Source organism: Passer domesticus, chromosome 9 (genome assembly GCF_036417665.1).
Source record: "Passer domesticus isolate bPasDom1 chromosome 9, bPasDom1.hap1, whole genome shotgun sequence".
NCBI lineage: Eukaryota > Metazoa > Chordata > Aves > Passeriformes > Passeridae > Passer > Passer domesticus.
In genome coordinates this window covers 19,031,016-19,100,529 of record NC_087482.1, presented here as the reverse complement: position 1 = coordinate 19,100,529, position 69,514 = coordinate 19,031,016, and positions in this window count along the sequence as shown.

Below are 69,514 nucleotides of genomic sequence, written 5' to 3'. Positions count from 1 at the left end.
CAAGTTTTTTGAATGATTTGATCAGTTCTGGCTGGTTTTCTAATGTTTTGGCAATTTTCAGAATGTTTTGATGAGTTTTGTGGGTCTAAATTATTTTGGCGGTTTTCGGAATATTTTGGTTGGTTTTGATTTGTTTTTATGATGTTTTGTCGGGTTTTCGGAATGTTTTGGTTGGGTTTTAGAATGTTTTGTATTCTCTTGAGTTGTTTTTATTCTGTTGGCAGGTTTTGGAATGTTTGGATTCCTTTTGGCGGGTTTTAAAATATTTTGGCGGGTATTTGGAATGTTTTGGCGGGTATTCGGAATGTTTTGATTAGTTTTGACGGGTTTTGAAATATTTTGGAGGGTTTTTAGAAGGTTTTGATTCTGTTTAGCCCAGTTTTTGGTGTGTTTGGATTAGCTTTGGTGGGCTTTATCATGTTTTGTCAGGTTTTTTCGAATGTATTGATCACTTCTGTCTGGTTTTCTATTTTGGTGGGTTTGAAAATATTTTTGGATGAGTTTTGGCGGGTTTGAAAATATTTTGGCTCTTTGCGCAGAGACGACGGTGCCGGTTGCGGTGCGCTCCGGGGCGCTCCTTCTGCGGAAAGACGCCTGGCAGCGGCACTTGGGACAGCTCCGCGTCTCCGTATTCTGCGTTTCTTGCCTTCTGCATCTCAGCAAAATGCTTTCCCACTAGGTCTAGCAAGGAGAAACTGTGGCAGCTGAGTAGATGTAGCCCGGCCCGCCCTTTGAAGTTGAAAAGTTCTTGGCATCTCAGAGCCTCAAGGGAAGAGCAAGGTTATCTATGGTAGGCTGGGGCAGAACTAGCAGCAAGCAGAGCAAAGTTGTCCAAGAATAGCTTCCATTGGAATGCTAATGGCAATTGAAGAGGCAGGCCAGTGGCAAGCCACTATCTTCTAGCAGTTTGAAAGTTGCAGACACAGTGCAGGTGTTGTGCGGCTTCCTTCTTGGCCTCCTAGAAGGTGCCGCACTCTCCGTCTCTTGCTTGCCAATATGTTGCCGTGTTCCTCCTATTGTTTGGTTTGTTTTGATTTGTTTTGATGATCTTTTGGCGGGTTTTCGGAATGTTTTGGTGGTGTTTTAGAATGTTTTGTTTTCTCTTGTGTTGTTTTTATTGTCTTGGCAGGTTGTGGAACGTTTGGATTCGTTTTGGTGGGTTTTAAAATATTTTGGCGGGTATTTGGAATGTTTTGGTTTGCTTTCATTTGTTTTGATTATGTTTTGGCAAGTTATTGAAAGTTTTGATCACTTCAGACTGGTTTTCTAGTATTTTGGCATCTTTTCAGAATGTTTTGATCAGTTTTAGCAGGTTGTAAACTATTTTGTCAGGTTTTTGGAATGTTTTGGTTGGTTTTGATTTGTTTTTATGATGTTTTGCCAAGTTTTTTGAATGATTTGATCAGTTCTGGCTGGTTTTCTAATGTTTTGGCAATTTTCAGAATGTTTTGATGAGTTTTGTGGGTCTAAATTATTTTGGCGGTTTTTGGAATATTTTGGTTGTTTTTGATTTGATTTGATGATGTTTTGTCGGGTTTTTGGAATGTTTTGGTTGGGTTTTAGAATGTTTTGTATTCTCTTGAGTTGTTTTTATTCTGTTGGCATGTTTTGGAATGTTTGGATTGCTTTTGGCGGGTTTCAAAATATTTTGGCGGGTATTTGGAATGTTTTGGCGGGTATTCGGAATGTTTTGATTAGTTTTGACGGGTTTTGAAATATTTTGGCGGGTTTTTAGAAGGTTTTGATTCTGTTTAGCCCAGTTTTTGGTGTGTTTGGATTAGCTTTGGTGGGCTTTATCATGTTTTGTCAGGTTTTTTCGAATGTATTGATCACTTCTGTCTGGTTTTCTATTTTGGCGGGTTTGAAAATATTTTTGGATGAGTTTTGGCGGGTTTTAAAATATTTTGGCTCTTTGCGCAGAGACGATGGTGCCGGTTGCGGTGCGCTCCGGGGCGTTCCTTCTGCGGAAAGATGCCTGGCAGCGGCACTTGGGACAGCTCCGCGTCTCCGTATTCTGCGTTTCTTGCCTTCTGCATCTCAGCAAAATGCTTTCCCACTAGGTCTAGCAAGGAGAAACTGTGGCAGCTGAGTAGATGTAGCCCGGCCCGCCCTTTGAAGTTGACAAGTTCTTGGCATCTCAGAACCTCAAGGGAAGAGCAAGGTTATCTATGGTAGGCTGGGGCAGAACTAGCAGCAAGCAGAGCAAAGTTGTCCAAGAATAGCTTCCATTGGAATGCTAATGGCAATTGAAGAGGCAGGCCAGTGGCAAGCCACTAGCTTCTAGCAGTTTGAAAGTTGCAGACACAGTGCAGGTATTGTGCGGCTTCCTTCTTGGCCTCCTAGAAGGTGCCGTGGTGCCGCACTCTCCGTCTCTTGCTTGCCAATATGTTGCCGTGTTCCTCCTATTGTTTGGTTTGTTTTGATTTGTTTTGATGATGTTTTGGCGGGTTTTCGGAATGTTTTGGTGGTGTTTTAGAATGTTTTGTTTTCTCTTGTGTTGTTTTTATTGTCTTGGCAGGTTGTGGAACGTTTGGATTAGTTTTGGCGGGTTTTAAAATATTTTGGCGGGTATTTGGAATGTTTTGGTTTGCTTTCATTTGTTTTGATTATGTTTTGGCAAGTTATTGAAAGTTTCGATCACTTCTGACTGGTTTTCTAGTATTTTGGCATCTTTTCAGAATGTTTTGATCAGTTTTGGCAGGTTGTAAACTATTTTGTCAGGTTTTTGGAATGTTTTGGTTGGTTTTGATTTGTTTTTATGATGTTTTGCCAGGTTTTTTGAATGTTTTGATCAGTTCTGGCTGGTTTTCTAATGTTTTGGCATCTTTTCAGAATGTTTTGATGAGTTTTGTGGGTCTAAATCATTTTGGCGGGTTTTCGGAATATTTTGGTTGGTTTTGATTTGTTTTTATGATGTTTTGGCGGGTTTTCGGAATGTTTTGGTTGGGTTTTAGAATGTTTTGTATTCTCTTGAGTTGTTTTTATTGTCTTGGCAGGTTTTGGAATGTTTGGATTGCTTTTGGCGGGTTTTAAAATATTTTGGCGGGTATTTGGAATGTTTTGGCGGGTATTCGGAATGTTTTGATTAGTTTTGACGGGTTTTGAAATATTTTGGCGGGTTTTTAGAAGGTTTTGACTTGTTTAGCCCAGTTTTTGGTGTGTTTGGATTAGCTTTGGTGGGCTTTATCATGTTTTGTCAGGTTTTTTCGAATGTATTGATCACTTCTGTCTGGTTTTCTATTTTGGCGGGTTTGAAAATATTTTTGGATGAGTTTTGGCGGGTTTGAAAATATTTTGGCTCTTTGCGCAGAGACGACGGTGCCGGTTGCGGTGCGCTCCGGGGCGCTCCTTCTGCGGAAAGACGCCTGGCAGCGGCACTTGGGACAGCTCTGCGTCTCCGTATTCTGCGTTTCTTGCCTTCTGCATCTCAGCAAAATGCTTTCCCACTAGGTCTAGCAAGGAGAAACTGTGGCAGCTGAGTAGATGTAGCCCGGCCCGCCCTTTGAAGTTGACAAGTTCTTGGCATCTCAGAACCTCAAGGGAAGAGCAAGGTTATCTATGGTAGGCTGGGGCAGAACTAGCAGCAAGCAGAGCAAAGTTGTCCAAGAATAGCTTCCATTGGAATGCTAATGGCAATTGAAGAGGCAGGCCAGTGGCAAGCCACTATCTTCTAGCAGTTTGAAAGTTGCAGACACAGTGCAGGTGTTGTGCGGCTTCTTTCTTGGCCTCCTAGAAGGTGCCGCACTCTCCGTCTCTTGCTTGCCAATATGTTGCCATGTTCCTCCTATTGTTTGGTTTGTTTTGATTTGTTTTGATGATCTTTTGGCGGGTTTTCGGAATGTTTTGGTGGTGTTTTAGAATGTTTTGTTTTCTCTTGTGTTGTTTTTATTGTCTTGGCAGGTTGTGGAACGTTTGGATTCGTTTTGGTGGGTTTTAAAATATTTTGGCGGGTATTTGGAATGTTTTGGTTTGCTTTCATTTGTTTTGATTATGTTTTGGCAAGTTATTGAAAGTTTTGATCACTTCAGACTGGTTTTCTAGTATTTTGGCATCTTTTCAGAATGTTTTGATCAGTTTTAGCAGGTTGTAAACTATTTTGTCAGGTTTTTGGAATGTTTTGGTTGGTTTTGATTTGTTTTTATGATGTTTTGCCAAGTTTTTTGAATGATTTGATCAGTTCTGGCTGGTTTTCTAATGTTTTGGCAATTTTCAGAATGTTTTGATGAGTTTTGTGGGTCTAAATTATTTTGGCGGTTTTTGGAATATTTTGGTTGTTTTTGATTTGATTTGATGATGTTTTGTCGGGTTTTTGGAATGTTTTGGTTGGGTTTTAGAATGTTTTGTATTCTCTTGAGTTGTTTTTATTCTGTTGGCATGTTTTGGAATGTTTGGATTGCTTTTGGCGGGTTTCAAAATATTTTGGCGGGTATTTGGAATGTTTTGGCGGGTATTCGGAATGTTTTGATTAGTTTTGACGGGTTTTGAAATATTTTGGCGGGTTTTTAGAAGGTTTTGATTCTGTTTAGCCCAGTTTTTGGTGTGTTTGGATTAGCTTTGGTGGGCTTTATCATGTTTTGTCAGGTTTTTTCGAATGTATTGATCACTTCTGTCTGGTTTTCTATTTTGGCGGGTTTGAAAATATTTTTGGATGAGTTTTGGCGGGTTTTAAAATATTTTGGCTCTTTGCGCAGAGACGATGGTGCCGGTTGCGGTGCGCTCCGGGGCGTTCCTTCTGCGGAAAGACGCCTGGCAGCGGCACTTGGGACAGCTCCGCGTCTCCGTATTCTGCGTTTCTTGCCTTCTGCATCTCAGCAAAATGCTTTCCCACTAGGTCTAGCAAGGAGAAACTGTGGCAGCTGAGTAGATGTAGCCCGGCCCGCCCTTTGAAGTTGACAAGTTCTTGGCATCTCAGAACCTCAAGGGAAGAGCAAGGTTATCTATGGTAGGCTGGGGCAGAACTAGCAGCAAGCAGAGCAAAGTTGTCCAAGAATAGCTTCCATTGGAATGCTAATGGCAATTGAAGAGGCAGGCCAGTGGCAAGCCACTAGCTTCTAGCAGTTTGAAAGTTGCAGACACAGTGCAGGTATTGTGCGGCTTCCTTCTTGGCCTCCTAGAAGGTGCCGTGGTGCCGCACTCTCCGTCTCTTGCTTGCCAATATGTTGCCGTGTTCCTCCTATTGTTTGGTTTGTTTTGATTTGTTTTGATGATCTTTTGGCGGGTTTTCGGAATGTTTTGGTGGTGTTTTAGAATGTTTTGTTTTCTCTTGTGTTGTTTTTATTGTCTTGGCAGGTTGTGGAACGTTTGGATTAGTTTTGGCGGGTTTTAAAATATTTTGGCGGGTATTTGGAATGTTTTGGTTTGCTTTCATTTGTTTTGATTATGTTTTGGCAAGTTATTGAAAGTTTTGATCACTTCAGACTGGTTTTCTAGTATTTTGGCATCTTTTCAGAATGTTTTGATCAGTTTTAGCAGGTTGTAAACTATTTTGTCAGGTTTTTGGAATGTTTTGGTTGGTTTTGATTTGTTTTTATGATGTTTTGCCAAGTTTTTTGAATGATTTGATCAGTTCTGGCTGGTTTTCTAATGTTTTGGCAATTTTCAGAATGTTTTGATGAGTTTTGTGGGTCTAAATTATTTTGGCGGTTTTTGGAATATTTTGGTTGTTTTTGATTTGATTTGATGATGTTTTGGCGGGTTTTTGGAATGTTTTGGTTGGGTTTTAGAATGTTTTGTATTCTCTTGAGTTGTTTTTATTCTGTTGGCATGTTTTGGAATGTTTGGATTGCTTTTGGCGGGTTTCAAAATATTTTGGCGGGTATTTGGAATGTTTTGGCGGGTATTCGGAATGTTTTGATTAGTTTTGACGGGTTTTGAAATATTTTGGCGGGTTTTTAGAAGGTTTTGATTCTGTTTAGCCCAGTTTTTGGTGTGTTTGGATTAGCTTTGGTGGGCTTTATCATGTTTTGTCAGGTTTTTTCGAATGTATTGATCACTTCTGTCTGGTTTTCTATTTTGGCGGGTTTGAAAATATTTTTGGATGAGTTTTGGCGGGTTTGAAAATATTTTGGCTCTTTGCGCAGAGACGATGGTGCCGGTTGCGGTGCGCTCCGGGGCGTTCCTTCTGCGGAAAGATGCCTGGCAGCGGCACTTGGGACAGCTCCGCGTCTCCGTATTCTGCGTTTCTTGCCTTCTGCATCTCAGCAAAATGCTTTCCCACTAGGTCTAGCAAGGAGAAACTGTGGCAGCTGAGTAGATGTAGCCCGGCCCGCCCTTTGAAGTTGACAAGTTCTTGGCATCTCAGAACCTCAAGGGAAGAGCAAGGTTATCTATGGTAGGCTGGGGCAGAACTAGCAGCAAGCAGAGCAAAGTTGTCCAAGAATAGCTTCCATTGGAATGCTAATGGCAATTGAAGAGGCAGGCCAGTGGCAAGCCACTAGCTTCTAGCAGTTTGAAAGTTGCAGACACAGTGCAGGTGTTGTGCGGCTTCCTTCTTGGCCTCCTAGAAGGTGCCGTGGTGCCGCACTCTCCGTCTCTTGCTTGCCAATATGTTGCCGTGTTCCTCCTATTGTTTGGTTTGTTTTGATTTGTTTTGATGATGTTTTGGCGGGTTTTCGGAATGTTTTGGTGGTGTTTTAGAATGTTTTGTTTTCTCTTGTGTTGTTTTTATTGTCTTGGCAGGTTGTGGAACGTTTGGATTAGTTTTGGCGGGTTTTAAAATATTTTGGCGGGTATTTGGAATGTTTTGGTTTGCTTTCATTTGTTTTGATTATGTTTTGGCAAGTTATTGAAAGTTTCGATCACTTCTGACTGGTTTTCTAGTATTTTGGCATCTTTTCAGAATGTTTTGATCAGTTTTGGCAGGTTGTAAACTATTTTGTCAGGTTTTTGGAATGTTTTGGTTGGTTTTGATTTGTTTTTATGATGTTTTGCCAGGTTTTTTGAATGTTTTGATCAGTTCTGGCTGGTTTTCTAATGTTTTGGCATCTTTTCAGAATGTTTTGATGAGTTTTGTGGGTCTAAATCATTTTGGCGGGTTTTCGGAATATTTTGGTTGGTTTTGATTTGTTTTTATGATGTTTTGGCGGGTTTTCGGAATGTTTTGGTTGGGTTTTAGAATGTTTTGTATTCTCTTGAGTTGTTTTTATTGTGTTGGCAGGTTTTGGAATGTTTGGATTGCTTTTGGCGGGTTTTAAAATATTTTGGCGGGTATTTGGAATGTTTTGGCGGGTATTCGGAATGTTTTGATTAGTTTTGACGGGTTTTGAAATATTTTGGCGGGTTTTTAGAAGGTTTTGATTCTGTTTAGCCCAGTTTTTGGTGTGTTTGGATTAGCTTTGGTGGGCTTTATCATGTTTTGTCAGGTTTTTTCGAATGTATTGATCACTTCTGTCTGGTTTTCTATTTTGGCGGGTTTGAAAATATTTTTGGATGAGTTTTGGCGGGTTTGAAAATATTTTGGCTCTTTGCGCAGAGACGACGGTGCCGGTTGCGGTGCGCTCCGGGGCGCTCCTTCTGCGGAAAGACGCCTGGCAGCGGCACTTGGGACAGCTCCGCGTCTCCGTATTCTGCGTTTCTTGCCTTCTGCATCTCAGCAAAATGCTTTCCCACTAGGTCTAGCAAGGAGAAACTGTGGCAGCTGAGTAGATGTAGCCCGGCCCGCCCTTTGAAGTTGACAAGTTCTTGGCATCTCAGAACCTCAAGGGAAGAGCAAGGTTATCTATGGTAGGCTGGGGCAGAACTAGCAGCAAGCAGAGCAAAGTTGTCCAAGAATAGCTTCCATTGGAATGCTAATGGCAATTGAAGAGGCAGGCCAGTGGCAAGCCACTATCTTCTAGCAGTTTGAAAGTTGCAGACACAGTGCAGGTGTTGTGCGGCTTCTTTCTTGGCCTCCTAGAAGGTGCCGTGGTGCCGCGCTCTCCGTCTCTTGCTTGCCAATATGTTGCCGTGTTCCTCCTATTGTTTGGTTTGTTTTGATTTGTTTTGATGATCTTTTGGCGGGTTTTCGGAATGTTTTGGTGGTGTTTTAGAATGTTTTGTTTTCTCTTGTGTTGTTTTTATTGTCTTGGCAGGTTGTGGAACGTTTGGATTAGTTTTGGCGGGTTTTAAAATATTTTGGCGGGCATTTGGAATGTTTTGGTTTGCTTTCATTTGTTTTGATTATGTTTTGGCAAGTTATTGAAAGTTTCGATCACTTCTGACTGGTTTTCTAGTATTTTGGGATCTTTTCAGAATGTTTTGATCAGTTTTAGAATGTTTTGTATCCTCTTGAGTTGTTTTTATTGTCTTGGCAGGTTTTGGAATGTTTGGATTGCTTTTGGCGGGTTTTAAAATATTTTGGCGGGTATTTGGAATGTTTTGGCGGGTATTCGGAAGGTTTTGATTAGTTTTGACGGGTTTTGAAATATTTTGGCGGGTTTTTAGAAGGTTTTGACTTGTTTTGATTCTGTTTAGCCCAGTTTTTGGTGTGTTTGGATTAGCTTTGGTGGGCTTTATCATGTTTTGTCAGGTTTTTTCGAATGTATTGATCACTTCTGTCTGGTTTTCTATTTTGGCGGGTTTGAAAATATTTTTGGATGAGTTTTGGCGGGTTTGAAAATATTTTGGCTCTTTGCGCAGAGACGACGGTGCCGGTTGCGGTGCGCTCCGGGGCGCTCCTTCTGCGGAAAGACGCCTGGCAGCGGCACTTGGGACAGCTCCGCGTCTCCGTATTCTGCGTTTCTTGCCTTCTGCATCTCAGCAAAATGCTTTCCCACTATGTCTAGCAAGGAGAAACTGTGGCAGCTGAGTAGATGTAGCCCGGCCCGCCCTTTGAAGTTGACAAGTTCTTGGCATCTCAGAACCTCAAGGGAAGAGCAAGGTTATCTATGGTAGGCTGGGGCAGAACTAGCAGCAAGCAGAGCAAAGTTGTCCAAGAATAGCTTCCATTGGAATGCTAATGGCAATTGAAGAGGCAGGCCAGTGGCAAGCCACTATCTTCTAGCAGTTTGAAAGTTGCAGACACAGTGCAGGTGTTGTGAGGCTTCCTTCTTGGCCTCCTAGAAGGTGCCGCACTCTCCGTCTCTTGCTTGCCAATATGTTGCCGAGTTCCTCCTATTGTTTGGTTTGTTTTGATTTGTTTTGACGATCTTTTGGCGGGTTTTCGGAATGTTTTGGTGGTGTTTTAGAATGTTTTGTTTTCTCTTGTGTTGTTTTTATTGTCTTGGAAGGTTTTGGAACGTTTGGATTCGTTTTGGCGCGTTTTAAAATATTTTGGCGGGTGTTTGGAATGTTTTGGTTTGCTTTCATTTGTTTTGATTATGTTTTGGCAAGTTATTGAAAGTTTCGATCACTTCTGACTGGTTTTCTAGTATTTTGGCATCTTTTCAGAATGTTTTGATCAGTTTTAGCAGGTTGTAAACTATTTTGTCAGGTTTTTGGAATGTTTTGGTTGGTTTTGATTTGTTGTTATGATGTTTTGCCAAGTTTTTTGAATGATTTGATCAGTTCTGGCTGGTTTTCTAATGTTTTGGCAATTTTCAGAATGTTTTGATGAGTTTTGTGGGTCTAAATTATTTTGGCGGTTTTTGGAATATTTTGGTTGTTTTTGATTTGATTTGATGATGTTTTGGCGGGTTTTCGGAATGTTTTGGTTGGGTTTTAGAATGTTTTGTATTCTCTTGAGTTGTTTTTATTCTGTTGGCAGGTTTTGGAATGTTTGGATTGCTTTTGGCGGGTTTTAAAATATTTTGGCGGGTATTTGGAATGTTTTGGCGGGTATTCGGAAGGTTTTGATTAGTTTTGACGGGTTTTGAAATATTTTGGCGGGTTTTTAGAAGGTTTTGATTCTGTTTAGCCCAGTTTTTGGTGTGTTTGGATTAGCTTTGGTGGGCTTTATCATGTTTTGTCAGGTTTTTTCGAATGTATTGATCACTTCTGTCTGGTTTTCTATTTTGGCGGGTTTGAAAATATTTTTGGATGAGTTTTGGCGGGTTTGAAAATATTTTGGCTCTTTGCGCAGAGACGACGGTGCCGGTTGCGGTGCGCTCCGGGGCGCTCCTTCTGCGGAAAGACGCCTGGCAGCGGCACTTGGGACAGCTCCGCGTCTCCGTATTCTGCGTTTCTTGCCTTCTGCATCTCAGCAAAATGCTTTCCCACTAGGTCTAGCAAGGAGAAACTGTGGCAGCTGAGTAGATGTAGCCCGGCCCGCCCTTTGAAGTTGACAAGTTCTTGGCATCTCAGAACCTCAAGGGAAGAGCAAGGTTATCTATGGTAGGCTGGGGCAGAACTAGCAGCAAGCAGAGCAAAGTTGTCCAAGAATAGCTTCCATTGGAATGCTAATGGCAATTGAAGAGGCAGGCCAGTGGCAAGCCACTAGCTTCTAGCAGTTTGAAAGTTGCAGACACAGTGCAGGTGTTGTGCGGCTTCCTTCTTGGCCTCCTAGAAGGTGCCGCACTCTCCGTCTCTTGCTTGCCAATATGTTGCCGTGTTCCTCCTATTGTTTGGTTTGTTTTGATTTGTTTTTATGATGTTTTGGCGGGTTTTCGGAATGTTTTGGTGGTGTTTTAGAATGTTTTGTTTTCTCTTGTGTTGTTTTTATTGTCTTGGCAGGTTGTGGAACGTTTGGATTCGTTTTGGCGGGTTTTAAAATATTTTGGCGGTTGTTTGGAATGTTTTGGTTTGCTTTCATTTGTTTTGATTATGTTTTGGCAAGTTATTGAAAGTTTCGATCACTTCTGACTGGTTTTCTAGTATTTTGGCATCTTTTCAGAATGTTTTGATCAGTTTTAGCAGGTTGTAAACTATTTTGTCAGGTTTTTGGAATGTTTTGGTTGGTTTTGATTTGTTTTTATGATGTTTTGCCAAGTTTTTTGAATGTTTTGATCAGTTCTGGCTGGTTTTCTAATGTTTTGGCAATTTTCAGAATGTTTTGATGAGTTTTGTGGGTCTAAATCATTTTGGCGGTTTTCGGAATATTTTGGTTGGTTTTGATTTGTTTTTATGATGTTTTGTCGGGTTTTCGGAATGTTTTGGTTGGGTTTTAGAATGTTTTGTATTCTCTTGAGTTGTTTTTATTGTCTTGGAAGGTTTTGGAATGTTTGGATTGCTTTTGGCGGGTTTTAAAATATTTTGGCGGGTATTTGGAATGTTTTGGCGGGTATTCGGAATGTTTTGATTAGTTTTGACGGGTTTTGAAATATTTTGGCGGGTTTTTAGAAGGTTTTGATTCTGTTTAGCCCAGTTTTTGGTGTGTTTGGATTAGCTTTGGTGGGCTTTATCATGTTTTGTCAGGTTTTTTCGAATGTATTGATCACTTCTGTCTGGTTTTCTATTTTGGCGGGTTTGAAAATATTTTTGGATGAGTTTTGGCAGGTTTTAAAATATTTTGGCGGGTATTTGGAATGTTTTGTCGGGTATTCGGAAGGTTTTGATTAGTTTTGACGGGTTTTGAAATATTTTGGCGGGTTTTTAGAAGGTTTTGACTTGTTTTGATTCTGTTTAGCCCAGTTTTTGGTGTGTTTGGATTAGCTTTGGTGGGCTTTATCATGTTTTGTCAGGTTTTTTCGAATGTATTGATCACTTCTGTCTGGTTTTCTATTTTGGCGGGTTTGAAAATATTTTTGGATGAGTTTTGGCGGGTTTGAAAATATTTTGGCTCTTTGCGCAGAGACGACGGTGCCGGTTGCGGTGCGCTCCGGGGCGCTCCTTCTGCGGAAAGACGCCTGGCAGCGGCACTTGGGACAGCTCCGCGTCTCCGTATTCTGCGTTTCTTGCCTTCTGCATCTCAGCAAAATGCTTTCCCACTAGGTCTAGCAAGGAGAAACTGTGGCAGCTGAGTAGATGTAGCCCGGCCCGCCCTTTGAAGTTGAAAAGTTCTTGGCATCTCAGAGCCTCAAGGGAAGAGCAAGGTTATCTATGGTAGGCTGGGGCAGAACTAGCAGCAAGCAGAGCAAAGTTGTCCAAGAATAGCTTCCATTGGAATGCTAATGGCAATTGAAGAGGCAGGCCAGTGGCAAGCCACTAGCTTCTAGCAGTTTGAAAGTTGCAGACACAGTGCAGGTGTTTTACGGCTTCTTTCTTGGCCTCCTAGAAGGTGCCGTGGTGCCGCGCTCTCCGTCTCTTGCTTGCCAATATGTTGCCGTGTTCCTCCTATTGTTTGGTTTGTTTTGATTTGTTTTGATGATCTTTTGGCGGGTTTTCGGAATGTTTTGGTGGTGTTTTAGAATGTTTTGTTTTCTCTTGTGTTGTTTTTATTGTCTTGGCAGGTTGTGGAACGTTTGGATTCGTTTTGGCGGGTTTTAAAATATTTTGGCGGGTATTTGGAATGTTTTGGTTTGCTTTCATTTGTTTTGATTATGTTTTGGCAAGTTATTGAAAGTTTCGATCACTTCTGACTGGTTTTCTAGTATTTTGGCATCTTTTCAGAATGTTTTGATCAGTTTTGGCAGGTTGTAAACTATTTTGTCAGGTTTTTGGAATGTTTTGGTTGGTTTTGATTTGTTTTTATGATGTTTTGCCAGGTTTTTTGAATGTTTTGATCAGTTCTGGCTGGTTTTCTAATGTTTTGGCATCTTTTCAGAATGTTTTGATGAGTTTTGTGGGTCTAAATCATTTTGGCGGGTTTTCGGAATATTTTGGTTGGTTTTGATTTGTTTTTATGATGTTTTGTCGGGTTTTCGGAATGTTTTGGTTGGGTTTTAGAATGTTTTGTATTCTCTTGAGTTGTTTTTATTGTGTTGGCAGGTTTTGGAATGTTTGGATTTGTTTTGGCGGGTTTTAAAATATTCTGGCGGGTATTTGGAATGTTTTGGTGGGTATTCGGAATGTTTTGATTAGTTTTGACGGGTTTTGAAATATTTTGGCGGGTTTTTAGAAGGTTTTGATTCTGTTTAGCCCAGTTTTTGGTGTGTTTGGATTAGCTTTGGTGGGCTTTATCATGTTTTGTCAGGTTTTTTCAAATGTATTGATCACTTCTGTCTGGTTTTCTATTTTGGCGGGTTTGAAAATATTTTTGGATGAGTTTTGGCGGGTTTGAAAATATTTTGGCTCTTTGCGCAGAGACGACGGTGCCGGTTGCGGTGCGCTCCGGGGCGCTCCTTCTGCGGAAAGACGCCTGGCAGCGGCACTTGGGACAGCTCCGCGTCTCCGTATTCTGCGTTTCTTGCCTTCTGCATCTCAGCAAAATGCTTTCCCACTAGGTCTAGCAAGGAGAAACTGTGGCAGCTGAGTAGATGTAGCCCGGCCCGCCCTTTGAAGTTGACAAGTTCTTGGCATCTCAGAACCTCAAGGGAAGAGCAAGGTTATCTATGGTAGGCTGGGGCAGAACTAGCAGCAAGCAGAGCAAAGTTGTCCAAGAATAGCTTCCATTGGAATGCTAATGGCAATTGAAGAGGCAGGCCAGTGGCAAGCCACTATCTTCTAGCAGTTTGAAAGTTGCAGACACAGTGCAGGTGTTTTGCGGCTTCCTTCTTGGCCTCCTAGAAGGTGTCAGACTCTCCGTCTCTTGCTTGCCAATATGTTGCCGTGTTCCTCCTATTGTTTGGTTTGTTTTGATTTGTTTTGATGATCTTTTGGCGGGTTTTCGGAATGTTTTGGTGGTGTTTTAGAATGTTTTGTTTTCTCTTGTGTTGTTTTTATTGTCTTGGAAGGTTTTGGAACGTTTGGATTCGTTTTGGCGGGTTTTAAAATATTTTGGCGGTTGTTTGGAATGTTTTGGTTTGCTATCATTTGTTTTGATTATGTTTTGGCAAGTTATTGAAAGTTTCGATCACTTCTGACTGGTTTTCTAGTATTTTGGCATCTTTTCAGAATGTTTTGATCAGTTTTAGCAGGTTGTAAACTATTTTGTCAGGTTTTTGGAATGTTTTGGTTGGTTTTGATTTGTTTTTATGATGTTTTGCCAAGTTTTTTGAATGATTTGATCAGTTCTGGCTGGTTTTCTAATGTTTTGGCAATTTTCAGAATGTTTTGATGAGTTTTGTGGGTCTAAATTATTTTGGCGGTTTTTGGAATATTTTGGTTGTTTTTGATTTGATTTGATGATGTTTTGGCGGGTTTTCGGAATGTTTTGGTTGGGTTTTAGAATGTTTTGTATTCTCTTGAGTTGTTTTTATTCTGTTGGCAGGTTTTGGAATGTTTGGATTGCTTTTGGCGGGTTTTAAAATATTTTGGCGGGTATTTGGAATGTTTTGGCGGGTATTCGGAAGGTTTTGATTAGTTTTGACGGGTTTTGAAATATTTTGGCGGGTTTTTAGAAGGTTTTGATTCTGTTTAGCCCAGTTTTTGGTGTGTTTGGATTAGCTTTGGTGGGCTTTATCACGTTTTGTCAGGTTTTTTCAAATGTATTGATCACTTCTGTCTGGTTTTCTATTTTGGCGGGTTTGAAAATATTTTTGGATGAGTTTTGGCGGGTTTGAAAATATTTTGGCTCTTTGCGCAGAGACGACGGTGCCGGTTGCGGTGCGCTCCGGGGCGCTCCTTCTGCGGAAAGACGCCTGGCAGCGGCACTTGGGACAGCTCCGCGTCTCCGTATTCTGCGTTTCTTGCCTTCTGCATCTCAGCAAAATGCTTTCCCACTAGGTCTAGCAAGGAGAAACTGTGGCAGCTGAGTAGATGTAGCCCGGCCCGCCCTTTGAAGTTGAAAAGTTCTTGGCATCTCAGAACCTCAAGGGAAGAGCAAGGTTATCTATGGTAGGCTGGGGCAGAACTAGCAGCAAGCAGAGCAAAGTCGTCCAAGAATAGCTTCCATTGGAATGCTAATGGCAATTGAAGAGGCAGGCCAGTGGCAAGCCACTAGCTTCTAGCAGTTTGAAAGTTGCAGACACAGTGCAGGTGTTGTGCGGCTTCCTTCTTGGCCTCCTAGAAGGTGCCGCGGTGCCGCGCTCTCCGTCTCTTGCTTGCCAATATGTTGCCGTGTTCCTCCTATTGTTTGGTTTGTTTTGATTTGTTTTGATGATCTTTTGGCGGGTTTTCGGAATGTTTTGGTGGTGTTTTAGAATGTTTTGTTTTCTCTTGTGTTGTTTTTATTGTCTTGGCAGGTTGTGGAACGTTTGGATTCGTTTTGGTGGGTTTTAAAATATTTTGGCGGGTATTTGGAATGTTTTGGTTTGCTTTCATTTGTTTTGATTATGTTTTGGCAAGTTATTGAATGTTTTGATCACTTCTGACTGGTTTTCTAGTATTTTGGCATCTTTTCAGAATGTTTTGATCAGTTTTAGCAGGTTGTAAACTATTTTGTCAGGTTTTTGGAATGTTTTGGTTGGTTTTGATTTGTTTTTATGATGTTTTGCCAAGTTTTTTGAATGTTTTGATCAGTTCTGGCTGGTTTTCTAATGTTTTGGCAATTTTCAGAATGTTTTGATGAGTTTTGTGGGTCTAAATTATTTTGGCGGTTTTCGGAATATTTTGGTTGGTTTTGATTTGTTTTTATGATGTTTTGTCGGGTTTTCGGAATGTTTTGGTTGGGTTTTAGAATGTTTTGTATTCTCTTGAGTTGTTTTTATTGTCTTGGCAGGTTTTGGAATGTTTGGATTGCTTTTGGCGGGTTTTAAAATATTTTGGCGGGTATTTGGAATGTTTTGGCGGGTATTCGGAATGTTTTGATTAGTTTTGACGGGTTTTGAAATATTTTGGAGGGTTTTTAGAAGGTTTTGATTCTGTTTAGCCCAGTTTTTGGTGTGTTTGGATTAGCTTTGGTGGGCTTTATCATGTTTTGTCAGGTTTTTTCGAATGTATTGATCACTTCTGTCTGGTTTTCTATTTTGGCGGGTTTGAAAATATTTTTGGATGAGTTTTGGCGGGTTTGAAAATATTTTGGCTCTTTGCGCAGAGACGACGGTGCCGGTTGCGGTGCGCTCCGGGGCGCTCCTTCTGCGGAAAGACGCCTGGCAGCGGCACTTGGGACAGCTCCGCGTCTCCGTATTCTGCGTTTCTTGCCTTCTGCATCTCAGCAAAATGCTTTCCCACTAGGTCTAGCAAGGAGAAACTGTGGCAGCTGAGTAGATGTAGCCCGGCCCGCCCTTTGAAGTTGACAAGTTCTTGGCATCTCAGAACCTCAAGGGAAGAGCAAGGTTATCTATGGTAGGCTGGGGCAGAACTAGCAGCAAGCAGAGCAAAGTTGTCCAAGAATAGCTTCCATTGGAATGCTAATGGCAATTGAAGAGGCAGGCCAGTGGCAAGCCACTATCTTCTAGCAGTTTGAAAGTTGCAGACACAGTGCAGGTGTTTTGCGGCTTCCTTCTTGGCCTCCTAGAAGGTGTCAGACTCTCCGTCTCTTGCTTGCCAATATGTTGCCGTGTTCCTCCTATTGTTTGGTTTGTTTTGATTTGTTTTGATGATCTTTTGGCGGGTTTTCGGAATGTTTTGGTGGTGTTTTAGAATGTTTTGTTTTCTCTTGTGTTGTTTTTATTGTCTTGGAAGGTTTTGGAACGTTTGGATTCGTTTTGGCGGGTTTTAAAATATTTTGGCGGTTGTTTGGAATGTTTTGGTTTGCTATCATTTGTTTTGATTATGTTTTGGCAAGTTATTGAAAGTTTCGATCACTTCTGACTGGTTTTCTAGTATTTTGGCATCTTTTCAGAATGTTTTGATCAGTTTTAGCAGGTTGTAAACTATTTTGTCAGGTTTTTGGAATGTTTTGGTTGGTTTTGATTTGTTTTTATGATGTTTTGCCAAGTTTTTTGAATGATTTGATCAGTTCTGGCTGGTTTTCTAATGTTTTGGCAATTTTCAGAATGTTTTGATGAGTTTTGTGGGTCTAAATTATTTTGGCGGTTTTTGGAATATTTTGGTTGTTTTTGATTTGATTTGATGATGTTTTGGCGGGTTTTCGGAATGTTTTGGTTGGGTTTTAGAATGTTTTGTATTCTCTTGAGTTGTTTTTATTCTGTTGGCAGGTTTTGGAATGTTTGGATTGCTTTTGGCGGGTTTTAAAATATTTTGGCGGGTATTTGGAATGTTTTGGCGGGTATTCGGAAGGTTTTGATTAGTTTTGACGGGTTTTGAAATATTTTGGCGGGTTTTTAGAAGGTTTTGATTCTGTTTAGCCCAGTTTTTGGTGTGTTTGGATTAGCTTTGGTGGGCTTTATCACGTTTTGTCAGGTTTTTTCAAATGTATTGATCACTTCTGTCTGGTTTTCTATTTTGGCGGGTTTGAAAATATTTTTGGATGAGTTTTGGCGGGTTTGAAAATATTTTGGCTCTTTGCGCAGAGACGACGGTGCCGGTTGCGGTGCGCTCCGGGGCGCTCCTTCTGCGGAAAGACGCCTGGCAGCGGCACTTGGGACAGCTCCGCGTCTCCGTATTCTGCGTTTCTTGCCTTCTGCATCTCAGCAAAATGCTTTCCCACTAGGTCTAGCAAGGAGAAACTGTGGCAGCTGAGTAGATGTAGCCCGGCCCGCCCTTTGAAGTTGAAAAGTTCTTGGCATCTCAGAACCTCAAGGGAAGAGCAAGGTTATCTATGGTAGGCTGGGGCAGAACTAGCAGCAAGCAGAGCAAAGTCGTCCAAGAATAGCTTCCATTGGAATGCTAATGGCAATTGAAGAGGCAGGCCAGTGGCAAGCCACTAGCTTCTAGCAGTTTGAAAGTTGCAGACACAGTGCAGGTGTTGTGCGGCTTCCTTCTTGGCCTCCTAGAAGGTGCCGCGGTGCCGCGCTCTCCGTCTCTTGCTTGCCAATATGTTGCCGTGTTCCTCCTATTGTTTGGTTTGTTTTGATTTGTTTTGATGATCTTTTGGCGGGTTTTCGGAATGTTTTGGTGGTGTTTTAGAATGTTTTGTTTTCTCTTGTGTTGTTTTTATTGTCTTGGCAGGTTGTGGAACGTTTGGATTCGTTTTGGTGGGTTTTAAAATATTTTGGCGGGTATTTGGAATGTTTTGGTTTGCTTTCATTTGTTTTGATTATGTTTTGGCAAGTTATTGAATGTTTTGATCACTTCTGACTGGTTTTCTAGTATTTTGGCATCTTTTCAGAATGTTTTGATCAGTTTTAGCAGGTTGTAAACTATTTTGTCAGGTTTTTGGAATGTTTTGGTTGGTTTTGATTTGTTTTTATGATGTTTTGCCAAGTTTTTTGAATGTTTTGATCAGTTCTGGCTGGTTTTCTAATGTTTTGGCAATTTTCAGAATGTTTTGATGAGTTTTGTGGGTCTAAATTATTTTGGCGGTTTTCGGAATATTTTGGTTGGTTTTGATTTGTTTTTATGATGTTTTGTCGGGTTTTCGGAATGTTTTGGTTGGGTTTTAGAATATTTTGTATTCTCTTGAGTTGTTTTTATTGTCTTGGCAGGTTTTGGAATGTTTGGATTCCTTTTGGCGGGTTTTAAAATATTTTGGCGGGTATTTGGAATGTTTTGGCGGGTATTCGGAATGTTTTGATTAGTTTTGACGGGTTTTGAAATATTTTGGCGGGTTTTTAGAAGGTTTTGATTCTGTTTAGACCAGTTTTTGGTGTGTTTGGATTAGCTTTGGTGGGCTTTATCATGTTTTGTCAGGTTTTTTCGAATGTATTGATCACTTCTGTCTGGTTTTCTATTTTGGCGGGTTTGAAAATATTTTTGGATGAGTTTTGGCGGGTTTGAAAATATTTTGGCTCTTTGCGCAGAGACGACGGTGCCGGTTGCGGTGCGCTCCGGGGCGCTCCTTCTGCGGAAAGACGCCTGGCAGCGGCACTTGGGACAGCTCCGCGTCTCCGTATTCTGCGTTTCTTGCCTTCTGCATCTCAGCAAAATGCTTTCCCACTAGGTCTAGCAAGGAGAAACTGTGGCAGCTGAGTAGATGTAGCCCGGCCCGCCCTTTGAAGTTGAAAAGTTCTTGGCATCTCAGAGCCTCAAGGGAAGAGCAAGGTTATCTATGGTAGGCTGGGGCAGAACTAGCAGCAAGCAGAGCAAAGTTGTCCAAGAATAGCTTCCATTGGAATGCTAATGGCAATTGAAGAGGCAGGCCAGTGGCAAGCCACTATCTTCTAGCAGTTTGAAAGTTGCAGACACAGTGCAGGTGTTGTGCGGCTTCCTTCTTGGCCTCCTAGAAGGTGCCGCACTCTCCGTCTCTTGCTTGCCAATATGTTGCCATGTTCCTCCTATTGTTTGCTTTGTTTTGATTTGTTTTGATGATCTTTTGGCGGGTTTTCGGAATGTTTTGGTGGTGTTTTAGAATGTTTTGTTTTCTCTTGTGTTGTTTTTATTGTGTTGGCAGGTTGTGGAACGTTTGGATTCGTTTTGGTGGGTTTTAAAATATTTTGGCGGGTATTTGGAATGTTTTGGTTTGCTTTCATTTGTTTTGATTATGTTTTGGCAAGTTATTGAATGTTTTGATCACTTCAGACTGGTTTTCTAGTATTTTGGCATCTTTTCAGAATGTTTTGATCAGTTTTAGCAGGTTGTAAACTATTTTGTCAGGTTTTTGGAATGTTTTGGTTGGTTTTGATTTGTTTTTATGATGTTTTGCCAAGTTTTTTGAATGATTTGATCAGTTCTGGCTGGTTTTCTAATGTTTTGGCAATTTTCAGAATGTTTTGATGAGTTTTGTGGGTCTAAATTATTTTGGCGGTTTTCGGAATATTTTGGTTGGTTTTGATTTGTTTTTATGATGTTTTGTCGGGTTTTCGGAATGTTTTGGTTGGGTTTTAGAATGTTTTGTATTCTCTTGAGTTGTTTTTATTGTCTTGGAAGGTTTTGGAATGTTTGGATTCCTTTTGGCGGGTTTTAAAATATTTTGGCGGGTATTTGGAATGTTTTGGCGGGTATTCGGAATGTTTTGATTAGTTTTGACGGGTTTTGAAATATTTTGGAGGGTTTTTAGAAGGTTTTGATTCTGTTTAGCCCAGTTTTTGGTGTGTTTGGATTAGCTTTGGTGGGCTTTATCATGTTTTGTCAGGTTTTTTCGAATGTATTGATCACTTCTGTCTGGTTTTCTATTTTGGCGGGTTTGAAAATATTTTTGGATGAGTTTTGGCAGGTTTTAAAATATTTTGGCTCTTTGCGCAGAGATGACGGTGCCGGTTGCGGTGCGCTCCGGGGCGCTCCTTCTGCGGAAAGACGCCTGGCAGCGGCACTTGGGACAGCTCCGCGTCTCCGTATTCTGCGTTTCTTGCCTTCTGCATCTCAGCAAAATGCTTTCCCACTAGGTCTAGCAAGGAGAAACTGTGGCAGCTGAGTAGATGTAGCCCGGCCCGCCCTTTGAAGTTGACAAGTTCTTGGCATCTCAGAGCCTCAAGGGAAGAGCAAGGTTATCTATGGTAGGCTGGGGCAGAACTAGCAGCAAGCAGAGCAAAGTTGTCCAAGAATAGCTTCCATTGGAATGCTAATGGCAATTGAAGAGGCAGGCCAGTGGCAAGCCACTAGCTTCTAGCAGTTTGAAAGTTGCAGACACAGTGCAGGTGTTGTGCGGCTTCTTTCTTGGCCTCCTAGAAGGTGCCGTGGTGCCGCGCTCTCCGTCTCTTGCTTGCCAATATGTTGCCATGTTCCTCCTATTGTTTGGTTTGTTTTGATTTGTTTTGATGATCTTTTGGCGGGTTTTCGGAATGTTTTGGTGGTGTTTTAGAATGTTTTGTTTTCTCTTGTGTTGTTTTTATTGTGTTGGCAGGTTGTGGAACGTTTGGATTCGTTTTGGTGGGTTTTAAAATATTTTGGCGGGTATTTGGAATGTTTTGGTTTGCTTTCATTTGTTTTGATTATGTTTTGGCAAGTTATTGAAAGTTTCGATCACTTCTGACTGGTTTTCTAGTATTTTGGGATCTTTTCAGAATGTTTTGATCAGTTTTAGAATGTTTTGTATTCTCTTGAGTTGTTTTTATTGTCTTGGCAGGTTTTGGAATGTTTGGATTGCTTTTGGCGGGTTTTAAAATATTCTGGCGGGTATTTGGAATGTTTTGGCGGGTATTCGGAATGTTTTGATTAGTTTTGACGGGTTTTGAAATATTTTGGCGGGTTTTTAGAAGGTTTTGATTCTGTTTAGCCCAGTTTTTGGTGTGTTTGGATTAGCTTTGGTGGGCTTTATCATGTTTTGTCAGGTTTTTTCGAATGTATTGATCACTTCTGTCTGGTTTTCTATTTTGGCGGGTTTGAAAATATTTTTGGATGAGTTTTGGCGGGTTTGAAAATATTTTGGCTCTTTGCGCAGAGACGACGGTGCCGGTTGCGGTGCGCTCCGGGGCGCTCCTTCTGCGGAAAGACGCCTGGCAGCGGCACTTGGGACAGCTCCGCGTCTCCGTATTCTGCGTTTCTTGCCTTCTGCATCTCAGCAAAATGCTTTCCCACTAGGTCTAGCAAGGAGAAACTGTGGCAGCTGAGTAGATGTAGCCCGGCCCGCCCTTTGAAGTTGACAAGTTCTTGGCATCTCAGAACCTCAAGGGAAGAGCAAGGTTATCTATGGTAGGCTGGGGCAGAACTAGCAGCAAGCAGAGCAAAGTTGTCCAAGAATAGCTTCCATTGGAATGCTAATGGCAATTGAAGAGGCAGGCCAGTGGCAAGCCACTAGCTTCTAGCAGTTTGAAAGTTGCAGACACAGTGCAGGTGTTGTGCGGCTTCCTTCTTGGCCTCCTAGAAGGTGCCGCGGTGCCGCGCTCTCCGTCTCTTGCTTGCCAATATGTTGCCGTGTTCCTCCTATTGTTTGGTTTGTTTTGATTTGTTTTGATGATCTTTTGGCGGGTTTTCGGAATGTTTTGGTGGTGTTTTAGAATGTTTTGTTTTCTCTTGTGTTGTTTTTATTGTGTTGGCAGGTTGTGGAACGTTTGGATTCGTTTTGGCGGGTTTTAAAATATTTTGGCGGGTATTTGGAATGTTTTGGTTTGCTTTCATTTGTTTTGATTATGTTTTGGCAAGTTATTGAAAGTTTTGATCACTTCTGACTGGTTTTCTAGTATTTTGGCATCTTTTCAGAATGTTTTGATCAGTTTTAGCAGGTTGTAAACTATTTTGTCAGGTTTTTGGAATGTTTTGGTTGGTTTTGATTTGTTTTTATGATGTTTTGCCAAGTTTTTTGAATGTTTTGATCAGTTCTGGCTGGTTTTCTAATGTTTTGGCAATTTTCAGAATGTTTTGATGAGTTTTGTGGGTCTAAATCATTTCGGCGGTTTTCGGAATATTTTGGTTGGTTTTGATTTGTTTTTATGATGTTTTGTCGGGTTTTCGGAATGTTTTGGTTGGGTTTTAGAATGTTTTGTATTCTCTTGAGTTGTTTTTATTGTGTTGGCAGGTTTTGGAATGTTTGGATTTGTTTTGGCGGGTTTTAAAATATTCTGGCGGGTATTTGGAATGTTTTGTTGGGTATTCGGAATGTTTTGATTAGTTTTGACGGGTTTTGAAATATTTTGGCGGGTTTTTAGAAGGTTTTGATTCTGTTTAGCCCAGTTTTTGGTGTGTTTGGATTAGCTTTGGTGGGCTTTATCATGTTTTGTCAGGTTTTTTCGAATGTATTGATCACTTCTGTCTGGTTTTCTATTTTGGCGGGTTTGAAAATATTTTTGGATGAGTTTTGGCGGGTTTGAAAATATTTTGGCTCTTTGCGCAGAGACGACGGTGCCGGTTTCGGTGCGCTCCGGGGCGCTCCTTCTGCGGAAAGACGCCTGGCAGCGGCACTTGGGACAGCTCCGCGTCTCCGTATTCTGCGTTTCTTGCCTTCTGCATCTCAGCAAAATGCTTTCCCACTAGGTCTAGCAAGGAGAAACTGTGGCAGCTGAGTAGATGTAGCCCGGCCCGCCCTTTGAAGTTGACAAGTTCTTGGCATCTCAGAACCTCAAGGGAAGAGCAAGGTTATCTATGGTAGGCTGGGGCAGAACTAGCAGCAAGCAGAGCAAAGTTGTCCAAGAATAGCTTCCATTGGAATGCTAATGGCAATTGAAGAGGCAGGCCAGTGGCAAGCCACTAGCTTCTAGCAGTTTGAAAGTTGCAGACACAGTGCAGGTGTTGTGCGGCTTCCTTCTTGGCCTCCTAGAAGGTGCCGCGGTGCCGCGCTCTCCGTCTCTTGCTTGCCAATATGTTGCCGTGTTCCTCCTATTGTTTGGTTTGTTTTGATTTGTTTTGATGATCTTTTGGCGGGTTTTCGGAATGTTTTGGTGGTGTTTTAGAATGTTTTGTTTTCTCTTGTGTTGTTTTTATTGTCTTGGCAGGTTGTGGAACGTTTGGATTAGTTTTGGCGGGTTTTAAAATATTTTGGCGGGTATTTGGAATGTTTTGGTTTGCTTTCATTTGTTTTGATTATGTTTTGGCAAGTTATTGAAAGTTTTGATCACTTCTGACTGGTTTTCTAGTATTTTGGCATCTTTTCAGAATGTTTTGATCAGTTTTAGCAGGTTGTAAACTATTTTGTCAGGTTTTTGGAATGTTTTGGTTGGTTTTGATTTGTTTTTATGATGTTTTGCCAAGTTTTTTGAATGTTTTGATCAGTTCTGGCTGGTTTTCTAATGTTTTGGCAATTTTCAGAATGTTTTGATGAGTTTTGTGGGTCTAAATCATTTTGGCGGTTTTCGGAATATTTTGGTTGGTTTTGATTTGTTTTTATGATGTTTTGTCGGGTTTTCGGAATGTTTTGGTTGGGTTTTAGAATGTTTTGTATTCTCTTGAGTTGTTTTTATTGTCTTGGAAGGTTTTGGAATGTTTGGATTCCTTTTGGCGGGTTTTAAAATATTTTGGCGGGTATTTGGAATGTTTTGGCGGGTATTCGGAATGTTTTGATTAGTTTTGACGGGTTTTGAAATATTTTGGCGGGTTTTTAGAAGGTTTTGATTCTGTTTAGCCCAGTTTTTGGTGTGTTTGGATTAGCTTTGGTGGGCTTTATCATGTTTTGTCAGGTTTTTTCGAATGTATTGATCACTTCTGTCTGGTTTTCTATTTTGGCGGGTTTGAAAATATTTTTGGATGAGTTTTGGCGGGTTTGAAAATATTTTGGCTCTTTGCGCAGAGACGACGGTGCCGGTTGCGGTGCGCTCCGGGGCGCTCCTTCTGCGGAAAGACGCCTGGCAGCGGCACTTGGGACAGCTCCGCGTCTCCGTATTCTGCGTTTCTTGCCTTCTGCATCTCAGCAAAATGCTTTCCCACTAGGTCTAGCAAGGAGAAACTGTGGCAGCTGAGTAGATGTAGCCCGGCCCGCCCTTTGAAGTTGACAAGTTCTTGGCATCTCAGAACCTCAAGGGAAGAGCAAGGTTATCTATGGTAGGCTGGGGCAGAACTAGCAGCAAGCAGAGCAAAGTTGTCCAAGAATAGCTTCCATTGGAATGCTAATGGCAATTGAAGAGGCAGGCCAGTGGCAAGCCACTAGCTTCTAGCAGTTTGAAAGTTGCAGACACAGTGCAGGTGTTGTGCGGCTTCCTTCTTGGCCTCCTAGAAGGTGCCGCGGTGCCGCGCTCTCCGTCTCTTGCTTGCCAATATGTTGCCGTGTTCCTCCTATTGTTTGGTTTGTTTTGATTTGTTTTTATGATGTTTTGGCGGGTTTTCGGAATGTTTTGGTGGTGTTTTAGAATGTTTTGTTTTCTCTTGTGTTGTTTTTATTGTCTTGGCAGGTTGTGGAACGTTTGGATTCGTTTTGGTGGGTTTTAAAATATTTTGGCGGGTATTTGGAATGTTTTGGTTTGCTTTCATTTGTTTTGATTATGTTTTGGCAAGTTATTGAAAGTTTCGATCACTTCTGACTGGTTTTCTAGTATTTTGGGATCTTTTCAGAATGTTTTGATCAGTTTTAGAATGTTTTGTATTCTCTTGAGTTGTTTTTATTGTCTTGGCAGGTTTTGGAATGTTTGGATTGCTTTTGGCGGGTTTTAAAATATTTTGGCGGGTATTTGGAATGTTTTGGCGGGTATTCGGAATGTTTTGATTAGTTTTGACGGGTTTTGAAATATTTTGGAGGGTTTTTAGAAGGTTTTGACTTGTTTTGATTCTGTTTAGCCCAGTTTTTGGTGTGTTTGGATTAGCTTTGGTGGGCTTTATCATGTTTTGTGAGGTTTTTTCGAATGTATTGATCACTTCTGTCTGGTTTTCTATTTTGGCGGGTTTGAAAATAGTTTTGGATGAGTTTTGGCGGGTTTGAAAATATTTTGGCTCTTTGCGCAGAGATGACGGTGCCGGTTGCGGTGCGCTGCGGGGCGCTCCTTCTGCGGAAAGACGCCTGGCAGCGGCACTTGGGACAGCTCCGCGTCTCCGTATTCTGTGTTTCTTGCCTTCTGCATCTCAGCAAAATGCTTTCCCACTAGGTCTAGCAAGGAGAAACTGTGCCAGCTGAGTAGATGTAGCCCGGCCCGCCCTTTGAAGTTGACAAGTTCTTGGCATCTCAGAGCCTCAAGGGAAGAGCAAGGTTATCTATGGTAGGCTGGGGCAGAACTAGCAGCAAGCAGAGCAAAGTTGTCCAAGAATAGCTTCCATTGGAATGCTAATGGCAATTGAAGAGGCAGGCCAGTGGCAAGCCACTAGCTTCTAGCAGTTTGAAAGTTGCAGACACAGTGCAGGTGTTGTGCGGCTTCCTTCTTGGCCTCCTAGAAGGTGCCGCGGTGCCGCGCTCTCCGTCTCTTGCTTGCCAATATGTTGCCGTGTTCCTCCTATTGTTTGGTTTGTTTTGATTTGTTTTGATGATCTTTTGGCGGGTTTTCGGAATGTTTTGGTGGTGTTTTAGAATGTTTTGTTTTCTCTTGTGTTGTTTTTATTGTCTTGGCAGGTTGTGGAACGTTTGGATTCGTTTTGGTGGGTTTTAAAATATTTTGGCGGGTATTTGGAATGTTTTGGTTTGCTTTCATTTGTTTTGATTATGTTTTGGCAAGTTATTGAAAGTTTTGATCACTTCTGACTGGTTTTCTAGTATTTTGGCATCTTTTCAGAATGTTTTGATCAGTTTTGGCAGGTTGTAAACTATTTTGTCAGGTTTTTGGAATGTTTTGGTTGGTTTTGATTTGTTTTTATGATGTTTTGCCAGGTTTTTTGAATGTTTTGATCAGTTCTGGCTGGTTTTCTAATGTTTTGGCATCTTTTCAGAATGTTTTGATGAGTTTTGTGGGTCTAAATCATTTTGGCGGGTTTTCGGAATATTTTGGTTGGTTTTGATTTGTTTTTATGATGTTTTGGCGGGTTTTCGGAATGTTTTGGTTGGGTTTTAGAATGTTTTGTATTCTCTTGAGTTGTTTTTATTGTGTTGGCAGGTTTTGGAATGTTTGGATTTGTTTTGGCGGGTTTTAAAATATTCTGGCGGGTATTTGGAATGTTTTGGTGGGTATTCGGAATGTTTTGATTAGTTTTGACGGGTTTTGAAATATTTTGGCGGGTTTTTAGAAGGTTTTGATTCTGTTTAGCCCAGTTTTTGGTGTGTTTGGATTAGCTTTGGTGGGCTTTATCATGTTTTGTCAGGTTTTTTCAAATGTATTGATCACTTCTGTCTGGTTTTCTATTTTGGCGGGTTTGAAAATATTTTTGGATGAGTTTTGGCGGGTTTGAAAATATTTTGGCTCTTTGCGCAGAGACGACGGTGCCGGTTGCGGTGCGCTCCGGGGCGCTCCTTCTGCGGAAAGACGCCTGGCAGCGGCACTTGGGACAGCTCCGCGTCTCCGTATTCTGCGTTTCTTGCCTTCTGCATCTCAGCAAAATGCTTTCCCACTAGGTCTAGCAAGGAGAAACTGTGGCAGCTGAGTAGATGTAGCCCGGCCCGCCCTTTGAAGTTGACAAGTTCTTGGCATCTCAGAACCTCAAGGGAAGAGCAAGGTTATCTATGGTAGGCTGGGGCAGAACTAGCAGCAAGCAGAGCAAAGTTGTCCAAGAATAGCTTCCATTGGAATGCTAATGGCAATTGAAGAGGCAGGCCAGTGGCAAGCCACTATCTTCTAGCAGTTTGAAAGTTGCAGACACAGTGCAGGTGTTTTGCGGCTTCCTTCTTGGCCTCCTAGAAGGTGTCAGACTCTCCGTCTCTTGCTTGCCAATATGTTGCCGTGTTCCTCCTATTGTTTGGTTTGTTTTGATTTGTTTTGATGATCTTTTGGCGGGTTTTCGGAATGTTTTGGTGGTGTTTTAGAATGTTTTGTTTTCTCTTGTGTTGTTTTTATTGTCTTGGAAGGTTTTGGAACGTTTGGATTCGTTTTGGCGGGTTTTAAAATATTTTGGCGGTTGTTTGGAATGTTTTGGTTTGCTATCATTTGTTTTGATTATGTTTTGGCAAGTTATTGAAAGTTTCGATCACTTCTGACTGGTTTTCTAGTATTTTGGCATCTTTTCAGAATGTTTTGATCAGTTTTAGCAGGTTGTAAACTATTTTGTCAGGTTTTTGGAATGTTTTGGTTGGTTTTGATTTGTTTTTATGATGTTTTGCCAAGTTTTTTGAATGATTTGATCAGTTCTGGCTGGTTTTCTAATGTTTTGGCAATTTTCAGAATGTTTTGATGAGTTTTGTGGGTCTAAATTATTTTGGCGGTTTTTGGAATATTTTGGTTGTTTTTGATTTGATTTGATGATGTTTTGTCGGGTTTTCGGAATGTTTTGGTTGGGTTTTAGAATGTTTTGTATTCTCTTGAGTTGTTTTTATTCTGTTGGCAGGTTTTGGAATGTTTGGATTGCTTTTGGCGGGTTTTAAAATATTTTGGCGGGTATTTGGAATGTTTTGGCGGGTATTCGGAAGGTTTTGATTAGTTTTGACGGGTTTTGAAATATTTTGGCGGGTTTTTAGAAGGTTTTGATTCTGTTTAGCCCAGTTTTTGGTGTGTTTGGATTAGCTTTGGTGGGCTTTATCACGTTTTGTCAGGTTTTTTCAAATGTATTGATCACTTCTGTCTGGTTTTCTATTTTGGCGGGTTTGAAAATATTTTTGGATGAGTTTTGGCGGGTTTGAAAATATTTTGGCTCTTTGCGCAGAGACGACGGTGCCGGTTGCGGTGCGCTCCGGGGCGCTCCTTCTGCGGAAAGACGCCTGGCAGCGGCACTTGGGACAGCTCCGCGTCTCCGTATTCTGCGTTTCTTGCCTTCTGCATCTCAGCAAAATGCTTTCCCACTAGGTCTAGCAAGGAGAAACTGTGGCAGCTGAGTAGATGTAGCCCGGCCCGCCCTTTGAAGTTGAAAAGTTCTTGGCATCTCAGAACCTCAAGGGAAGAGCAAGGTTATCTATGGTAGGCTGGGGCAGAACTAGCAGCAAGCAGAGCAAAGTCGTCCAAGAATAGCTTCCATTGGAATGCTAATGGCAATTGAAGAGGCAGGCCAGTGGCAAGCCACTAGCTTCTAGCAGTTTGAAAGTTGCAGACACAGTGCAGGTGTTGTGCGGCTTCCTTCTTGGCCTCCTAGAAGGTGCCGCGGTGCCGCGCTCTCCGTCTCTTGCTTGCCAATATGTTGCCGTGTTCCTCCTATTGTTTGGTTTGTTTTGATTTGTTTTGATGATCTTTTGGCGGGTTTTCGGAATGTTTTGGTGGTGTTTTAGAATGTTTTGTTTTCTCTTGTGTTGTTTTTATTGTCTTGGCAGGTTGTGGAACGTTTGGATTCGTTTTGGTGGGTTTTAAAATATTTTGGCGGGTATTTGGAATGTTTTGGTTTGCTTTCATTTGTTTTGATTATGTTTTGGCAAGTTATTGAATGTTTTGATCACTTCTGACTGGTTTTCTAGTATTTTGGCATCTTTTCAGAATGTTTTGATCAGTTTTAGCAGGTTGTAAACTATTTTGTCAGGTTTTTGGAATGTTTTGGTTGGTTTTGATTTGTTTTTATGATGTTTTGCCAAGTTTTTTGAATGTTTTGATCAGTTCTGGCTGGTTTTCTAATGTTTTGGCAATTTTCAGAATGTTTTGATGAGTTTTGTGGGTCTAAATTATTTTGGCGGTTTTCGGAATATTTTGGTTGGTTTTGATTTGTTTTTATGATGTTTTGTCGGGTTTTCGGAATGTTTTGGTTGGGTTTTAGAATGTTTTGTATTCTCTTGAGTTGTTTTTATTGTCTTGGCAGGTTTTGGAATGTTTGGATTGCTTTTGGCGGGTTTTAAAATATTTTGGCGGGTATTTGGAATGTTTTGGCGGGTATTCGGAATGTTTTGATTAGTTTTGACGGGTTTTGAAATATTTTGGAGGGTTTTTAGAAGGTTTTGATTCTGTTTAGCCCAGTTTTTGGTGTGTTTGGATTAGCTTTGGTGGGCTTTATCATGTTTTGTCAGGTTTTTTCGAATGTATTGATCACTTCTGTCTGGTTTTCTATTTTGGCGGGTTTGAAAATATTTTTGGATGAGTTTTGGCGGGTTTGAAAATATTTTGGCTCTTTGCGCAGAGACGACGGTGCCGGTTGCGGTGCGCTCCGGGGCGCTCCTTCTGCGGAAAGACGCCTGGCAGCGGCACTTGGGACAGCTCCGCGTCTCCGTATTCTGCGTTTCTTGCCTTCTGCATCTCAGCAAAATGCTTTCCCACTAGGTCTAGCAAGGAGAAACTGTGGCAGCTGAGTAGATGTAGCCCGGCCCGCCCTTTGAAGTTGACAAGTTCTTGGCATCTCAGAACCTCAAGGGAAGAGCAAGGTTATCTATGGTAGGCTGGGGCAGAACTAGCAGCAAGCAGAGCAAAGTTGTCCAAGAATAGCTTCCATTGGAATGCTAATGGCAATTGAAGAGGCAGGCCAGTGGCAAGCCACTATCTTCTAGCAGTTTGAAAGTTGCAGACACAGTGCAGGTGTTTTGCGGCTTCCTTCTTGGCCTCCTAGAAGGTGTCAGACTCTCCGTCTCTTGCTTGCCAATATGTTGCCGTGTTCCTCCTATTGTTTGGTTTGTTTTGATTTGTTTTGATGATCTTTTGGCGGGTTTTCGGAATGTTTTGGTGGTGTTTTAGAATGTTTTGTTTTCTCTTGTGTTGTTTTTATTGTCTTGGAAGGTTTTGGAACGTTTGGATTCGTTTTGGCGGGTTTTAAAATATTTTGGCGGTTGTTTGGAATGTTTTGGTTTGCTATCATTTGTTTTGATTATGTTTTGGCAAGTTATTGAAAGTTTCGATCACTTCTGACTGGTTTTCTAGTATTTTGGCATCTTTTCAGAATGTTTTGATCAGTTTTAGCAGGTTGTAAACTATTTTGTCAGGTTTTTGGAATGTTTTGGTTGGTTTTGATTTGTTTTTATGATGTTTTGCCAAGTTTTTTGAATGATTTGATCAGTTCTGGCTGGTTTTCTAATGTTTTGGCAATTTTCAGAATGTTTTGATGAGTTTTGTGGGTCTAAATTATTTTGGCGGTTTTTGGAATATTTTGGTTGTTTTTGATTTGATTTGATGATGTTTTGGCGGGTTTTCGGAATGTTTTGGTTGGGTTTTAGAATGTTTTGTATTCTCTTGAGTTGTTTTTATTCTGTTGGCAGGTTTTGGAATGTTTGGATTGCTTTTGGCGGGTTTTAAAATATTTTGGCGGGTATTTGGAATGTTTTGGCGGGTATTCGGAAGGTTTTGATTAGTTTTGACGGGTTTTGAAATATTTTGGCGGGTTTTTAGAAGGTTTTGATTCTGTTTAGCCCAGTTTTTGGTGTGTTTGGATTAGCTTTGGTGGGCTTTATCACGTTTTGTCAGGTTTTTTCAAATGTATTGATCACTTCTGTCTGGTTTTCTATTTTGGCGGGTTTGAAAATATTTTTGGATGAGTTTTGGCGGGTTTGAAAATATTTTGGCTCTTTGCGCAGAGACGACGGTGCCGGTTGCGGTGCGCTCCGGGGCGCTCCTTCTGCGGAAAGACGCCTGGCAGCGGCACTTGGGACAGCTCCGCGTCTCCGTATTCTGCGTTTCTTGCCTTCTGCATCTCAGCAAAATGCTTTCCCACTAGGTCTAGCAAGGAGAAACTGTGGCAGCTGAGTAGATGTAGCCCGGCCCGCCCTTTGAAGTTGAAAAGTTCTTGGCATCTCAGAACCTCAAGGGAAGAGCAAGGTTATCTATGGTAGGCTGGGGCAGAACTAGCAGCAAGCAGAGCAAAGTCGTCCAAGAATAGCTTCCATTGGAATGCTAATGGCAATTGAAGAGGCAGGCCAGTGGCAAGCCACTAGCTTCTAGCAGTTTGAAAGTTGCAGACACAGTGCAGGTGTTGTGCGGCTTCCTTCTTGGCCTCCTAGAAGGTGCCGCGGTGCCGCGCTCTCCGTCTCTTGCTTGCCAATATGTTGCCGTGTTCCTCCTATTGTTTGGTTTGTTTTGATTTGTTTTGATGATCTTTTGGCGGGTTTTCGGAATGTTTTGGTGGTGTTTTAGAATGTTTTGTTTTCTCTTGTGTTGTTTTTATTGTCTTGGCAGGTTGTGGAACGTTTGGATTCGTTTTGGTGGGTTTTAAAATATTTTGGCGGGTATTTGGAATGTTTTGGTTTGCTTTCATTTGTTTTGATTATGTTTTGGCAAGTTATTGAATGTTTTGATCACTTCTGACTGGTTTTCTAGTATTTTGGCATCTTTTCAGAATGTTTTGATCAGTTTTAGCAGGTTGTAAACTATTTTGTCAGGTTTTTGGAATGTTTTGGTTGGTTTTGATTTGTTTTTATGATGTTTTGCCAAGTTTTTTGAATGTTTTGATCAGTTCTGGCTGGTTTTCTAATGTTTTGGCAATTTTCAGAATGTTTTGATGAGTTTTGTGGGTCTAAATTATTTTGGCGGTTTTCGGAATATTTTGGTTGGTTTTGATTTGTTTTTATGATGTTTTGTCGGGTTTTCGGAATGTTTTGGTTGGGTTTTAGAATGTTTTGTATTCTCTTGAGTTGTTTTTATTGTCTTGGCAGGTTTTGGAATGTTTGGATTGCTTTTGGCGGGTTTTAAAATATTTTGGCGGGTATTTGGAATGTTTTGGCGGGTATTCGGAATGTTTTGATTAGTTTTGACGGGTTTTGAAATATTTTGGAGGGTTTTTAGAAGGTTTTGATTCTGTTTAGCCCAGTTTTTGGTGTGTTTGGATTAGCTTTGGTGGGCTTTATCATGTTTTGTCAGGTTTTTTCGAATGTATTGATCACTTCTGTCTGGTTTTCTATTTTGGCGGGTTTGAAAATATTTTTGGATGAGTTTTGGCGGGTTTGAAAATATTTTGGCTCTTTGCGCAGAGACGACGGTGCCGGTTGCGGTGCGCTCCGGGGCGCTCCTTCTGCGGAAAGACGCCTGGCAGCGGCACTTGGGACAGCTCCGCGTCTCCGTATTCTGCGTTTCTTGCCTTCTGCATCTCAGCAAAATGCTTTCCCACTAGGTCTAGCAAGGAGAAACTGTGGCAGCTGAGTAGATGTAGCCCGGCCCGCCCTTTGAAGTTGACAAGTTCTTGGCATCTCAGAGCCTCAAGGGAAGAGCAAGGTTATCTATGGTAGGCTGGGGCAGAACTAGCAGCAAGCAGAGCAAAGTTGTCCAAGAATAGCTTCCATTGGAATGCTAATGGCAATTGAAGAGGCAGGCCAGTGGCAAGCCACTAGCTTCTAGCAGTTTGAAAGTTGCAGACACAGTGCAGGTGTTTTGCGGCTTCCTTCTTGGCCTCCTAGAAGGTGCCGCACTCTCCGTCTCTTGCTTGCCAATATGTTGCCGTGTTCCTCCTATTGTTTGGTTTGTTTTGATTTGTTTTGATGATCTTTTGGCGGGTTTTCGGAATGTTTTGGTGGTGTTTTAGAATGTTTTGTTTTCTCTTGTGTTGTTTTTATTGTCTTGGCAGGTTGTGGAACGTTTGGATTCGTTTTGGTGGGTTTTAAAATATTTTGGCGGGTATTTGGAATGTTTTGGTTTGCTTTCATTTGTTTTGATTATGTTTTGGCAAGTTATTGAAAGTTTTGATCACTTCAGACTGGTTTTCTAGTATTTTGGCATCTTTTCAGAATGTTTTGATCAGTTTTAGCAGGTTGTAAACTATTTTGTCAGGTTTTTGGAATGTTTTGGTTGGTTTTGATTTGTTTTTATGATGTTTTGCCAAGTTTTTTGAATGATTTGATCAGTTCTGGCTGGTTTTCTAATGTTTTGGCAATTTTCAGAATGTTTTGATGAGTTTTGTGGGTCTAAATTATTTTGGCGGTTTTCGGAATATTTTGGTTGGTTTTGATTTGTTTTTATGATGTTTTGTCGGGTTTTCGGAATGTTTTGGTTGGGTTTTAGAATATTTTGTATTCTCTTGAGTTGTTTTTATTGTCTTGGCAGGTTTTGGAATGTTTGGATTCCTTTTGGCGGGTTTTAAAATATTTTGGCGGGTATTTGGAATGTTTTGGCGGGTATTCGGAATGTTTTGATTAGTTTTGACGGGTTTTGAAATATTTTGGCGGGTTTTTAGAAGGTTTTGATTCTGTTTAGACCAGTTTTTGGTGTGTTTGGATTAGCTTTGGTGGGCTTTATCATGTTTTGTCAGGTTTTTTCGAATGTATTGATCACTTCTGTCTGGTTTTCTATTTTGGCGGGTTTGAAAATATTTTTGGATGAGTTTTGGCGGGTTTGAAAATATTTTGGCTCTTTGCGCAGAGACGACGGTGCCGGTTGCGGTGCGCTCCGGGGCGCTCCTTCTGCGGAAAGACGCCTGGCAGCGGCACTTGGGACAGCTCCGCGTCTCCGTATTCTGCGTTTCTTGCCTTCTGCATCTCAGCAAAATGCTTTCCCACTAGGTCTAGCAAGGAGAAACTGTGGCAGCTGAGTAGATGTAGCCCGGCCCGCCCTTTGAAGTTGAAAAGTTCTTGGCATCTCAGAGCCTCAAGGGAAGAGCAAGGTTATCTATGGTAGGCTGGGGCAGAACTAGCAGCAAGCAGAGCAAAGTTGTCCAAGAATAGCTTCCATTGGAATGCTAATGGCAATTGAAGAGGCAGGCCAGTGGCAAGCCACTATCTTCTAGCAGTTTGAAAGTTGCAGACACAGTGCAGGTGTTGTGCGGCTTCCTTCTTGGCCTCCTAGAAGGTGCCGCACTCTCCGTCTCTTGCTTGCCAATATGTTGCCATGTTCCTCCTATTGTTTGCTTTGTTTTGATTTGTTTTGATGATCTTTTGGCGGGTTTTCGGAATGTTTTGGTGGTGTTTTAGAATGTTTTGTTTTCTCTTGTGTTGTTTTTATTGTGTTGGCAGGTTGTGGAACGTTTGGATTCGTTTTGGTGGGTTTTAAAATATTTTGGCGGGTATTTGGAATGTTTTGGTTTGCTTTCATTTGTTTTGATTATGTTTTGGCAAGTTATTGAATGTTTTGATCACTTCAGACTGGTTTTCTAGTATTTTGGCATCTTTTCAGAATGTTTTGATCAGTTTTAGCAGGTTGTAAACTATTTTGTCAGGTTTTTGGAATGTTTTGGTTGGTTTTGATTTGTTTTTATGATGTTTTGCCAAGTTTTTTGAATGATTTGATCAGTTCTGGCTGGTTTTCTAATGTTTTGGCAATTTTCAGAATGTTTTGATGAGTTTTGTGGGTCTAAATTATTTTGGCGGTTTTCGGAATATTTTGGTTGGTTTTGATTTGTTTTTATGATGTTTTGTCGGGTTTTCGGAATGTTTTGGTTGGGTTTTAGAATGTTTTGTATTCTCTTGAGTTGTTTTTATTGTCTTGGAAGGTTTTGGAATGTTTGGATTCCTTTTGGCGGGTTTTAAAATATTTTGGCGGGTATTTGGAATGTTTTGGCGGGTATTCGGAATGTTTTGATTAGTTTTGACGGGTTTTGAAATATTTTGGAGGGTTTTTAGAAGGTTTTGATTCTGTTTAGCCCAGTTTTTGGTGTGTTTGGATTAGCTTTGGTGGGCTTTATCATGTTTTGTCAGGTTTTTTCGAATGTATTGATCACTTCTGTCTGGTTTTCTATTTTGGCGGGTTTGAAAATATTTTTGGATGAGTTTTGGCAGGTTTTAAAATATTTTGGCTCTTTGCGCAGAGATGACGGTGCCGGTTGCGGTGCGCTCCGGGGCGCTCCTTCTGCGGAAAGACGCCTGGCAGCGGCACTTGGGACAGCTCCGCGTCTCCGTATTCTGCGTTTCTTGCCTTCTGCATCTCAGCAAAATGCTTTCCCACTAGGTCTAGCAAGGAGAAACTGTGGCAGCTGAGTAGATGTAGCCCGGCCCGCCCTTTGAAGTTGACAAGTTCTTGGCATCTCAGAGCCTCAAGGGAAGAGCAAGGTTATCTATGGTAGGCTGGGGCAGAACTAGCAGCAAGCAGAGCAAAGTTGTCCAAGAATAGCTTCCATTGGAATGCTAATGGCAATTGAAGAGGCAGGCCAGTGGCAAGCCACTAGCTTCTAGCAGTTTGAAAGTTGCAGACACAGTGCAGGTGTTGTGCGGCTTCTTTCTTGGCCTCCTAGAAGGTGCCGTGGTGCCGCGCTCTCCGTCTCTTGCTTGCCAATATGTTGCCATGTTCCTCCTATTGTTTGGTTTGTTTTGATTTGTTTTGATGATCTTTTGGCGGGTTTTCGGAATGTTTTGGTGGTGTTTTAGAATGTTTTGTTTTCTCTTGTGTTGTTTTTATTGTGTTGGCAGGTTGTGGAACGTTTGGATTCGTTTTGGTGGGTTTTAAAATATTTTGGCGGGTATTTGGAATGTTTTGGTTTGCTTTCATTTGTTTTGATTATGTTTTGGCAAGTTATTGAAAGTTTCGATCACTTCAGACTGGTTTTCTAGTATTTTGGGATCTTTTCAGAATGTTTTGATCAGTTTTAGAATGTTTTGTATTCTCTTGAGTTGTTTTTATTGTCTTGGCAGGTTTTGGAATGTTTGGATTGCTTTTGGCGGGTTTTAAAATATTCTGGCGGGTATTTGGAATGTTTTGGCGGGTATTCGGAATGTTTTGATTAGTTTTGACGGGTTTTGAAATATTTTGGCGGGTTTTTAGAAGGTTTTGATTCTGTTTAGCCCAGTTTTTGGTGTGTTTGGATTAGCTTTGGTGGGCTTTATCATGTTTTGTCAGGTTTTTTCGAATGTATTGATCACTTCTGTCTGGTTTTCTATTTTGGCGGGTTTGAAAATATTTTTGGATGAGTTTTGGCGGGTTTGAAAATATTTTGGCTCTTTGCGCAGAGACGACGGTGCCGGTTGCGGTGCGCTCCGGGGCGCTCCTTCTGCGGAAAGACGCCTGGCAGCGGCACTTGGGACAGCTCCGCGTCTCCGTATTCTGCGTTTCTTGCCTTCTGCATCTCAGCAAAATGCTTTCCCACTAGGTCTAGCAAGGAGAAACTGTGGCAGCTGAGTAGATGTAGCCCGGCCCGCCCTTTGAAGTTGACAAGTTCTTGGCATCTCAGAACCTCAAGGGAAGAGCAAGGTTATCTATGGTAGGCTGGGGCAGAACTAGCAGCAAGCAGAGCAAAGTTGTCCAAGAATAGCTTCCATTGGAATGCTAATGGCAATTGAAGAGGCAGGCCAGTGGCAAGCCACTAGCTTCTAGCAGTTTGAAAGTTGCAGACACAGTGCAGGTGTTGTGCGGCTTCCTTCTTGGCCTCCTAGAAGGTGCCGCGGTGCCGCGCTCTCCGTCTCTTGCTTGCCAATATGTTGCCGTGTTCCTCCTATTGTTTGGTTTGTTTTGATTTGTTTTGATGATCTTTTGGCGGGTTTTCGGAATGTTTTGGTGGTGTTTTAGAATGTTTTGTTTTCTCTTGTGTTGTTTTTATTGTGTTGGCAGGTTGTGGAACGTTTGGATTAGTTTTGGCGGGTTTTAAAATATTTTGGCGGGTATTTGGAATGTTTTGGTTTGCTTTCATTTGTTTTGATTATGTTTTGGCAAGTTATTGAAAGTTTTGATCACTTCTGACTGGTTTTCTAGTATTTTGGCATCTTTTCAGAATGTTTTGATCAGTTTTAGCAGGTTGTAAACTATTTTGTCAGGTTTTTGGAATGTTTTGGTTGGTTTTGATTTGTTTTTATGATGTTTTGCCAAGTTTTTTGAATGTTTTGATCAGTTCTGGCTGGTTTTCTAATGTTTTGGCAATTTTCAGAATGTTTTGATGAGTTTTGTGGGTCTAAATCATTTCGGCGGTTTTCGGAATATTTTGGTTGGTTTTGATTTGTTTTTATGATGTTTTGTCGGGTTTTCGGAATGTTTTGGTTGGGTTTTAGAATGTTTTGTATTCTCTTGAGTTGTTTTTATTGTGTTGGCAGGTTTTGGAATGTTTGGATTTGTTTTGGCGGGTTTTAAAATATTCTGGCGGGTATTTGGAATGTTTTGGTGGGTATTCGGAATGTTTTGATTAGTTTTGACGGGTTTTGAAATATTTTGGAGGGTTTTTAGAAGGTTTTGATTCTGTTTAGCCCAGTTTTTGGTGTGTTTGGATTAGCTTTGGTGGGCTTTATCATGTTTTGTCAGGTTTTTTCGAATGTATTGATCACTTCTGTCTGGTTTTCTATTTTGGCGGGTTTGAAAATATTTTTGGATGAGTTTTGGCGGGTTTGAAAATATTTTGGCTCTTTGCGCAGAGACGACGGTGCCGGTTGCGGTGCGCTCCGGGGCGCTCCTTCTGCGGAAAGACGCCTGGCAGCGGCACTTGGGACAGCTCCGCGTCTCCGTATTCTGCGTTTCTTGCCTTCTGCATCTCAGCAAAATGCTTTCCCACTAGGTCTAGCAAGGAGAAACTGTGGCAGCTGAGTAGATGTAGCCCGGCCCGCCCTTTGAAGTTGACAAGTTCTTGGCATCTCAGAACCTCAAGGGAAGAGCAAGGTTATCTATGGTAGGCTGGGGCAGAACTAGCAGCAAGCAGAGCAAAGTTGTCCAAGAATAGCTTCCATTGGAATGCTAATGGCAATTGAAGAGGCAGGCCAGTGGCAAGCCACTAGCTTCTAGCAGTTTGAAAGTTGCAGACACAGTGCAGGTGTTGTGCGGCTTCCTTCTTGGCCTCCTAGAAGGTGCCGCGGTGCCGCGCTCTCCGTCTCTTGCTTGCCAATATGTTGCCGTGTTCCTCCTATTGTTTGGTTTGTTTTGATTTGTTTTGATGATGTTTTGGCGGGTTTTCGGAATGTTTTGGTGGTGTTTTAGAATGTTTTGTTTTCTCTTGTGTTGTTTTTATTGTCTTGGCAGGTTGTGGAACGTTTGGATTAGTTTTGGCGGGTTTTAAAATATTTTGGCGGGTATTTGGAATGTTTTGGTTTGCTTTCATTTGTTTTGATTATGTTTTGGCAAGTTATTGAAAGTTTTGATCACTTCTGACTGGTTTTCTAGTATTTTGGCATCTTTTCAGAATGTTTTGATCAGTTTTAGCAGGTTGTAAACTATTTTGTCAGGTTTTTGGAATGTTTTGGTTGGTTTTGATTTGTTTTTATGATGTTTTGCCAAGTTTTTTGAATGTTTTGATCAGTTCTGGCTGGTTTTCTAATGTTTTGGCAATTTTCAGAATGTTTTGATGAGTTTTGTGGGTCTAAATCATTTTGGCGGTTTTCGGAATATTTTGGTTGGTTTTGATTTGTTTTTATGATGTTTTGTCGGGTTTTCGGAATGTTTTGGTTGGGTTTTAGAATGTTTTGTATTCTCTTGAGTTGTTTTTATTGTCTTGGAAGGTTTTGGAATGTTTGGATTCCTTTTGGCGGGTTTTAAAATATTTTGGCGGGTATTTGGAATGTTTTGGCGGGTATTCGGAATGTTTTGATTAGTTTTGACGGGTTTTGAAATATTTTGGCGGGTTTTTAGAAGGTTTTGATTCTGTTTAGCCCAGTTTTTGGTGTGTTTGGATTAGCTTTGGTGGGCTTTATCATGTTTTGTCAGGTTTTTTCGAATGTATTGATCACTTCTGTCTGGTTTTCTATTTTGGCGGGTTTGAAAATATTTTTGGATGAGTTTTGGCGGGTTTGAAAATATTTTGGCTCTTTGCGCAGAGACGACGGTGCCGGTTGCGGTGCGCTCCGGGGCGCTCCTTCTGCGGAAAGACGCCTGGCAGCGGCACTTGGGACAGCTCCGCGTCTCCGTATTCTGCGTTTCTTGCCTTCTGCATCTCAGCAAAATGCTTTCCCACTAGGTCTAGCAAGGAGAAACTGTGGCAGCTGAGTAGATGTAGCCCGGCCCGCCCTTTGAAGTTGACAAGTTCTTGGCATCTCAGAACCTCAAGGGAAGAGCAAGGTTATCTATGGTAGGCTGGGGCAGAACTAGCAGCAAGCAGAGCAAAGTTGTCCAAGAATAGCTTCCATTGGAATGCTAATGGCAATTGAAGAGGCAGGCCAGTGGCAAGCCACTAGCTTCTAGCAGTTTGAAAGTTGCAGACACAGTGCAGGTGTTGTGCGGCTTCCTTCTTGGCCTCCTAGAAGGTGCCGCGGTGCCGCGCTCTCCGTCTCTTGCTTGCCAATATGTTGCCGTGTTCCTCCTATTGTTTGGTTTGTTTTGATTTGTTTTGATGATGTTTTGGCGGGTTTTCGGAATGTTTTGGTGGTGTTTTAGAATGTTTTGTTTTCTCTTGTGTTGTTTTTATTGTCTTGGCAGGTTGTGGAACGTTTGGATTCGTTTTGGTGGGTTTTAAAATATTTTGGCGGGTATTTGGAATGTTTTGGTTTGCTTTCATTTGTTTTGATTATGTTTTGGCAAGTTATTGAAAGTTTCGATCACTTCTGACTGGTTTTCTAGTATTTTGGGATCTTTTCAGAATGTTTTGATCAGTTTTAGAATGTTTTGTATTCTCTTGAGTTGTTTTTATTGTCTTGGCAGGTTTTGGAATGTTTGGATTGCTTTTGGCGGGTTTTAAAATATTTTGGCGGGTATTTGGAATGTTTTGGCGGGTATTCGGAATGTTTTGATTAGTTTTGACGGGTTTTGAAATATTTTGGAGGGTTTTTAGAAGGTTTTGACTTGTTTTGATTCTGTTTAGCCCAGTTTTTGGTGTGTTTGGATTAGCTTTGGTGGGCTTTATCATGTTTTGTGAGGTTTTTTCGAATGTATTGATCACTTCTGTCTGGTTTTCTATTTTGGCGGGTTTGAAAATAGTTTTGGATGAGTTTTGGCGGGTTTGAAAATATTTTGGCTCTTTGCGCAGAGATGACGGTGCCGGTTGCGGTGCGCTGCGGGGCGCTCCTTCTGCGGAAAGACGCCTGGCAGCGGCACTTGGGACAGCTCCGCGTCTCCGTATTCTGTGTTTCTTGCCTTCTGCATCTCAGCAAAATGCTTTCCCACTAGGTCTAGCAAGGAGAAACTGTGGCAGCTGAGTAGATGTAGCCCGGCCCGCCCTTTGAAGTTGACAAGTTCTTGGCATCTCAGAGCCTCAAGGGAAGAGCAAGGTTATCTATGGTAGGCTGGGGCAGAACTAGCAGCAAGCAGAGCAAAGTTGTCCAAGAATAGCTTCCATTGGAATGCTAATGGCAATTGAAGAGGCAGGCCAGTGGCAAGCCACTAGCTTCTAGCAGTTTGAAAGTTGCAGACACAGTGCAGGTGTTGTGCGGCTTCCTTCTTGGCCTCCTAGAAGGTGCCGCGGTGCCGCGCTCTCCGTCTCTTGCTTGCCAATATGTTGCCGTGTTCCTCCTATTGTTTGGTTTGTTTTGATTTGTTTTGATGATCTTTTGGCGGGTTTTCGGAATGTTTTGGTGGTGTTTTAGAATGTTTTGTTTTCTCTTGTGTTGTTTTTATTGTCTTGGCAGGTTGTGGAACGTTTGGATTCGTTTTGGTGGGTTTTAAAATATTTTGGCGGGTATTTGGAATGTTTTGGTTTGCTTTCATTTGTTTTGATTATGTTTTGGCAAGTTATTGAAAGTTTTGATCACTTCTGACTGGTTTTCTAGTATTTTGGCATCTTTTCAGAATGTTTTGATCAGTTTTAGCAGGTTGTAAACTATTTTGTCAGGTTTTTGGAATGTTTTGGTTGGTTTTGATTTGTTTTTATGATGTTTTGCCAAGTTTTTTGAATGATTTGATCAGTTCTGGCTGGTTTTCTAATGTTTTGGCAATTTTCAGAATGTTTTGATGAGTTTTGTGGGTCTAAATCATTTTGGCGGTTTTCGGAATATTTTGGTTGGTTTTGATTTGTTTTTATGATGTTTTGTCGGGTTTTCGGAATGTTTTGGTTGGGTTTTAGAATGTTTTGTATTCTCTTGAGTTGTTTTTATTGTCTTGGCAGGTTTTGGAATGTTTGGATTGCTTTTGGCGGGTTTTAAAATATTTTGGCGGGTATTTGGAATGTTTTGGCGGGTATTCGGAATGTTTTGATTAGTTTTGACGGGTTTTGAAATATTTTGGAGGGTTTTTAGAAGGTTTTGATTCTGTTTAGCCCAGTTTTTGGTGTGTTTGGATTAGCTTTGGTGGGCTTTATCATGTTTTGTCAGGTTTTTTCGAATGTATTGATCACTTCTGTCTGGTTTTCTATTTTGGCGGGTTTGAAAATATTTTTGGATGAGTTTTGGCAGGTTTGAAAATATTTTGGCTCTTTGCGCAGAGACGACGGTGCCGGTTGCGGTGCGCTCCGGGGCGCTCCTTCTGCGGAAAGACGCCTGGCAGCGGCACTTGGGACAGCTCCGCGTCTCCGTATTCTGCGTTTCTTGCCTTCTGCATCTCAGCAAAATGCTTTCCCACTAGGTCTAGCAAGGAGAAACTGTGGCAGCTGAGTAGATGTAGCCCGGCCCGCCCTTTGAAGTTGAAAAGTTCTTGGCATCTCAGAGCCTCAAGGGAAGAGCAAGGTTATCTATGGTAGGCTGGGGCAGAACTAGCAGCAAGCAGAGCAAAGTTGTCCAAGAATAGCTTCCATTGGAATGCTAATGGCAATTGAAGAGGCAGGCCAGTGGCAAGCCACTAGCTTCTAGCAGTTTGAAAGTTGCAGACACAGTGCAGGTGTTGTGCGGCTTCTTTCTTGGCCTCCTAGAAGGTGCCGTGGTGCCGCGCTCTCCGTCTCTTGCTTGCCAATATGTTGCCATGTTCCTCCTATTGTTTGGTTTGTTTTGATTTGTTTTGATGATCTTTTGGCGGGTTTTCGGAATGTTTTGGTGGTGTTTTAGAATGTTTTGTTTTCTCTTGTGTTGTTTTTATTGTCTTGGCAGGTTGTGGAACGTTTGGATTCGTTTTGGTGGGTTTTAAAATATTTTGGCGGGTATTTGGAATGTTTTGGTTTGCTTTCATTTGTTTTGATTATGTTTTGGCAAGTTATTGAAAGTTTTGATCACTTCTGACTGGTTTTCTAGTATTTTGGCATCTTTTCAGAATGTTTTGATCAGTTTTAGAATGTTTTGTATTCTCTTGAGTTGTTTTTATTGTCTTGGCAGGTTTTGGAATGTTTGGATTGCTTTTGGCGGGTTTTAAAATATTTTGGCGGGTATTTGGAAGGTTTTGGCGGGTATTCGGAAGGTTTTGATTAGTTTTGACGGGTTTTGAAATATTTTGGCGGGTTTTTAGAAGGTTTTGACTTGTTTTGATTCTGTTTAGCCCAGTTTTTGGTGTGTTTGGATTAGCTTTGGTGGGCTTTATCATGTTTTGTCAGGTTTTTTCGAATGTATTGATCACTTCTGTCTGGTTCTCTATTTTGGCGGGTTTGAAAATATTTTTGGATGAGTTTTGGCGGGTTTGAAAATATTTTGGCTCTTTGCGCAGAGACGACGGTGCCGGTTGCGGTGCGCTCCGGGGCGCTCCTTCTGCGGAAAGACGCCTGGCAGCGGCACTTGGGACAGCTCCGCGTCTCCGTATTCTGCGTTTCTTGCCTTCTGCATCTCAGCAAAATGCTTTCCCACTAGGTCTAGCAAGGAGAAACTGTGGCAGCTGAGTAGATGTAGCCCGGCCCGCCCTTTGAAGTTGACAAGTTCTTGGCATCTCAGAACCTCAAGGGAAGAGCAAGGTTATCTATGGTAGGCTGGGGCAGAACTAGCAGCAAGCAGAGCAAAGTTGTCCAAGAATAGCTTCCATTGGAATGCTAATGGCAATTGAAGAGGCAGGCCAGTGGCAAGCCACTAGCTTCTAGCAGTTTGAAAGTTGCAGACACAGTGCAGGTGTTGTGCGGCTTCCTTCTTGGCCTCCTAGAAGGTGCCGCACTCTCCGTCTCTTGCTTGCCAATATGTTGCCGTGTTCCTCCTATTGTTTGGTTTGTTTTGATTTGTTTTGATGATGTTTTGGCGGGTTTTCGGAATGTTTTGGTGGTGTTTTAGAATGTTTTGTTTTCTCTTGTGTTGTTTTTATTGTCTTGGCAGGTTGTGGAACGTTTGGATTCGTTTTGGTGGGTTTTAAAATATTTTGGCGGGTATTTGGAATGTTTTGGTTTGCTTTCATTTGTTTTGATTATGTTTTGGCAAGTTATTGAAAGTTTTGATCACTTCTGACTGGTTTTCTAGTATTTTGGCATCTTTTCAGAATGTTTTGATCAGTTTTAGAATGTTTTGTATTCTCTTGAGTTGTTTTTATTGTCTTGGCAGGTTTTGGAATGTTTGGATTGCTTTTGGCGGGTTTTAAAATATTTTGGCGGGTATTTGGAAGGTTTTGGCGGGTATTCGGAAGGTTTTGATTAGTTTTGACGGGTTTTGAAATATTTTGGCGGGTTTTTAGAAGGTTTTGACTTGTTTTGATTCTGTTTAGCCCAGTTTTTGGTGTGTTTGGATTAGCTTTGGTGGGCTTTATCATGTTTTGTCAGGTTTTTTCGAATGTATTGATCACTTCTGTCTGGTTCTCTATTTTGGCGGGTTTGAAAATATTTTTGGATGAGTTTTGGCGGGTTTGAAAATATTTTGGCTCTTTGCGCAGAGACGACGGTGCCGGTTGCGGTGCGCTCCGGGGCGCTCCTTCTGCGGAAAGACGCCTGGCAGCGGCACTTGGGACAGCTCCGCGTCTCCGTATTCTGCGTTTCTTGCCTTCTGCATCTCAGCAAAATGCTTTCCCACTAGGTCTAGCAAGGAGAAACTGTGGCAGCTGAGTAGATGTAGCCCGGCCCGCCCTTTGAAGTTGACAAGTTCTTGGCATCTCAGAACCTCAAGGGAAGAGCAAGGTTATCTATGGTAGGCTGGGGCAGAACTAGCAGCAAGCAGAGCAAAGTTGTCCAAGAATAGCTTCCATTGGAATGCTAATGGCAATTGAAGAGGCAGGCCAGTGGCAAGCCACTAGCTTCTAGCAGTTTGAAAGTTGCAGACACAGTGCAGGTGTTGTGCGGCTTCCTTCTTGGCCTCCTAGAAGGTGCCGCACTCTCCGTCTCTTGCTTGCCAATATGTTGCCGTGTTCCTCCTATTGTTTGGTTTGTTTTGATTTGTTTTGATGATGTTTTGGCGGGTTTTCGGAATGTTTTGGTGGTGTTTTAGAATGTTTTGTTTTCTCTTGTGTTGTTTTTATTGTCTTGGCAGGTTGTGGAATGTTTGGATTCGTTTTGGTGGGTTTTAAAATATTTTGGCGGGTATTTGGAATGTTTTGGTTTGCTTTCATTTGTTTTGATTATGTTTTGGCAAGTTATTGAAAGTTTCGATCACTTCTGACTGGTTTTCTAGTATTTTGGCATCTTTTCAGAATGTTTTGATCAGTTTTAGCAGGTTGTAAACTATTTTGTCAGGTTTTTGGAATGTTTTGGTTGGTTTTGATTTGTTTTTATGATGTTTTGCCAAGTTTTTTGAATGATTTGATCAGTTCTGGCTGGTTTTCTAATGTTTTGGCAATTTTCAGAATGTTTTGATGAGTTTTGTGGGTCTAAATTATTTTGGCGGTTTTTGGAATATTTTGGTTGTTTTTGATTTGATTTGATGATGTTTTGTCGGGTTTTTGGAATGTTTTGGTTGGGTTTTAGAATGTTTTGTATTCTCTTGAGTTGTTTTTATTCTGTTGGCAGGTTTTGGAATGTTTGGATTCCTTTTGGCGGGTTTCAAAATATTTTGGCGGGTATTTGGAATGTTTTGGCGGGTATTCGGAATGTTTTGATTAGTTTTGACGGGTTTTGAAATATTTTGGCGGGTTTTTAGAAGGTTTTGATTCTGTTTAGCCCAGTTTTTGGTGTGTTTGGATTAGCTTTGGTGGGCTTTATCATGTTTTGTCAGGTTTTTTCGAATGTATTGATCACTTCTGTCTGGTTTTCTATTTTGGCGGGTTTGAAAATATTTTTGGATGAGTTTTGGCGGGTTTGAAAATATTTTGGCTCTTTGCGCAGAGACGACGGTGCCGGTTGCGGTGCGCTCCGGGGCGCTCCTTCTGCGGAAAGACGCCTGGCAGCGGCACTTGGGACAGCTCCGCGTCTCCGTATTCTGCGTTTCTTGCCTTCTGCATCTCAGCAAAATGCTTTCCCACTAGGTCTAGCAAGGAGAAACTGTGGCAGCTGAGTAGATGTAGCCCGGCCCGCCCTTTGAAGTTGACAAGTTCTTGGCATCTCAGAACCTCAAGGGAAGAGCAAGGTTATCTATGGTAGGCTGGGGCAGAACTAGCAGCAAGCAGAGCAAAGTTGTCCAAGAATAGCTTCCATTGGAATGCTAATGGCAATTGAAGAGGCAGGCCAGTGGCAAGCCACTAGCTTCTAGCAGTTTGAAAGTTGCAGACACAGTGCAGGTGTTGTGCGGCTTCCTTCTTGGCCTCCTAGAAGGTGCCGCGGTGCCGCCCTCTCCGTCTCTTGCTTGCCAATATGTTGCCGTGTTCCTCCTATTGTTTGGTTTGTTTTGATTTGTTTTGATGATCTTTTGGCGGGTTTTCGGAATGTTTTGGTGGTGTTTTAGAATGTTTTGTTTTCTCTTGTGTTGTTTTTATTGTCTTGGCAGGTTGTGGAACGTTTGGATTAGTTTTGGCGGGTTTTAAAATATTTTGGCGGGTATTTGGAATGTTTTGGTTTGCTTTCATTTGTTTTGATTATGTTTTGGCAAGTTATTGAAAGTTTCGATCACTTCTGACTGGTTTTCTAGTATTTTGGGATCTTTTCAGAATGTTTTGATCAGTTTTAGAATGTTTTGTATTCTCTTGAGTTGTTTTTATTGTCTTGGCAGGTTTTGGAATGTTTGGATTGCTTTTGGCGGGTTTTAAAATATTTTGGCGGGTATTTGGAATGTTTTGGCGGGTATTCGGAATGTTTTGATTAGTTTTGACGGGTTTTGAAATATTTTGGCGGGTTTTTAGAAGGTTTTGATTCTGTTTAGCCCAGTTTTTGGTGTGTTTGGATTAGCTTTGGTGGGCTTTATCATGTTTTGTCAGGTTTTTTCGAATGTATTGATCACTTCTGTCTGGTTTTCTATTTTGGCGGGTTTGAAAATATTTTTGGATGAGTTTTGGCGGGTTTGAAAATATTTTGGCTCTTTGCGCAGAGACGACGGTGCCGGTTGCGGTGCGCTCCGGGGCGCTCCTTCTGCGGAAAGACGCCTGGCAGCGGCACTTGGGACAGCTCCGCGTCTCCGTATTCTGCGTTTCTTGCCTTCTGCATCTCAGCAAAATGCTTTCCCACTAGGTCTAGCAAGGAGAAACTGTGGCAGCTGAGTAGATGTAGCCCGGCCCGCCCTTTGAAGTTGACAAGTTCTTGGCATCTCAGAACCTCAAGGGAAGAGCAAGGTTATCTATGGTAGGCTGGGGCAGAACTAGCAGCAAGCAGAGCAAAGTTGTCCAAGAATAGCTTCCATTGGAATGCTAATGGCAATTGAAGAGGCAGGCCAGTGGCAAGCCACTAGCTTCTAGCAGTTTGAAAGTTGCAGACACAGTGCAGGTGTTGTGCGGCTTCCTTCTTGGCCTCCTAGAAGGTGCCGCGGTGCCGCGCTCTCCGTCTCTTGCTTGCCAATATGTTGCCGTGTTCCTCCTATTGTTTGGTTTGTTTTGATTTGTTTTGATGATCTTTTGGCGGGTTTTCGGAATGTTTTGGTGGTGTTTTAGAATGTTTTGTTTTCTCTTGTGTTGTTTTTATTGTCTTGGCAGGTTGTGGAACGTTTGGATTCGTTTTGGTGGGTTTTAAAATATTTTGGCGGGTATTTGGAATGTTTTGGTTTGCTTTCATTTGTTTTGATTATGTTTTGGCAAGTTATTGAAAGTTTCGATCACTTCTGACTGGTTTTCTAGTATTTTGGGATCTTTTCAGAATGTTTTGATCAGTTTTAGAATGTTTTGTATTCTCTTGAGTTGTTTTTATTGTCTTGGCAGGTTTTGGAATGTTTGGATTGCTTTTGGCGGGTTTTAAAATATTTTGGCGGGTATTTGGAATGTTTTGGCGGGTATTCGGAATGTTTTGATTAGTTTTGACGGGTTTTGAAATATTTTGGCGGGTTTTTAGAAGGTTTTGACTTGTTTTGATTCTGTTTAGCCCAGTTTTTGGTGTGTTTGGATTAGCTTTGGTGGGCTTTATCATGTTTTGTCAGGTTTTTTCGAATGTATTGATCACTTCTGTCTGGTTTTCTATTTTGGCGGGTTTGAAAATATTTTTGGATGAGTTTTGGCGGGTTTGAAAATATTTTGGCTCTTTGCGCAGAGACGACGGTGCCGGTTGCGGTGCGCTCCGGGGCGCTCCTTCTGCGGAAAGACGCCTGGCAGCGGCACTTGGGACAGCTCCGCGTCTCCGTATTCTGCGTTTCTTGCCTTCTGCATCTCAGCAAAATGCTTTCCCACTAGGTCTAGCAAGGAGAAACTGTGGCAGCTGAGTAGATGTAGCCCGGCCCGCCCTTTGAAGTTGACAAGTTCTTGGCATCTCAGAACCTCAAGGGAAGAGCAAGGTTATCTATGGTAGGCTGGGGCAGAACTAGCAGCAAGCAGAGCAAAGTTGTCCAAGAATAGCTTCCATTGGAATGCTAATGGCAATTGAAGAGGCAGGCCAGTGGCAAGCCACTAGCTTCTAGCAGTTTGAAAGTTGCAGACACAGTGCAGGTGTTGTGCGGCTTCCTTCTTGGCCTCCTAGAAGGTGCCGCACTCTCCGTCTCTTGCTTGCCAATATGTTGCCGTGTTCCTCCTATTGTTTGGTTTGTTTTGATTTGTTTTGATGATGTTTTGGCGGGTTTTCGGAATGTTTTGGTGGTGTTTTAGAATGTTTTGTTTTCTCTTGTGTTGTTTTTATTGTCTTGGCAGGTTGTGGAACGTTTGGATTCGTTTTGGTGGGTTTTAAAATATTTTGGCGGGTATTTGGAATGTTTTGGTTTGCTTTCATTTGTTTTGATTATGTTTTGGCAAGTTATTGAAAGTTTCGATCACTTCTGACTGGTTTTCTAGTATTTTGGGATCTTTTCAGAATGTTTTGATCAGTTTTAGAATGTTTTGTATTCTCTTGAGTTGTTTTTATTGTCTTGGCAGGTTTTGGAATGTTTGGATTGCTTTTGGCGGGTTTTAAAATATTTTGGCGGGTATTTGGAATGTTTTGGCGGGTATTCGGAATGTTTTGATTAGTTTTGACGGGTTTTGAAATATTTTGGCGGGTTTTTAGAAGGTTTTGATTCTGTTTAGCCCAGTTTTTGGTGTGTTTGGATTAGCTTTGGTGGGCTTTATCATGTTTTGTCAGGTTTTTTCGAATGTATTGATCACTTCTGTCTGGTTTTCTATTTTGGCGGGTTTGAAAATATTTTTGGATGAGTTTTGGCGGGTTTGAAAATATTTTGGCTCTTTGCGCAGAGACGACGGTGCCGGTTGCGGTGCGCTCCGGGGCGCTCCTTCTGCGGAAAGACGCCTGGCAGCGGCACTTGGGACAGCTCCGCGTCTCCGTATTCTGCGTTTCTTGCCTTCTGCATCTCAGCAAAATGCTTTCCCACTAGGTCTAGCAAGGAGAAACTGTGGCAGCTGAGTAGATGTAGCCCGGCCCGCCCTTTGAAGTTGACAAGTTCTTGGCATCTCAGAACCTCAAGGGAAGAGCAAGGTTATCTATGGTAGGCTGGGGCAGAACTAGCAGCAAGCAGAGCAAAGTTGTCCAAGAATAGCTTCCATTGGAATGCTAATGGCAATTGAAGAGGCAGGCCAGTGGCAAGCCACTAGCTTCTAGCAGTTTGAAAGTTGCAGACACAGTGCAGGTGTTGTGCGGCTTCCTTCTTGGCCTCCTAGAAGGTGCCGCGGTGCCGCGCTCTCCGTCTCTTGCTTGCCAATATGTTGCCGTGTTCCTCCTATTGTTTGGTTTGTTTTGATTTGTTTTGATGATCTTTTGGCGGGTTTTCGGAATGTTTTGGTGGTGTTTTAGAATGTTTTGTTTTCTCTTGTGTTGTTTTTATTGTCTTGGCAGGTTGTGGAACGTTTGGATTCGTTTTGGTGGGTTTTAAAATATTTTGGCGGGTATTTGGAATGTTTTGGTTTGCTTTCATTTGTTTTGATTATGTTTTGGCAAGTTATTGAAAGTTTCGATCACTTCTGACTGGTTTTCTAGTATTTTGGGATCTTTTCAGAATGTTTTGATCAGTTTTAGAATGTTTTGTATTCTCTTGAGTTGTTTTTATTGTCTTGGCAGGTTTTGGAATGTTTGGATTGCTTTTGGCGGGTTTTAAAATATTTTGGCGGGTATTTGGAATGTTTTGGCGGGTATTCGGAATGTTTTGATTAGTTTTGACGGGTTTTGAAATATTTTGGCGGGTTTTTAGAAGGTTTTGACTTGTTTTGATTCTGTTTAGCCCAGTTTTTGGTGTGTTTGGATTAGCTTTGGTGGGCTTTATCATGTTTTGTCAGGTTTTTTCGAATGTATTGATCACTTCTGTCTGGTTTTCTATTTTGGCGGGTTTGAAAATATTTTTGGATGAGTTTTGGCGGGTTTGAAAATATTTTGGCTCTTTGCGCAGAGACGACGGTGCCGGTTGCGGTGCGCTCCGGGGCGCTCCTTCTGCGGAAAGACGCCTGGCAGCGGCACTTGGGACAGCTCCGCGTCTCCGTATTCTGCGTTTCTTGCCTTCTGCATCTCAGCAAAATGCTTTCCCACTAGGTCTAGCAAGGAGAAACTGTGGCAGCTGAGTAGATGTAGCCCGGCCCGCCCTTTGAAGTTGACAAGTTCTTGGCATCTCAGAACCTCAAGGGAAGAGCAAGGTTATCTATGGTAGGCTGGGGCAGAACTAGCAGCAAGCAGAGCAAAGTTGTCCAAGAATAGCTTCCATTGGAATGCTAATGGCAATTGAAGAGGCAGGCCAGTGGCAAGCCACTAGCTTCTAGCAGTTTGAAAGTTGCAGACACAGTGCAGGTGTTGTGCGGCTTCCTTCTTGGCCTCCTAGAAGGTGCCGCACTCTCCGTCTCTTGCTTGCCAATATGTTGCCGTGTTCCTCCTATTGTTTGGTTTGTTTTGATTTGTTTTGATGATGTTTTGGCGGGTTTTCGGAATGTTTTGGTGGTGTTTTAGAATGTTTTGTTTTCTCTTGTGTTGTTTTTATTGTCTTGGCAGGTTGTGGAACGTTTGGATTCGTTTTGGTGGGTTTTAAAATATTTTGGCGGGTATTTGGAATGTTTTGGTTTGCTTTCATTTGTTTTGATTATGTTTTGGCAAGTTATTGAAAGTTTTGATCACTTCTGACTGGTTTTCTAGTATTTTGGCATCTTTTCAGAATGTTTTGATCAGTTTTAGCAGGTTGTAAACTATTTTGTCAGGTTTTTGGAATGTTTTGGTTGGTTTTGATTTGTTTTTATGATGTTTTGCCAAGTTTTTTGAATGATTTGATCAGTTCTGGCTGGTTTTCTAATGTTTTGGCAATTTTCAGAATGTTTTGATGAGTTTTGTGGGTCTAAATCATTTTGGCGGTTTTCGGAATATTTTGGTTGGTTTTGATTTGTTTTTATGATGTTTTGTCGGGTTTTCGGAATGTTTTGGTTGGGTTTTAGAATGTTTTGTATTCTCTTGAGTTGTTTTTATTGTCTTGGCAGGTTTTGGAATGTTTGGATTCCTTTTGGCGGGTTTTAAAATATTTTGGCGGGTATTTGGAATGTTTTGGCGGGTATTCGGAAGGTTTTGATTAGTTTTGACGGGTTTTGAAATATTTTGGAGGGTTTTTAGAAGGTTTTGATTCTGTTTAGCCCAATTTTTGGTGTGTTTGGATTAGCTTTGGTGGGCTTTATCATGTTTTGTCAGGTTTTTTTGAATGTATTGATCACTTCTGTCTGGTTTTCTATTTTGGCGGGTTTGAAAATATTTTTGGATGAGTTTTGGCAGGTTTGAAAATATTTTGGCTCTTTGCGCAGAGACGACGGTGCCGGTTGCGGTGCGCTCCGGGGCGCTCCTTCTGCGGAAAGACGCCTGGCAGCGGCACTTGGGACAGCTCCGCGTCTCCGTATTCTGCGTTTCTTGCCTTCTGCATCTCAGCAAAATGCTTTCCCACTAGGTCTAGCAAGGAGAAACTGTGGCAGCTGAGTAGATGTAGCCCGGCCCGCCCTTTGAAGTTGAAAAGTTCTTGGCATCTCAGAGCCTCAAGGGAAGAGCAAGGTTATCTATGGTAGGCTGGGGCAGAACTAGCAGCAAGCAGAGCAAAGTTGTCCAAGAATAGCTTCCATTGGAATGCTAATGGCAATTGAAGAGGCAGGCCAGTGGCAAGCCACTAGCTTCTAGCAGTTTGAAAGTTGCAGACACAGTGCAGGTGTTGTGCGGCTTCTTTCTTGGCCTCCTAGAAGGTGCCGTGGTGCCGCGCTCTCCGTCTCTTGCTTGCCAATATGTTGCCATGTTCCTCCTATTGTTTGGTTTGTTTTGATTTGTTTTGATGATCTTTTGGCGGGTTTTCGGAATGTTTTGGTGGTGTTTTAGAATGTTTTGTTTTCTCTTGTGTTGTTTTTATTGTGTTGGCAGGTTGTGGAACGTTTGGATTCGTTTTGGCGGGTTTTAAAATATTTTGGCGGGTATTTGGAATGTTTTGGTTTGCTTTCATTTGTTTTGATTATGTTTTGGCAAGTTATTGAAAGTTTCGATCACTTCTGACTGGTTTTCTAGTATTTTGGGATCTTTTCAGAATGTTTTGATCAGTTTTAGAATGTTTTGTATTCTCTTGAGTTGTTTTTATTGTCTTGGCAGGTTTTGGAATGTTTGGATTGCTTTTGGCGGGTTTTAAAATATTTTGGCGGGTATTTGGAATGTTTTGGCGGGTATTCGGAAGGTTTTGATTAGTTTTGACGGGTTTTGAAATATTTTGGCGGGTTTTTAGAAGGTTTTGACTTGTTTTGATTCTGTTTAGCCCAGTTTTTGGTGTGTTTGGATTAGCTTTGGTGGGCTTTATCATGTTTTGTCAGGTTTTTTCGAATGTATTGATCACTTCTGTCTGGTTTTCTATTTTGGCGGGTTTGAAAATATTTTTGGATGAGTTTTGGCGGGTTTGAAAATATTTTGGCTCTTTGCGCAGAGACGACGGTGCCGGTTGCGGTGCGCTCCGGGGCGCTCCTTCTGCGGAAAGACGCCTGGCAGCGGCACTTGGGACAGCTCCGCGTCTCCGTATTCTGCGTTTCTTGCCTTCTGCATCTCAGCAAAATGCTTTCCCACTAGGTCTAGCAAGGAGAAACTGTGGCAGCTGAGTAGATGTAGCCCGGCCCGCCCTTTGAAGTTGACAAGTTCTTGGCATCTCAGAACCTCAAGGGAAGAGCAAGGTTATCTATGGTAGGCTGGGGCAGAACTAGCAGCAAGCAGAGCAAAGTTGTCCAAGAATAGCTTCCATTGGAATGCTAATGGCAATTGAAGAGGCAGGCCAGTGGCAAGCCACTATCTTCTAGCAGTTTGAAAGTTACAGACACAGTGCAGGTGTTGTGCGGCTTCCTTCTTGGCCTCCTAGAAGGTGCCGCACTCTCCGTCTCTTGCTTGCCAATATGTTGCCGTGTTCCTCCTATTGTTTGGTTTGTTTTGATTTGTTTTGATGATCTTTTGGCGGGTTTTCGGAATGTTTTGGTGGTGTTTTAGAATGTTTTGTTTTCTCTTGTGTTGTTTTTATTGTCTTGGCAGGTTGTGGAACGTTTGGATTCGTTTTGGCGGGTTTTAAAATATTTTGGCGGGTATTTGGAATGTTTTGGTTTGCTTTCATTTGTTTTGATTATGTTTTGGCAAGTTATTGAAAGTTTCGATCACTTCTGACTGGTTTTCTAGTATTTTGGCATCTTTTCAGAATGTTTTGATCAGTTTTGGCAGGTTGTAAACTATTTTGTCAGGTTTTTGGAATGTTTTGGTTGGTTTTGATTTGTTTTTATGATGTTTTGCCAGGTTTTTTGAATGATTTGATCAGTTCTGGCTGGTTTTCTAATGTTTTGGCATCTTTTCAGAATGTTTTGATGAGTTTTGTGGGTCTAAATCATTTTGGCGGGTTTTCGGAATATTTTGGTTGGTTTTGATTTGTTTTTATGATGTTTTGGCGGGTTTTCGGAATGTTTTGGTTGGGTTTTAGAATGTTTTGTATTCTCTTGAGTTGTTTTTATTGTCTTGGCAGGTTTTGGAATGTTTGGATTTGTTTTGGCGGGTTTTAAAATATTCTGGCGGGTATTTGGAATGTTTTGGCGGGTATTCGGAATGTTTTGATTAGTTTTGACGGGTTTTGAAATATTTTGGCGGGTTTTTAGAAGGTTTTGATTCTGTTTAGCCCAGTTTTTGGTGTGTTTGGATTAGCTTTGGTGGGCTTTATCATGTTTTGTCAGGTTTTTTCGAATGTATTGATCACTTCTGTCTGGTTTTCTATTTTGGCGGGTTTGAAAATATTTTTGGATGAGTTTTGGCGGGTTTGAAAATATTTTGGCTCTTTGCGCAGAGACGACGGTGCCGGTTGCGGTGCGCTCCGGGGCGCTCCTTCTGCGGAAAGACGCCTGGCAGCGGCACTTGGGACAGCTCCGCGTCTCCGTATTCTGCGTTTCTTGCCTTCTGCATCTCAGCAAAATGCTTTCCCACTAGGTCTAGCAAGGAGAAACTGTGGCAGCTGAGTAGATGTAGCCCGGCCCGCCCTTTGAAGTTGACAAGTTCTTGGCATCTCAGAACCTCAAGGGAAGAGCAAGGTTATCTATGGTAGGCTGGGGCAGAACTAGCAGCAAGCAGAGCAAAGTTGTCCAAGAATAGCTTCCATTGGAATGCTAATGGCAATTGAAGAGGCAGGCCAGTGGCAAGCCACTAGCTTCTAGCAGTTTGAAAGTTGCAGACACAGTGCAGGTGTTGTGCGGCTTCCTTCTTGGCCTCCTAGAAGGTGCCGCGGTGCCGCCCTCTCCGTCTCTTGCTTGCCAATATGTTGCCGTGTTCCTCCTATTGTTTGGTTTGTTTTGATTTGTTTTGATGATGTTTTGGCGGGTTTTCGGAATGTTTTGGTGGTGTTTTAGAATGTTTTGTTTTCTCTTGTGTTGTTTTTATTGTGTTGGCAGGTTGTGGAACGTTTGGATTCGTTTTGGTGGGTTTTAAAATATTTTGGCGGGTATTTGGAATGTTTTGGTTTGCTTTCATTTGTTTTGATTATGTTTTGGCAAGTTATTGAAAGTTTTGATCACTTCTGACTGGTTTTCTAGTATTTTGGCATCTTTTCAGAATGTTTTGATCAGTTTTAGCAGGTTGTAAACTATTTTGTCAGGTTTTTGGAATGTTTTGGTTGGTTTTGATTTGTTTTTATGATGTTTTGCCAAGTTTTTTGAATGATTTGATCAGTTCTGGCTGGTTTTCTAATGTTTTGGCAATTTTCAGAATGTTTTGATGAGTTTTGTGGGTCTAAATCATTTTGGCGGTTTTCGGAATATTTTGGTTGGTTTTGATTTGTTTTTATGATGTTTTGTCGGGTTTTCGGAATGTTTTGGTTGGGTTTTAGAATGTTTTGTATTCTCTTGAGTTGTTTTTATTGTGTTGGCAGGTTTTGGAATGTTTGGATTGCTTTTGGCGGGTTTTAAAATATTCTGGCGGGTATTTGGAAGGTTTTGGCGGGTATTCGGAATGTTTTGATTAGTTTTGACGGGTTTTGAAATATTTTGGCGGGTTTTTAGAAGGTTTTGATTCTGTTTAGCCCAGTTTTTGGTGTGTTTGGATTAGCTTTGGTGGGCTTTATCATGTTTTGTCAGGTTTTTTCGAATGTATTGATCACTTCTGTCTGGTTTTCTATTTTGGCGGGTTTGAAAATATTTTTGGATGAGTTTTGGCGGGTTTGAAAATATTTTGGCTCTTTGCGCAGAGACGACGGTGCCGGTTGCGGTGCGCTCCGGGGCGCTCCTTCTGCGGAAAGACGCCTGGCAGCGGCACTTGGGACAGCTCCGCGTCTCCGTATTCTGCGTTTCTTGCCTTCTGCATCTCAGCAAAATGCTTTCCCACTAGGTCTAGCAAGGAGAAACTGTGGCAGCTGAGTAGATGTAGCCCGGCCCGCCCTTTGAAGTTGACAAGTTCTTGGCATCTCAGAACCTCAAGGGAAGAGCAAGGTTATCTATGGTAGGCTGGGGCAGAACTAGCAGCAAGCAGAGCAAAGTTGTCCAAGAATAGCTTCCATTGGAATGCTAATGGCAATTGAAGAGGCAGGCCAGTGGCAAGCCACTAGCTTCTAGCAGTTTGAAAGTTGCAGACACAGTGCAGGTGTTGTGCGGCTTCCTTCTTGGCCTCCTAGAAGGTGCCGCGGTGCCGCGCTCTCCGTCTCTTGCTTGCCAATATGTTGCCGTGTTCCTCCTATTGTTTGGTTTGTTTTGATTTGTTTTGATGATCTTTTGGCGGGTTTTCGGAATGTTTTGGTGGTGTTTTAGAATGTTTTGTTTTCTCTTGTGTTGTTTTTATTGTCTTGGCAGGTTGTGGAACGTTTGGATTCGTTTTGGTGGGTTTTAAAATATTTTGGCGGGTATTTGGAATGTTTTGGTTTGCTTTCATTTGTTTTGATTATGTTTTGGCAAGTTATTGAAAGTTTTGATCACTTCTGACTGGTTTTCTAGTATTTTGGGATCTTTTCAGAATGTTTTGATCAGTTTTAGAATGTTTTGTATTCTCTTGAGTTGTTTTTATTGTCTTGGCAGGTTTTGGAATGTTTGGATTGCTTTTGGCGGGTTTTAAAATATTTTGGCGGGTATTTGGAAGGTTTTGGCGGGTATTCGGAATGTTTTGATTAGTTTTGACGGGTTTTGAAATATTTTGGCGGGTTTTTAGAAGGTTTTGACTTGTTTTGATTCTGTTTAGCCCAGTTTTTGGTGTGTTTGGATTAGCTTTGGTGGGCTTTATCATGTTTTGTCAGGTTTTTTCGAATGTATTGATCACTTCTGTCTGGTTTTCTATTTTGGCGGGTTTGAAAATATTTTTGGATGAGTTTTGGCGGGTTTGAAAATATTTTGGCTCTTTGCGCAGAGACGACGGTGCCGGTTGCGGTGCGCTCCGGGGCGCTCCTTCTGCGGAAAGACGCCTGGCAGCGGCACTTGGGACAGCTCCGCGTCTCCGTATTCTGCGTTTCTTGCCTTCTGCATCTCAGCAAAATGCTTTCCCACTAGGTCTAGCAAGGAGAAACTGTGGCAGCTGAGTAGATGTAGCCCGGCCCGCCCTTTGAAGTTGACAAGTTCTTGGCATCTCAGAACCTCAAGGGAAGAGCAAGGTTATCTATGGTAGGCTGGGGCAGAACTAGCAGCAAGCAGAGCAAAGTTGTCCAAGAATAGCTTCCATTGGAATGCTAATGGCAATTGAAGAGGCAGGCCAGTGGCAAGCCACTAGCTTCTAGCAGTTTGAAAGTTGCAGACACAGTGCAGGTGTTGTGCGGCTTCCTTCTTGGCCTCCTAGAAGGTGCCGCACTCTCCGTCTCTTGCTTGCCAATATGTTGCCGTGTTCCTCCTATTGTTTGGTTTGTTTTGATTTGTTTTGATGATCTTTTGGCGGGTTTTCGGAATGTTTTGGTGGTGTTTTAGAATGTTTTGTTTTCTCTTGTGTTGTTTTTATTGTCTTGGCAGGTTGTGGAACGTTTGGATTCGTTTTGGCGGGTTTTAAAATATTTTGGCGGGTATTTGGAATGTTTTGGTTTGCTTTCATTTGTTTTGATTATGTTTTGGCAAGTTATTGAAAGTTTCGATCACTTCTGACTGGTTTTCTAGTATTTTGGGATCTTTTCAGAATGTTTTGATCAGTTTTGGCAGGTTGTAAACTATTTTGTCAGGTTTTTGGAATGTTTTGGTTGGTTTTGATTTGTTTTTATGATGTTTTGCCAGGTTTTTTGAATGATTTGATCAGTTCTGGCTGGTTTTCTAATGTTTTGGCATCTTTTCAGAATGTTTTGATGAGTTTTGTGGGTCTAAATCATTTTGGCGGGTTTTCGGAATATTTTGGTTGGTTTTGATTTGTTTTTATGATGTTTTGGCGGGTTTTCGGAATGTTTTGGTTGGGTTTTAGAATGTTTTGTATTCTCTTGAGTTGTTTTTATTGTGTTGGCAGGTTTTGGAATGTTTGGATTTGTTTTGGCGGGTTTTAAAATATTCTGGCGGGTATTTGGAATGTTTTGGCGGGTATTCGGAATGTTTTGATTAGTTTTGACGGGTTTTGAAATATTTTGGCGGGTTTTTAGAAGGTTTTGATTCTGTTTAGCCCAGTTTTTGGTGTGTTTGGATTAGCTTTGGTGGGCTTTATCATGTTTTGTCAGGTTTTTTCGAATGTATTGATCACTTCTGTCTGGTTTTCTATTTTGGCGGGTTTGAAAATATTTTTGGATGAGTTTTGGCGGGTTTGAAAATATTTTGGCTCTTTGCGCAGAGACGACGGTGCCGGTTGCGGTGCGCTCCGGGGCGCTCCTTCTGCGGAAAGACGCCTGGCAGCGGCACTTGGGACAGCTCCGCGTCTCCGTATTCTGCGTTTCTTGCCTTCTGCATCTCAGCAAAATGCTTTCCCACTAGGTCTAGCAAGGAGAAACTGTGGCAGCTGAGTAGATGTAGCCCGGCCCGCCCTTTGAAGTTGACAAGTTCTTGGCATCTCAGAACCTCAAGGGAAGAGCAAGGTTATCTATGGTAGGCTGGGGCAGAACTAGCAGCAAGCAGAGCAAAGTTGTCCAAGAATAGCTTCCATTGGAATGCTAATGGCAATTGAAGAGGCAGGCCAGTGGCAAGCCACTAGCTTCTAGCAGTTTGAAAGTTGCAGACACAGTGCAGGTGTTGTGCGGCTTCCTTCTTCGCCTCCTAGAAGGTGCCGCACTCTCCGTCTCTTGCTTGCCAATATGTTGCCGTGTTCCTCCTATTGTTTGGTTTGTTTTGATTTGTTTTGATGATCTTTTGGCGGGTTTTCGGAATGTTTTGGTGGTGTTTTAGAATGTTTTGTTTTCTCTTGTGTTGTTTTTATTGTCTTGGCAGGTTGTGGAACGTTTGGATTCGTTTTGGCGGGTTTTAAAATATTTTGGCGGGTATTTGGAATGTTTTGGTTTGCTTTCATTTGTTTTGATTATGTTTTGGCAAGTTATTGAAAGTTTCGATCACTTCTGACTGGTTTTCTAGTATTTTGGGATCTTTTCAGAATGTTTTGATCAGTTTTGGCAGGTTGTAAACTATTTTGTCAGGTTTTTGGAATGTTTTGGTTGGTTTTGATTTGTTTTTATGATGTTTTGCCAGGTTTTTTGAATGATTTGATCAGTTCTGGCTGGTTTTCTAATGTTTTGGCATCTTTTCAGAATGTTTTGATGAGTTTTGTGGGTCTAAATCATTTTGGCGGGTTTTCGGAATATTTTGGTTGGTTTTGATTTGTTTTTATGATGTTTTGGCGGGTTTTCGGAATGTTTTGGTTGGGTTTTAGAATGTTTTGTATTCTCTTGAGTTGTTTTTATTGTGTTGGCAGGTTTTGGAATGTTTGGATTTGTTTTGGCGGGTTTTAAAATATTCTGGCGGGTATTTGGAATGTTTTGGCGGGTATTCGGAATGTTTTGATTAGTTTTGACGGGTTTTGAAATATTTTGGCGGGTTTTTAGAAGGTTTTGATTCTGTTTAGCCCAGTTTTTGGTGTGTTTGGATTAGCTTTGGTGGGCTTTATCATGTTTTGTCAGGTTTTTTCGAATGTATTGATCACTTCTGTCTGGTTTTCTATTTTGGCGGGTTTGAAAATATTTTTGGATGAGTTTTGGCGGGTTTGAAAATATTTTGGCTCTTTGCGCAGAGACGACGGTGCCGGTTGCGGTGCGCTCCGGGGCGCTCCTTCTGCGGAAAGACGCCTGGCAGCGGCACTTGGGACAGCTCCGCGTCTCCGTATTCTGCGTTTCTTGCCTTCTGCATCTCAGCAAAATGCTTTCCCACTAGGTCTAGCAAGGAGAAACTGTGGCAGCTGAGTAGATGTAGCCCGGCCCGCCCTTTGAAGTTGACAAGTTCTTGGCATCTCAGAACCTCAAGGGAAGAGCAAGGTTATCTATGGTAGGCTGGGGCAGAACTAGCAGCAAGCAGAGCAAAGTTGTCCAAGAATAGCTTCCATTGGAATGCTAATGGCAATTGAAGAGGCAGGCCAGTGGCAAGCCACTAGCTTCTAGCAGTTTGAAAGTTGCAGACACAGTGCAGGTGTTGTGCGGCTTCCTTCTTGGCCTCCTAGAAGGTGCCGCACTCTCCGTCTCTTGCTTGCCAATATGTTGCCGTGTTCCTCCTATTGTTTGGTTTGTTTTGATTTGTTTTGATGATCTTTTGGTGGGTTTTCGGAATGTTTTGGTGGTGTTTTAGAATGTTTTGTTTTCTCTTGTGTTGTTTTTATTGTCTTGGCAGGTTGTGGAACGTTTGGATTCGTTTTGGCGGGTTTTAAAATATTTTGGCGGGTATTTGGAATGTTTTGGTTTGCTTTCATTTGTTTTGATTATGTTTTGGCAAGTTATTGAAAGTTTCGATCACTTCTGACTGGTTTTCTAGTATTTTGGCATCTTTTCAGAATGTTTTGATCAGTTTTAGAATGTTTTGTATTCTCTTGAGTTGTTTTTATTGTCTTGGCAGGTTTTGGAATGTTTGGATTGCTTTTGGCGGGTTTTAAAATATTTTGGCGGGTATTTGGAATGTTTTGGCGGGTATTCGGAAGGTTTTGATTAGTTTTGACGGGTTTTGAAATATTTTGGCGGGTTTTTAGAAGGTTTTGACTTGTTTTGATTCTGTTTAGCCCAGTTTTTGGTGTGTTTGGATTAGCTTTGGTGGGCTTTATCATGTTTTGTCAGGTTTTTTCGAATGTATTGATCACTTCTGTCTGGTTTTCTATTTTGGCGGGTTTGAAAATATTTTTGGATGAGTTTTGGCGGGTTTGAAAATATTTTGGCTCTTTGCGCAGAGACGACGGTGCCGGTTGCGGTGCGCTCCGGGGCGCTCCTTCTGCGGAAAGACGCCTGGCAGCGGCACTTGGGACAGCTCCGCGTCTCCGTATTCTGCGTTTCTTGCCTTCTGCATCTCAGCAAAATGCTTTCCCACTAGGTCTAGCAAGGAGAAACTGTGGCAGCTGAGTAGATGTAGCCCGGCCCGCCCTTTGAAGTTGACAAGTTCTTGGCATCTCAGAACCTCAAGGGAAGAGCAAGGTTATCTATGGTAGGCTGGGGCAGAACTAGCAGCAAGCAGAGCAAAGTTGTCCAAGAATAGCTTCCATTGGAATGCTAATGGCAATTGAAGAGGCAGGCCAGTGGCAAGCCACTAGCTTCTAGCAGTTTGAAAGTTGCAGACACAGTGCAGGTGTTGTGCGGCTTCCTTCTTGGCCTCCTAGAAGGTGCCGCGGTGCCGCGCTCTCCGTCTCTTGCTTGCCAATATGTTGCCGTGTTCCTCCTATTGTTTGGTTTGTTTTGATTTGTTTTGATGATGTTTTGGCGGGTTTTCGGAATGTTTTGGTGGTGTTTTAGAATGTTTTTTCTCTTGTGTTGTTTTTATTGTCTTGGCAGGTTGTGGAACGTTTGGATTCGTTTTGGTGGGTTTTAAAATATTTTGGCGGGTATTTGGAATGTTTTGGTTTGCTTTCATTTGTTTTGATTATGTTTTGGCAAGTTATTGAAAGTTTCGATCACTTCTGACTGGTTTTCTAGTATTTTGGCATCTTTTCAGAATGTTTTGATCAGTTTTAGCAGGTTGTAAACTATTTTGTCAGGTTTTTGGAATGTTTTGGTTGGTTTTGATTTGTTTTTATGATGTTTTGCCAAGTTTTTTGAATGATTTGATCAGTTCTGGCTGGTTTTCTAATGTTTTGGCAATTTTCAGAATGTTTTGATGAGTTTTGTGGGTCTAAATCATTTTGGCGGTTTTCGGAATATTTTGGTTGGTTTTGATTTGTTTTTATGATGTTTTGTCGGGTTTTCGGAATGTTTTGGTTGGGTTTTAGAATGTTTTGTATTCTCTTGAGTTGTTTTTATTGTCTTGGCAGGTTTTGGAATGTTTGGATTGCTTTTGGCGGGTTTTAAAATATTTTGGCGGGTATTTGGAAGGTTTTGGCGGGTATTCGGAATGTTTTGATTAGTTTTGACGGGTTTTGAAATATTTTGGCGGGTTTTTAGAAGGTTTTGATTCTGTTTAGCCCAGTTTTTGGTGTGTTTGGATTAGCTTTGGTGGGCTTTATCATGTTTTGTCAGGTTTTTTCGAATGTATTGATCACTTCTGTCTGGTTTTCTATTTTGGCGGGTTTGAAAATATTTTTGGATGAGTTTTGGCGGGTTTGAAAATATTTTGGCTCTTTGCGCAGAGACGACGGTGCCGGTTGCGGTGCGCTCCGGGGCGCTCCTTCTGCGGAAAGACGCCTGGCAGCGGCACTTGGGACAGCTCCGCGTCTCCGTATTCTGCGTTTCTTGCCTTCTGCATCTCAGCAAAATGCTTTCCCACTAGGTCTAGCAAGGAGAAACTGTGGCAGCTGAGTAGATGTAGCCCGGCCCGCCCTTTGAAGTTGACAAGTTCTTGGCATCTCAGAACCTCAAGGGAAGAGCAAGGTTATCTATGGTAGGCTGGGGCAGAACTAGCAGCAAGCAGAGCAAAGTTGTCCAAGAATAGCTTCCATTGGAATGCTAATGGCAATTGAAGAGGCAGGCCAGTGGCAAGCCACTAGCTTCTAGCAGTTTGAAAGTTGCAGACACAGTGCAGGTGTTGTGCGGCTTCCTTCTTCGCCTCCTAGAAGGTGCCGCACTCTCCGTCTCTTGCTTGCCAATATGTTGCCGTGTTCCTCCTATTGTTTGGTTTGTTTTGATTTGTTTTGATGATCTTTTGGCGGGTTTTCGGAATGTTTTGGTGGTGTTTTAGAATGTTTTGTTTTCTCTTGTGTTGTTTTTATTGTCTTGGCAGGTTGTGGAACGTTTGGATTCGTTTTGGCGGGTTTTAAAATATTTTGGCGGGTATTTGGAATGTTTTGGTTTGCTTTCATTTGTTTTGATTATGTTTTGGCAAGTTATTGAAAGTTTCGATCACTTCTGACTGGTTTTCTAGTATTTTGGGATCTTTTCAGAATGTTTTGATCAGTTTTGGCAGGTTGTAAACTATTTTGTCAGGTTTTTGGAATGTTTTGGTTGGTTTTGATTTGTTTTTATGATGTTTTGCCAGGTTTTTTGAATGATTTGATCAGTTCTGGCTGGTTTTCTAATGTTTTGGCATCTTTTCAGAATGTTTTGATGAGTTTTGTGGGTCTAAATCATTTTGGCGGGTTTTCGGAATATTTTGGTTGGTTTTGATTTGTTTTTATGATGTTTTGGCGGGTTTTCGGAATGTTTTGGTTGGGTTTTAGAATGTTTTGTATTCTCTTGAGTTGTTTTTATTGTGTTGGCAGGTTTTGGAATGTTTGGATTTGTTTTGGCGGGTTTTAAAATATTCTGGCGGGTATTTGGAATGTTTTGGCGGGTATTCGGAATGTTTTGATTAGTTTTGACGGGTTTTGAAATATTTTGGCGGGTTTTTAGAAGGTTTTGATTCTGTTTAGCCCAGTTTTTGGTGTGTTTGGATTAGCTTTGGTGGGCTTTATCATGTTTTGTCAGGTTTTTTCGAATGTATTGATCACTTCTGTCTGGTTTTCTATTTTGGCGGGTTTGAAAATATTTTTGGATGAGTTTTGGCGGGTTTGAAAATATTTTGGCTCTTTGCGCAGAGACGACGGTGCCGGTTGCGGTGCGCTCCGGGGCGCTCCTTCTGCGGAAAGACGCCTGGCAGCGGCACTTGGGACAGCTCCGCGTCTCCGTATTCTGCGTTTCTTGCCTTCTGCATCTCAGCAAAATGCTTTCCCACTAGGTCTAGCAAGGAGAAACTGTGGCAGCTGAGTAGATGTAGCCCGGCCCGCCCTTTGAAGTTGACAAGTTCTTGGCATCTCAGAACCTCAAGGGAAGAGCAAGGTTATCTATGGTAGGCTGGGGCAGAACTAGCAGCAAGCAGAGCAAAGTTGTCCAAGAATAGCTTCCATTGGAATGCTAATGGCAATTGAAGAGGCAGGCCAGTGGCAAGCCACTAGCTTCTAGCAGTTTGAAAGTTGCAGACACAGTGCAGGTGTTGTGCGGCTTCCTTCTTGGCCTCCTAGAAGGTGCCGCACTCTCCGTCTCTTGCTTGCCAATATGTTGCCGTGTTCCTCCTATTGTTTGGTTTGTTTTGATTTGTTTTGATGATCTTTTGGTGGGTTTTCGGAATGTTTTGGTGGTGTTTTAGAATGTTTTGTTTTCTCTTGTGTTGTTTTTATTGTCTTGGCAGGTTGTGGAACGTTTGGATTCGTTTTGGCGGGTTTTAAAATATTTTGGCGGGTATTTGGAATGTTTTGGTTTGCTTTCATTTGTTTTGATTATGTTTTGGCAAGTTATTGAAAGTTTCGATCACTTCTGACTGGTTTTCTAGTATTTTGGCATCTTTTCAGAATGTTTTGATCAGTTTTAGAATGTTTTGTATTCTCTTGAGTTGTTTTTATTGTCTTGGCAGGTTTTGGAATGTTTGGATTGCTTTTGGCGGGTTTTAAAATATTTTGGCGGGTATTTGGAATGTTTTGGCGGGTATTCGGAAGGTTTTGATTAGTTTTGACGGGTTTTGAAATATTTTGGCGGGTTTTTAGAAGGTTTTGACTTGTTTTGATTCTGTTTAGCCCAGTTTTTGGTGTGTTTGGATTAGCTTTGGTGGGCTTTATCATGTTTTGTCAGGTTTTTTCGAATGTATTGATCACTTCTGTCTGGTTTTCTATTTTGGCGGGTTTGAAAATATTTTTGGATGAGTTTTGGCGGGTTTGAAAATATTTTGGCTCTTTGCGCAGAGACGACGGTGCCGGTTGCGGTGCGCTCCGGGGCGCTCCTTCTGCGGAAAGACGCCTGGCAGCGGCACTTGGGACAGCTCCGCGTCTCCGTATTCTGCGTTTCTTGCCTTCTGCATCTCAGCAAAATGCTTTCCCACTAGGTCTAGCAAGGAGAAACTGTGGCAGCTGAGTAGATGTAGCCCGGCCCGCCCTTTGAAGTTGACAAGTTCTTGGCATCTCAGAACCTCAAGGGAAGAGCAAGGTTATCTATGGTAGGCTGGGGCAGAACTAGCAGCAAGCAGAGCAAAGTTGTCCAAGAATAGCTTCCATTGGAATGCTAATGGCAATTGAAGAGGCAGGCCAGTGGCAAGCCACTAGCTTCTAGCAGTTTGAAAGTTGCAGACACAGTGCAGGTGTTGTGCGGCTTCCTTCTTGGCCTCCTAGAAGGTGCCGCGGTGCCGCGCTCTCCGTCTCTTGCTTGCCAATATGTTGCCGTGTTCCTCCTATTGTTTGGTTTGTTTTGATTTGTTTTGATGATCTTTTGGCGGGTTTTCGGAATGTTTTGGTGGTGTTTTAGAATGTTTTGTTTTCTCTTGTGTTGTTTTTATTGTCTTGGCAGGTTGTGGAACGTTTGGATTCGTTTTGGCGGGTTTTAAAATATTTTGGCGGGTATTTGGAATGTTTTGGTTTGCTTTCATTTGTTTTGATTATGTTTAGGCAAGTTATTGAAAGTTTCGATCACTTCTGACTGGTTTTCTAGTATTTTGGCATCTTTTCAGAATGTTTTGATCAGTTTTAGCAGGTTGTAAACTATTTTGTCAGGTTTTTGGAATGTTTTGGTTGGTTTTGATTTGTTTTTATGATGTTTTGCCAAGTTTTTTGAATGATTTGATCAGTTCTGGCTGGTTTTCTAATGTTTTGGCAATTTTCAGAATGTTTTGATGAGTTTTGTGGGTCTAAATCATTTTGGCGGTTTTCGGAATATTTTGGTTGGTTTTGATTTGTTTTTATGATGTTTTGTCGGGTTTTCGGAATGTTTTGGTTGGGTTTTAGAATGTTTTGTATTCTCTTGAGTTGTTTTTATTGTCTTGGCAGGTTTTGGAATGTTTGGATTGCTTTTGGCGGGTTTTAAAATATTTTGGCGGGTATTTGGAAGGTTTTGGCGGGTATTCGGAATGTTTTGATTAGTTTTGACGGGTTTTGAAATATTTTGGCGGGTTTTTAGAAGGTTTTGATTCTGTTTAGCCCAGTTTTTGGTGTGTTTGGATTAGCTTTGGTGGGCTTTATCATGTTTTGTCAGGTTTTTTCGAATGTATTGATCACTTCTGTCTGGTTTTCTATTTTGGCGGGTTTGAAAATATTTTTGGATGAGTTTTGGCGGGTTTGAAAATATTTTGGCTCTTTGCGCAGAGACGACGGTGCCGGTTGCGGTGCGCTCCGGGGCGCTCCTTCTGCGGAAAGACGCCTGGCAGCGGCACTTGGGACAGCTCCGCGTCTCCGTATTCTGCGTTTCTTGCCTTCTGCATCTCAGCAAAATGCTTTCCCACTAGGTCTAGCAAGGAGAAACTGTGGCAGCTGAGTAGATGTAGCCCGGCCCGCCCTTTGAAGTTGACAAGTTCTTGGCATCTCAGAACCTCAAGGGAAGAGCAAGGTTATCTATGGTAGGCTGGGGCAGAACTAGCAGCAAGCAGAGCAAAGTTGTCCAAGAATAGCTTCCATTGGAATGCTAATGGCAATTGAAGAGGCAGGCCAGTGGCAAGCCACTAGCTTCTAGCAGTTTGAAAGTTGCAGACACAGTGCAGGTGTTGTGCGGCTTCCTTCTTCGCCTCCTAGAAGGTGCCGCACTCTCCGTCTCTTGCTTGCCAATATGTTGCCGTGTTCCTCCTATTGTTTGGTTTGTTTTGATTTGTTTTGATGATCTTTTGGCGGGTTTTCGGAATGTTTTGGTGGTGTTTTAGAATGTTTTGTTTTCTCTTGTGTTGTTTTTATTGTCTTGGCAGGTTGTGGAACGTTTGGATTCGTTTTGGCGGGTTTTAAAATATTTTGGCGGGTATTTGGAATGTTTTGGTTTGCTTTCATTTGTTTTGATTATGTTTTGGCAAGTTATTGAAAGTTTGGATCACTTCTGACTGGTTTTCTAGTATTTTGGGATCTTTTCAGAATGTTTTGATCAGTTTTGGCAGGTTGTAAACTATTTTGTCAGGTTTTTGGAATGTTTTGGTTGGTTTTGATTTGTTTTTATGATGTTTTGCCAGGTTTTTTGAATGATTTGATCAGTTCTGGCTGGTTTTCTAATGTTTTGGCATCTTTTCAGAATGTTTTGATGAGTTTTGTGGGTCTAAATCATTTTGGCGGGTTTTCGGAATGTTTTGGTTGGGTTTTAGAATGTTTTGTATTCTCTTGAGTTGTTTTTATTGTGTTGGCAGGTTTTGGAATGTTTGGATTTGTTTTGGCGGGTTTTAAAATATTCTGGCGGGTATTTGGAATGTTTTGGCGGGTATTCGGAATGTTTTGATTAGTTTTGACGGGTTTTGAAATATTTTGGCGGGTTTTTAGAAGGTTTTGATTCTGTTTAGCCCAGTTTTTGGTGTGTTTGGATTAGCTTTGGTGGGCTTTATCATGTTTTGTCAGGTTTTTTCGAATGTATTGATCACTTCTGTCTGGTTTTCTATTTTGGCGGGTTTGAAAATATTTTTGGATGAGTTTTGGCGGGTTTGAAAATATTTTGGCTCTTTGCGCAGAGACGACGGTGCCGGTTGCGGTGCGCTCCGGGGCGCTCCTTCTGCGGAAAGACGCCTGGCAGCGGCACTTGGGACAGCTCCGCGTCTCCGTATTCTGCGTTTCTTGCCTTCTGCATCTCAGCAAAATGCTTTCCCACTAGGTCTAGCAAGGAGAAACTGTGGCAGCTGAGTAGATGTAGCCCGGCCCGCCCTTTGAAGTTGACAAGTTCTTGGCATCTCAGAACCTCAAGGGAAGAGCAAGGTTATCTATGGTAGGCTGGGGCAGAACTAGCAGCAAGCAGAGCAAAGTTGTCCAAGAATAGCTTCCATTGGAATGCTAATGGCAATTGAAGAGGCAGGCCAGTGGCAAGCCACTAGCTTCTAGCAGTTTGAAAGTTGCAGACACAGTGCAGGTGTTGTGCGGCTTCCTTCTTGGCCTCCTAGAAGGTGCCGCACTCTCCGTCTCTTGCTTGCCAATATGTTGCCGTGTTCCTCCTATTGTTTGGTTTGTTTTGATTTGTTTTGATGATCTTTTGGTGGGTTTTCGGAATGTTTTGGTGGTGTTTTAGAATGTTTTGTTTTCTCTTGTGTTGTTTTTATTGTCTTGGCAGGTTGTGGAACGTTTGGATTCGTTTTGGCGGGTTTTAAAATATTTTGGCGGGTATTTGGAATGTTTTGGTTTGCTTTCATTTGTTTTGATTATGTTTTGGCAAGTTATTGAAAGTTTTGATCACTTCTGACTGGTTTTCTAGTATTTTGGCATCTTTTCAGAATGTTTTGATCAGTTTTAGAATGTTTTGTATTCTCTTGAGTTGTTTTTATTGTCTTGGCAGGTTTTGGAATGTTTGGATTGCTTTTGGCGGGTTTTAAAATATTTTGGCGGGTATTTGGAATGTTTTGGCGGGTATTCGGAAGGTTTTGATTAGTTTTGACGGGTTTTGAAATATTTTGGCGGGTTTTTAGAAGGTTTTGACTTGTTTTGATTCTGTTTAGCCCAGTTTTTGGTGTGTTTGGATTAGCTTTGGTGGGCTTTATCATGTTTTGTCAGGTTTTTTCGAATGTATTGATCACTTCTGTCTGGTTTTCTATTTTGGCGGGTTTGAAAATATTTTTGGATGAGTTTTGGCGGGTTTGAAAATATTTTGGCTCTTTGCGCAGAGACGACGGTGCCGGTTGCGGTGCGCTCCGGGGCGCTCCTTCTGCGGAAAGACGCCTGGCAGCGGCACTTGGGACAGCTCCGCGTCTCCGTATTCTGCGTTTCTTGCCTTCTGCATCTCAGCAAAATGCTTTCCCACTAGGTCTAGCAAGGAGAAACTGTGGCAGCTGAGTAGATGTAGCCCGGCCCGCCCTTTGAAGTTGACAAGTTCTTGGCATCTCAGAACCTCAAGGGAAGAGCAAGGTTATCTATGGTAGGCTGGGGCAGAACTAGCAGCAAGCAGAGCAAAGTTGTCCAAGAATAGCTTCCATTGGAATGCTAATGGCAATTGAAGAGGCAGGCCAGTGGCAAGCCACTAGCTTCTAGCAGTTTGAAAGTTGCAGACACAGTGCAGGTGTTGTGCGGCTTCCTTCTTGGCCTCCTAGAAGGTGCCGCGGTGCCGCGCTCTCCGTCTCTTGCTTGCCAATATGTTGCCGTGTTCCTCCTATTGTTTGGTTTGTTTTGATTTGTTTTGATGATGTTTTGGCGGGTTTTCGGAATGTTTTGGTGGTGTTTTAGAATGTTTTGTTTTCTCTTGTGTTGTTTTTATTGTCTTGGCAGGTTGTGGAACGTTTGGATTCGTTTTGGTGGGTTTTAAAATATTTTGGCGGGTATTTGGAATGTTTTGGTTTGCTTTCATTTGTTTTGATTATGTTTTGGCAAGTTATTGAAAGTTTCGATCACTTCTGACTGGTTTTCTAGTATTTTGGCATCTTTTCAGAATGTTTTGATCAGTTTTAGCAGGTTGTAAACTATTTTGTCAGGTTTTTGGAATGTTTTGGTTGGTTTTGATTTGTTTTTATGATGTTTTGCCAAGTTTTTTGAATGATTTGATCAGTTCTGGCTGGTTTTCTAATGTTTTGGCAATTTTCAGAATGTTTTGATGAGTTTTGTGGGTCTAAATCATTTTGGCGGTTTTCGGAATATTTTGGTTGGTTTTGATTTGTTTTTATGATGTTTTGTCGGGTTTTCGGAATGTTTTGGTTGGGTTTTAGAATGTTTTGTATTCTCTTGAGTTGTTTTTATTGTCTTGGCAGGTTTTGGAATGTTTGGATTGCTTTTGGCGGGTTTTAAAATATTTTGGCGGGTATTTGGAAGGTTTTGGCGGGTATTCGGAATGTTTTGATTAGTTTTGACGGGTTTTGAAATATTTTGGCGGGTTTTTAGAAGGTTTTGATTCTGTTTAGCCCAGTTTTTGGTGTGTTTGGATTAGCTTTGGTGGGCTTTATCATGTTTTGTCAGGTTTTTTCGAATGTATTGATCACTTCTGTCTGGTTTTCTATTTTGGCGGGTTTGAAAATATTTTTGGATGAGTTTTGGCGGGTTTGAAAATATTTTGGCTCTTTGCGCAGAGACGACGGTGCCGGTTGCGGTGCGCACCGGGGCGCTCCTTCTGCGGAAAGACGCCTGGCAGCGGCACTTGGGACAGCTCCGCGTCTCCGTATTCTGCGTTTCTTGCCTTCTGCATCTCAGCAAAATGCTTTCCCACTAGGTCTAGCAAGGAGAAACTGTGGCAGTTGAGTAGATGTAGCCCGGCCCGCCCTTTGAAGTTGACAAGTTCTTGGCATCTCAGAACCTCAAGGGAAGAGCAAGGTTATCTATGGTAGGCTGGGGCAGAACTAGCAGCAAGCAGAGCAAAGTTGTCCAAGAATAGCTTCCATTGGAATGCTAATGGCAATTGAAGAGGCAGGCCAGTGGCAAGCCACTAGCTTCTAGCAGTTTGAAAGTTGCAGACACAGTGCAGGTGTTGTGCGGCTTCCTTCTTGGCCTCCTAGAAGGTGCCGCACTCTCCGTCTCTTGCTTGCCAATATGTTGCCGTGTTCCTCCTATTGTTTGGTTTGTTTTGATTTGTTTTGATGATCTTTTGGCGGGTTTTCGGAATGTTTTGGTGGTGTTTTAGAATGTTTTGTTTTCTCTTGTGTTGTTTTTATTGTCTTGGCAGGTTGTGGAACGTTTGGATTCGTTTTGGCGGGTTTTAAAATATTTTGGCGGGTATTTG